This window comes from Battus philenor, unplaced genomic scaffold (genome assembly GCF_028537555.1).
Source record: "Battus philenor isolate CCGP_79_NKW_IND1 unplaced genomic scaffold, ilBatPhil1.0.hap1 SCAF_3, whole genome shotgun sequence".
Classification (NCBI taxonomy): Eukaryota; Metazoa; Arthropoda; class Insecta; order Lepidoptera; family Papilionidae; genus Battus; species Battus philenor.
The window spans coordinates 9,791,742-9,863,830 of record NW_027181693.1 but is presented as its reverse complement, the minus strand read 5'-3'; the positions used below and the strand labels follow the sequence as shown (position 1 = coordinate 9,863,830).

Genomic DNA, 72,089 nt, shown 5'->3' with positions numbered 1-72,089 from the left:
TATCAAGGCAACTTCGTGTTGTCTTTTTGTTATAATTTCTTATTGAAATAACAGCATCTTTAACATCTAACAAAAAAGTTGTTAAACCAGAGAGGTATCATAAACTTATAAGTTATTAAGTTTTTCTCTACATCTACATTAATTATCATCGATCATCTGTTTTTCTTACATAACAAGGTTATTATTACATAGGGTTAAGCTTGAAATTAATATTATAATTAAAATGCCACCATGTAGATAGGATGTCGCGACTTATATACCCATATGAATCCACAGTTTAAATATATTTCCGATTTCTTTACCGTAATAAAATAATTTAAGACAAAAATTTATTTTTATATTACTTGCATTATAACGTTCTCTGCATATACAGTTGAGTTTCTGAAACTTGCTTTAACTGAAACCTATTTTAACACAATAAATACGTGATACGTAAATAAAAACGTTAAAAACGCTTAAGTTAAAATCCGTCCAAATGTTTTTAATTCAAATTAGGAATCCTGTTAATTTACTAACCGTATTTTTAGTCTATAATCCAAGACTTAAAAATCATGAAAATAGTTACATTGCTTATGTGGGTAACGAATGATATAAATGGTTTATACGAATAAGCATTGTCGAAGATATTCCCCCAATATTTCATATTTATTAACAGTAAAGTATGTATATGTATGTATCAGCAACACATATTAAATTACAGATTTGGTAACAAAGATTTAAAACCGCATTTATTCAAGTCGGAATTTCGGAAAACCTTGCTCCAATAATTCGTATTTATCAATATTATTATCACTTTTTTATGTATTTACAACATAAGTTTGATAATAACGATACTGTAATTATAATGGAAATAATATCAACGAAAAAAATATTAATATTTATATTTGAATATTCGGAAAACTTAATATAACATTTAAAACTATAATTAACTAACCATAGCAAAAGCGGTAAAATATATAAATGTACTAATATTTGTTACGCCTTTTTAGGCCTTAATATAAAATTTGCGGTACAGAGATTAAACATAAAAAGGTAAAAATACTACAAGTCACGATTTAATATAAAATGTTTTCCATTTAGGCTTATTTTCAAATCCATCGCAAAAAGTTATTCAGATTTTATTTGCGGCAAAGCAATCTTATAGAAAAATATATATTTCTTTTCCCTTGCCATGCGCGAGTAAATGAACAAATTCAAGTATACATATGCAAATGAGACACACACACGCACACTTTCACGACAAGACTCGGTCACTCACACGCGAGCGCGCCCCTTGACAGCTGATTCCGAAATTCCTTACCTCGATAACGAGAATGAAGCTATAATTTACTTCAAAGTACATATCACTTTATCCCAGACAGATTAAACTCTCCAACTTGGCTGATTAACGCAAGTTGAATTTAAACAGTATCTGACTTTGTTATATAATCTGGAAACAAAGGAGGAGGAAAGCAGAAAACCCATTAAAACTGTCTCAATTTATATACTGACAAGCGTTGCACATAAATAATCGTTTCCGAGATTTAATCACGGTTAAATATTTACTTCTCACAAAGAGACCTTTACAAAAACTATCAAAAAGCAAAATTTGAAAAAAAAAATTAATAACAGAATGAACATATTTTCATTAAAGATATATACAGCATGAATCTTTAAAACACTTTATAATATTTCATGACTTGCTGTTATAATATTATATAATATTTCATGTCTTGTTAGTCGTATGGATATGGATGACATTTTTGTACTTTAACTAATTTTGTATATCTAGCATATATATATGTACATATCATATATGTGTATATATACATATATGTATATATATATATGTATATATATATATATATATACATTTTTATATCTAGCAAATAAAACAAAAAGTATAAGTGCAATGTAATGCTGAGTTAAAGTTACTAGAGGCAAGGAAATTTTAAATCTAAATACAGGATGGTTATTATAGATGTAAGATGTTTAAAGGCGTCTTTGCCTAGCTTGTTAGACAATAAAAAAAAAACTTAAAACATTTTACACCTATTTCCAATCACTATGTATATAATAATCACTTTAAAACTGTATTGGAATACCTCAGACCAATGTCAAAGCGTTTAGGGGGGACAGAGAGTGAACAATTAATTAATATGTAGCATTATTTATAACTTCTGAAACCATTAATTTTTCTGAATGAACATTTACAGAGCTTACAGTATATAATTCCTTTAAAGCTATTACACTGGTTTACAATGTGTTTGTACATATTGTATTGTATTAGAGAAATAAGTTTTAGGGTTGGAATTAATAAAATATGATTTTATCTTACTTAATTCTCTCTTAAACATGTATAGATAATAAACCTTCTTACGAAATATCAACGTGAATATCTTGTTGCTTCTTGTTGTATTTGAATCGTTGATACGAAACTTAATTCAACAATTTAATACGGAGATTGAGAGATATTATTGAACTACTTTTAGTAGCTAAATACAATTTTGATTGTATCACTTTCGAAGTAATAAATTATGAATTTTAATATTTTCTTGATAAAAACTAACACATAAGAATACAAATGACTTTGAATATTTTAAAAGAATAAGCCCAGTTTTGTTATTGTTCTTAAACCAGCTATCTTTCTAAAGAAATGGGTCTGGACGGCTCGGCTCATGGTGCGCCGTTGCATTGAAATGCGATTCGAGCATAGCTGCGGCAGACACCGGTCGATAATTGCATTCTGTGGTCGCGGAACGCTCCACTCGGAGGCGAACACGCGCGATCGAATGGAACGCAAACAAACTTTAGTTTTCTTCCAGAAATTTCAATCCTATAAACAAGCGAGCTTGAGCCGTGAAAAGAGCAAATATCGCAGTCTGAGTTCTGTATCAGTTATTGGAACGGTATTTTGTTTGAATCCTTCTGTGAGTGGATTCCTTACATTTAAGCCAGTTCATGTTTCTTTATTTTCGTGTTATAATTTCACCTGTAACATTTATTTAATATTGATTCAATATATGTTACAGGTAAAAGTGTATGTATATTGACACAGGGAGATAAGTTATAGATGTAAAAGATTATTAGCCGAAAAAGCTTTTAAGCTTTTATACTTAGAAAATAAGTACAAAAGCTTAAAAGTTTAAAACTTAAAACCTATTTCTTTGTATACAGTCATCACCCTGAAATATGTTACATTTTTTTCTGTTGGAATACGTCAGGCAAATAACTTCTGGATGTAAAAAATCTGCCGGCACAGCTAGAAGTTAAAAAGAATAATAATCTATGTAAATATGTAGTAATCCGAATTTTGAAAACACTTTTTCTTACCAGCTATATATATATAAGCATTATTACGTTATTTATTATTTCTGAAATCATTGATTTCTTGATATGATGCACAATAGATTAATTGACAGTAGATGAACTAAGTATTCTTCCTTTTACAGCTATTATACCTATAACCAATCATCCTGTATATACAATGTTACTACATACGTGCATTCGCTAGATACATTGAAGAACAAAATTCTAATAAAACAAGAATTTCTTAATTAAGCTGTAACGTCTGAAGTTTATGAGAACATGTAGACGCATATACAGACATAACTCTACGTAGACAGAAGACCCTCCAATGTAATGTAACTAGAAGTTTTGAAATTACAAACCATACTTTACATATGGGTCAGACATGTCAAACATAAATTCACACCCACATGACTTAGCATTGTCACTTAAAGCTTTATCTGCAATGTAAAATTTTGCGTAACTTACTTTGTTCTAACAATATTTATGGGGATAAATAGGCTATCGATATTGCGTTAAACCGACGACTGTTGGAGGCACTTAAGAAACATTTAAGTGGTAACCGCGAGCCGGTTGACGCGGCAGACAACCCCCCCCCCCCCACTTGGTGGACCGACGAATTAGTCAAGGCCCCAGGAAGTCCGGGATGTCTTCTGAGAAAAGGTTCACACCTCTCTCCGACAACCGAATAGATTATCAATTAGTCAATACGACAGGTTAGGCGTCACATCTAACGTAATTTTTATTAAATTTATTTTGACGATCGCATATCTTCTTAATTTACATATAGTAAAATAAACATAATGTTTAAATCACAAAAACCTTAATAATCTAAAATAAAATATTTCAAAACAAAAGTTCAATACGTTTCAAAATATTTACTATTATATATAATTGTTTGATATCAGAAATTCTTGTTTTATACATACCTACACATAAGATGCGCTGAGTATATGCCTCTTTAATGCATTGTAAAATTCACCGTCTCAACGACGTTTTTTTTTAAATTCGCTTAAATATTTTGTGTCTTTTGTTCAGTTGCTAGTACAGTTGTCAAAATATTGCTACTTCTCTAAACACGAAATAGGTTTTCTTAATGTATACTTTCACTTTGTTCTAATATTCGTAAATATAAAAAACAGCGCCTACTGTATTATTCTTAACAATAAGTTGTTACATGTAATTTTAGTTTAATCGTTAAGATTAGATAAGAGAATAGATTGAATTATATATTTAATTTGATAAAGACAATGTTTTAATTACAAAAATCAGAAGACAAAAGGTAGGACGTCGGCTCGATACGTAGCTTTGTTCCGCGGACACACGAGACAACTCTCGAACAAATTGCACCCCGCGACTGCAACGCTACCCAAACACAATACACAGCCGCATCAATGGTTATTTTATGCGCAAACGGACGCAGTAACAAAGTAGTTGAATCGGCGCTAGGAGAAAAAATGTTTCGCTTTAGCACGCTCTTTTCATATTGTATAGAAAACTATGAAATGCTGTTTTTGAGCTTTGTGAATCATTAAAACAGACGTGATGACAATTCGTTTTCAAAAGCGGAATTATTTTTGAGACTAATGTATATAAATATTACTATAGTATTATATTCAAGGGTAGTATAAAATCATAACATATCCACATTGTTCTTTCGTTTCATTCCGCAGAAGTGTCGCGCGACATGGGAGAGAAATGGTCCACAAATTGCGTACGCCTGGCTACGTCGCCTCGCGATAGCACTCACCGGCTGTAAATACGTAGTGCATTCTATATGAGCGCATTATTGTGCATTCCTATACTCACATCTACCCACGTCAACTCTACCAACATGCAATACGAACAAGCTTTGATTTTAATGCAAATTTTCCAGCACATATTATTTAATTAAAATAAAACGATAATATAGAGTAATAAAATGTGGTGTCTATAATATTTAAATTAAATATATTACTACTGGCACTTAACCTCTTTAATGGAAAATATAAAACGAATGTCAAACTCATTTCGAAGTACTAAACGTAGTAGTAATATATTGTGACTATCTATAATGTAGTATTAATGTAGAGAGGTAGTATACTTAACACAAACGAACATTTAAAATGCTTTTAAAATTATAAGAATAAACGCTTATATTTTCTTCATTTCATAAATTATCTTACGCTATCAATGATCGCGAACTGTGAATAAATGCCACAGAAATTTAGTAAACGACTCTCTTATACCTATACCATCACAGGGTTATTTTCAACCTACAAATAATACACAAACTTTTTTATTGATACAAAACTGAGAGTGCGTTAGTATGGTGTGAGAGAAGTTACTTTATTCGTACCTATTTATTCTACTTTTCAACTTTGCTCAGTTTTACCTAGTACGTAAGGCTCGAGTACATACCTAAAAGTTATTTACCTTTCACGACCAATAAAGTTCCCCATTACTTGTGAAGGCACTGTAAATTCCTAAACTTATGCTACTGTTGAATTCATAATCCTACATAAAATTTTAGTATCGGCCACTAGATAGTTAAAGCGTTTGTTTAAATTGTGTAATTTCTATCTTTAAGAATCACTTCCGTCATTAACGATTTATCCAAAAATTGGAAATTTATACCAAAATCAATTTAGCAAGGTAATAAACCATAATCATCATCATTTCAACCGTACGACGTTCACTGGTCAACATAGGCCACATTCACAAATTTCCAAAAGAACTTTAGAAGGTCGTTTCTCTACCATAAGGGTGGGCGTTGCTCTTGCCGATCCGTGGTTTCCCTTTCTGTACCCGAAGGCCCTAGCAGCCATCAGTTTTACACACTATGTGCACGAAGTGTACGAAGTGGCCGTGGGCATGCTACCGACTGTCATTTCAAACCGTTTGGGTATATCAGTTCCTTTCGTTCGTCTACGTATTTCTTTATTTCTAATTAGTTCTCCATAATAATTCCACTGATAATAATAAGAAATACTGTGTAAAGAATATATTGTGTATGTCATACAATTTTACCCAATTCACAAAATGCTATTTTTAACACTGTTTTTCTTTTTTTTGTTCTGATCAATGTTTCTTTACATCTTCAATAAATTATAAGTTGATATGACCATGCATTTAACAATTTCGCCTCTGAAATAAGTAACGATCATTGTTCGAACAAATTTTTAGGAAGCAATTTAAGCCTCGCTGTCCACGTCAACTTTGCTAGAAATATGAAATAACAATATGTACTTCATTGACTTCTGAGGATATTTTCTACTTTAATACGCCATTGTGAACTGGTCACGAACAATTTACGATAGCATGGATTTTTTTACAGCCGCGGCGATAAATGTAACAAACGAAACCAAAAATGCTTTTTAAAATATACTCCTTGTTTCGAACGCGTACTCGTGCAATTTCTCAGGCATTCAGCGTCGGCGTTCTCCGGAATAAACGATTTGCCGGAGACAAATAAACATTTCTGTTCATGTTATTATTACTCCCCGTCCGCTCTTTTACTGCACGTAGACCATTTCGCTTATACGTAGCTAATGATATTACATAAGTTTATCTTCTATTATTGTTTTTTTTCTGTTTGGAAACATTTATAATCCTGTGCCGGTAATGCAATCTGATGACCATATGTATAAATTGATATTATACTAGTTTATTTACTAGTATCATTTATTAGAGGTTCAATTATAGGTTTCCTATCTACTCTGTTTAATATCACAACGTCACTGTTCTTGTAAGAATATATAACGTTATTAAAATATATTCGTTACTTAGCGTTTTTTATCACTAAATCCCTTTATTACGGCTTCTGCAACATAGTTAAAGCCACTCAAACAAGATGAACGCTAATATAACATTACCTACTGTAACTCAACCCTACCTCACACAGCTCGACGCATGCGAGTATTTAGGTGCGCATTAGCCATAGATTATTCGATTACGTTTAAAACTAATTAGTTTTGGTGTTAATTAACTCTATTTGCAAATGATATAACAGTAACATGGAAATTAAGGTTGTTTTGATTTGTTTTCAGTATTAGTATCCGTTTTCCTATGTCGCAATATTGTTAGCCAAAAATAACAATCGACTATGTATAGATTTGGCAGTCCTGAACGCCCTTATTGTAGAACACTAAACGTGTTGCCCAACCCCAGGTAACCTTTTTTAAACTCTTGGACCAGGTCACTCCACGGAGCATCCGTCCAAGTGATCTAAGAGCTCATTGGCCTTTCGATCCTGTAATATAGAAGTACGAGTATGAAGCGAGCATGAGCCTTTCTATTAAAAAAAATATTTAGCCTTAGGCCATTTGCACCATGTCCCATAATTTCAGTCTTTATCATAAATTCCAGCCTCATAGTCGCACAAAAATCGTTCAAAACGATTAATATATATTATGACAATTAAAGCGAATAATTGACGGCTTAATTTCGTGAAACTATTGCAATAGGAAATTTTGGTGGTTGACAAAATATTCATTATTTCAGTGGCTTTATGACATGTGGCATTATGCTGTTGAAACCAAATGTTATATCCGTATATTAGGAAAGAAGGTTAGTGTTATAAATCCGTTAAAGATAAGAAGTTATAAAAAAAGGTCGTAATGTAAAATGAAACGCACGATATGGAAAACTTCAGAAAATTTCTTTATTATTTACAAAAGAATGTAACGAAAGAGCGCCAGTGAAAAGGCGTTTGTGCGGTGACCGCGTCCGTTTTGAACGAAATGTCAAAGTGAGGGAAAAAGCAAAGGCGGACAAAATGATGTTGACACAGTAACCGCAGCGTCGCCCGTGGCGCGTCGCCGCGGCGGGGCCCAGAGTGGCGCGACGCATTCGGGTGGTCCGCACGGCCCACTCGACAACAATTCTAGTGAAGCCGTCATCCGCCGGAATAAGCGGCTCATTATTCACTAAAAGCCCACGGCGTGCCCGCTCGGGTAATTGGAGGCTTTGTTCCTTTACGCTCGGCTTTGACGCTCTCTTGAACTGTACGAACGTCGCTGCTCCGTCGGATTATTATTCGCACAATCAACGATGCGCGCGAGGCTTTAGATTAATCTGACATCTGAGGTATGAATTGTTTAACGTGGCGGATAAGTGTCGCATTCAATTTTGCTTCGTTGCCTGGCTGCTACTCTGCTTCTGTCAAAACCCTTTTTATATCCACTAAAGGCCAATTATAGTCTTAGTGTTAAAATAAAGTATTACTACATGGCTTATCTTCCACGGCCAAATGCGCGCGTTTAGATTATAAAAAATACTCGGTATAGATACCTCATCTCATCACGGCGCGCTACGCACACATAACTATTTGTGACCACGTACATGTAATTATGCAACTTTGTACTTTATGGCTAGCTAACAAAAACAAGCAAAATTTACCTATTCAGGATCTTATCTAAGTGCCTAATTTTATATAAATCCGTTAACCCGTTCTTGAGTTTACTTCTAACTTTCACATTTCATATTGTTATTAAGATTATTTCAGTTGTAATACGATAAATAAAAACATATTTACAGAATGTACGTATCCAAAAATTATTGTTTTAGAAGTAGTAAAAACGTAGTACTAATATAAAAGCATCTTCAAAAACTTCCTACCTGTCGCATTCTAAGAGTTTCAGTGTGCTCAGTTTAAGTAGGTTATTGGATATAAATGAAAGAGCTTTAAAACTTTTTGTTGATAAATGAGCTATACATTTTCCTCTATAACCTTTCACACATTTGAACTATCACAAAATACTTAGAACTATCTATATACATAATATATACACAATCTACATTTGCAACGTTTTTACTGTAATTTTATGTTTAATGTTAACAAAAATACAGCACTGCTATGCACGTCTTGGATAAGTTCGCGGTGTAAAATATTTATCATGGCGCTTGCTTTCTAATCTAAAGTTGCATGTTGCGTCTTCGTCTCAGACTCATTCTTCACTCGTTCCGTACACTCATTGCAGTGTTCAGTTATGGTCTAATTAATTGTTACGTGGGGAAGTATCGTCAGTTTAATTACAACTTGCACACCGACGTAGACATAGTAGTTGCTTTAAGTTTTCATGGAAACACCAGTGTCGTGTGCAAAGCAAAACCTTGTGTAAATTTGTTCATATATTACATTTTTTGTTAAACATTACATGATCGTTATTAAGTTTTTTGTAACTATTATAATTAATATTGTAACATGATTATTACCATCATGTATGTCATGAGTAACTGTAGTAAATAAAAACTTCATTAAAGTTATTGGCCAGTTAAAGATAAGGATAATATATAATAATCTAATACGTTTTTAATAAATAATAATAACTTACAAAAATATGTCAATACAACCAAGATAATGATAACAATGAAAGTCTTCTAAAAATGTTTATGATATTATCAGCCTAATCAGCTCGATAATAATCATAGCGAGCATTTTTTGTTCTGGTTGACGTCAATGTTATCAAACAATAAAGAGATAAAATAGTAATTGACTTTTTTTTATCGCAGTTATCCGCTTTTCTAGAAAAGAAATCTTTCTTTCTTATATTTATATGAATATATAAAATAAACAAAATAATCGAATTGTCATATAATATTTGAGTGTGGGTTTAATATAGTTTATTATTATCAAGGTTACAAGGACAGTTTTCTGTTTTAATATATAAATGATATTACCATTTTTTGTCCATCTACTTGATTAAGAAATATAATTCATTTTTACACTTTTTTGAAATTCTTAATTTGGTGCCGGGTGGAAAGTACAAGATTACCAAATAAAACACATTTTGATTCAAGTTAAAATTTAAGAGGTGAGTAATTTTTAAAAGTGACTCGAAAGCTGTTTGTCGCGATCGGCGGCGCCCTGTCAGCGTAAGGGCGCTCGTTACGGCGAGCCCCGCGGCGTCTGGGACCCATTTACAAACTTAATAATATACCGTACATTACAGATTGATTTGCAATTTTAAACCTTATGTCGTAATGGATAGGTATACTAGACGCGCATGTGCGCGCACCCCCAAAATTGTCAAGGTTTATAACCAGCCTTCCTCATTACGTCTGTCGGCGTTATTGCCATCTCTTCGCAACATCAGTAAACGCCGCTCAGAAAAATATTTACGTACAGCTCTCATGCAAACATTAAATAGGGTAAGCAAAAAACACATAGTTATTGCTAAACTCATATTTGATTTTTCCTTTGCTTCTTTTATCAATATTGTCTTTCTTTTTAAGAGTGTTTCAACAATTTGACTTATTATCCGCCTGCCTGTTAATGTTTACACATTATTACTTCGCCATCATCATTTCAGTTATAAGACATAGATTTCCAATAGAACCGGTTGGAAGTGGCCTGCGTCCATTATTACTTATTATTATCAAATTGAATTTATTATATTTACATCGATTTAATAGCATCTCTTTTAAGTATGGCTTACGAAATACTTTCAAATGAATATAAAAATGTTCGTAAGCTCGTGTTATCGCTGCGGATATGTATCGCTTTCGATATGACAAGACATCAAAACTAACCCAAGTAGAACACGTCTCACACAGAATCCACTCTCTGTTATGATACGGTGACATCGAGCGAACGTGCGGCGAATCTTAGTATAAGCTTCCAGCCACCGTGTACATGCCACGCCTTGGCATTTGAGAAGAAGTCATTTCGCACCTACACTGTTGTAAAACATTTAAGCAAGAAACCAATAGACAGCATTAGGAGACATCAAAATATATTTATTGCCTATTGACAATCATTTGTTAAGTGGATTTATGGAAAAATTTCAGTCGTAAAATTGTTTTTATATTGAACCATGTAATAAAGGTTATTCATGAATGAAACGCAACTGTTGAGTAAGGTTTGTCCACTTTTCATTATCTAATACTACGATTACCAACAAAAGACCGAGGCAGCATTGTTTAAAGCGCTGAAATAGAATTCAATTCCTTTGCCAGAAGACTCCATGCTTGTTGAGAACAAAAGCGAGTTAATCCTGTTAAACGTTATGCTCTTTGACTTGTCCACGGTTATACATAATACAGATTCTGACCGTATCACTGTATACATTTTAAATTTGAGAACTTACCATGAGTAAGTATAATTTTAGTTTTTTTCTTTTTTGTTGTGATTACTAATATCGCGTAATTATTTGATTTATTCATACAGAATTCGGATAAATTTTTGAGTCATGATATTTCTTTTATAATCACACTGTTGACTGACTTCTTTCATTAAATGGGAGATATCCTTTATAACTTTTTATTAATTGAACTTTGAACACTTTTATTTATTTCATATTTTTTTCAGTCATATAAAACTTAGTAAGAATATGAATCAGTTAAATTTCTTTGCATTTTAACGAAATTGGGGATAGACGCTTACAATAATGATATCCCAGGACCTTCACATTATTTTCTTTTTCACAATTATCAAACGTCTTATACAATGCAACTGCATTATCTACTTGACCTAGTTATTTGTAGGGGGCTAGAATATTATAGTAGCCTTTTCAGCCACGCAAAAAGAACTGACAGTCCGTTCGCGTTAAGACTACGATAAACAGTCACTGTCGGCCGGCTCAGCCACACCACAAGTAACCAATCAAATAGTTCATAGTTACAGTCCGTTTATTTTAAGAATTGATTGTAAAAATCATTTATTAAATGGGAAATTACTCACAACGGACAATCCAGGAAGTTTAAATTAGAATTCAATTTTTGCAAACCAATCACAAAATTGTATGTGTATTAAATAATGTTTTATAATCTGTAAAAGAACTTTTCTTTGTCGTATGGGAACTAAAAACTTTTAACTCTTGTAACGATCCATATGTGCATAAAAGATATAAAAATCTTTTAAATCCGCTGATCACGCTGTAATAATAATGAACGATTTAATAAAAATGTTAAAAACGTGCAGGCATGTACATGGATTTAAATTATAACTCAGAATTTAAGAACATCACGTCATGCTTCCAATAATTTAAACATTATCTTCCCAGCGCACCGTCGAAGGATCGTCTTAAGAAACAATAGCGGTTCCGAGACCATAAGGGTTTTGAGATAACAAAAAAAAAAAAACAAATAAGCAGAATACGGTCACGAAGTCACGTAATCCAAACAGATAGATCTTACTGTCACTGACGTTGTCGTGTGATTGGGTGCGCGAGGACTACGCAGAAGACAAATGAAATAAAAAATAAAATCTCTCTTAAGGAAATGCCACCTGTGAATCATCACGTTTAGTACCTTTTAATAAAAGAAAGACTTTGGACGGCCTTCCATTTACATTTATTATTTAATTATAACAACATTAAAACCGTCATTCAGCTTTTATGTAACATATTAATACCATTAGATAGCTTTTTTATTCTATTTTATGAAGCCACCTGTCCTATCACCCAATTTCAACTTGACGTTGATTTATGGGACAAAATGTGCATTATACAAATAAGTATAAAATGAAAAACTCAATACCGGTAACACAAATTTTCTTGACTTATTTAAAGTTAAGTTTACTATTATATCTAATCTCCACATAAATTACGAAAAAAGATAATTTTGTATAAAAATGACAGTACAAAAGCAATAACTATGCTGATACGTTTTGATATATGTTAACTTCATTCATATGTAATAATTGAGACATAAATTATGTCAATTACGGTTTTTTATTTATTTTTGGAGCAAACTCTTATGGTATTTTGTGGCGTAGTGCCACGCAAAATGTTGTCCCGCTCACGAAAGTTTGTGGGAGAGTCCATAAAGAACAGATCTGTGGGCGGAGCTATGCTCTTTGCTGATGTAGAGCATAACGGCTGTTGCACAATAACAGTGGGAGAGACATTGTCTCCGTCAAATATATTATGTGTTCCGGTACAATCCATTTAAATATCGCGACGAACTCTTGTGACTGTATAATATTTTTTTAACAATGATAATGCCTAGAAAGATACAAATAACAATACTTTTTTTTCGCTGTAACTCTTCATTTTAACAGTTAATTACTTGACTTTAACATAATAATATATACATATTTTATGTGATTTATGAAGAGAACATGTTTTATAGTTAATATTGGGTTATAAATAATAAATGTAGTAGTCCCATTAAAAATGTCTATTATCGATACATAGGCAGGGTACAAAAGAACCCCAGTGACATTCTCTCTACCGAAGACAAATTTCGAATTTAAAACAGCTATTTACCCGTTTCGTATATCGTACAAAGCTAGGAGTAGTTTCGTATTATTTGTGTCACCTACTTTACACCAGCGCTTTATTACGTCTTTATCTACATAGCTTTGTCCAGTTTTAAAAGAGGTTGGTTTTTTACTTTAAACGTATACATACATTTTGCATACGTAATTCGATTTCAATTTATTACAATTACAAAATAAATGTGGTCTCTCATTTCACAATCACTCAACGAGCCACATTGAGGACCTGGAATTTCTCTAAGAGATCAAATCAGAGATGAGATCTGTAGACGAATGAAAGTCATAAGTCATATCCCAGTGAATTGGCCAGTTGAAGAGACAGTAGCCAGGTCACATAGCGCACTTAACAAATGGCCGCTGTGGCCTTGAGGTTCTGGAGTGGAGACAACAGGCGCCAGATGCAGTCCATTTCTTACCAGCGTTATTGGAAATCTATAGTAGTCTTCTATAGTATTATCTCTTCATTTGCGGGGGCTAATAGCATTCTAGGGCTATAACACCACAGTCTACTTTTAAACGCCTTTTGTTAAAATAGCGAAGATTCCTTCGTATAATATTATTGTTTTATCTGTGGTGGCCCAGTGCCTCAACGTTTTAGGATAGATATGCAACCCTTCACCCAAACACGATCAAAATTATATCCTGCCACTGCGGGTAAATCCGTCGTTAAGACCTTTTTATAGGGGTAAATGAGGTCATTGTATTACCATCCATTGACGTTTAGATCTTCGGCTGCGGAAGAGTAGCTCTGATGTTCTTTATTTTTCTCTCTCTGTTTGTACTAAAGTAATCAACTATCCCAAGCTTAGTAAAGTATCTTTAACAGTAAATCAGAGGCCAGAAAAGCTAGAACGCCAACAGACAAACAGCATTTATCCATAACATGAAATTGCAAACAACTATTATCTGTGTAAGTTTCCGTCGCAACATTACCCTTGACAAGGATACCGTATTAGCTGATTTCTTAGAAAAGCGATCGCACGTCGCTCCGAATACATTAAGTTTATGAATATGATTACCGAACTTGGTAACATAACGTACAAACATAATTCATAATATGTTTTTAAACCTAATGGTTTTCGATTTAAGGTCTCCCAGGCCAACATATTTATTTCAATTAAAAACAATGAATGTTCATTTAGTGAAATATAATAAGCTAATGGATACAGTAATCAACTCTAGATTAAATGCGCATTACAAAAACGCGTTGTACGAGCATTCTCGTATAGCGTGCTCATATGAACCCGTATAACGCGTTGTGTTTTAATGATTCACGTTTAACTTCTTACTTTAAATAACGTATATGAATAAGAACATAATAGGCTCAATGTAAAGATGTAAGCAAAATTGATTAATTGTACAAATTACTATAAATTTCATGTTACAGATATATAACGAGAGAAATCTCTGACTTATGTGATGGATGATGCGAGGAACATGGAATCGCGTAACATGTAGACGCATTATAGGAGTACAGTATTCTAGGGGTTCCTGTTTTTTCAGAAATACAAAGAAATACACTATCGAGCAGACTCTTATATAAGAAATAGATTTAAGTGTAAATGAAATTATGATATATTTATTTTACATTTAAATTTCCGATATATAAATTAAAAAAAAATAATAGCACGTACTGAATATTTGCTTATAAAAAGCATATCAACAATATTTATCAAGTGTACTTCGTAGGTAAATTAAAAGTATACTGATTGTGATAATTTTTATGAACTTGTGACCACCTCTTCTACTGTATAAATCCATTAAAAAGCCGATTTCGTTTTGTAGTCAAAGATCTCTTTATAAATTTTTATAACTTCAAACGGCGCACTAAATATTGCATGCTCAGCGGTTACTTTACCGTGAAGTGGAATAAAAAAGTAAATGTAAGCGTGTATGGAGCTTTTCAATAAAACCAATGGCGTGAAACTCGGCTATTGGTTTTCTTTGCGCTAAGGTTGCCGCGTTATACGAACTACACTCAGCCATCGACTTTCAAACATTCAAATTGATGACTCGAATAAGTTCAATGCATAAAAAATAAAACATTGAACTAGGAAAAATATATACGAAAAGACTTTTTAGTGAACAGGCCGACGATTATTTAATAAGAAATTATATTTTTATTTATTAAATCAGATCCCTTTACAGGTCCACTTAATATTATATTTAATTTTATAAAGCTCACACACTAATGTAAAATAATTTGCAAAACCAATTATAAGTAAACACAAAATACAAACAGTCATCATATAGTCACCATTTCAGTCATAGGACTTCCACTGCCGGACATTGGCCTCCCCCATACATCGCCAATAATATCGTTTATGAATGCAGCCTTTCCTGACGACACTAACAAGGTTGTCTGTCGACCTTTTGCCATTACATTATGACATGTCGGTTAAATTCGTTCGTCTACGAATCTCCTCATTCTTGATTCCATCTTAAAGAGAAATCCAGAACATAACTCTCCATAGCTCATTAAAGCTAAGTGTGAGGGATCGCGTTTGAGTAGCGTAAGTAAACACTGTGTTTTTTTAATCCACCGGAAATCATTTGCTGCCTAATAGCAGAGACCTTTTATACAGTGCAAATATTTTTTCATTTAGCTCTTAAAAAATAATTTTTTGTCACCAATTATTTATGTCCATATTTATCAATTTATTTTTATCTTTACGATTAACCCGAATTTGTTGTATTCCTGCTTTATTTTTTTCCCTAGATTGCTTATTATCAATTACTATTTATACATTGCTAAGGTACATTCGTAACAAACATACAATGCAAAGCCGAAACAAAAATCAGTTAAAAAATACAAATAAGTCACTAATTCTCTTAAAAACTTTTTAGTTGAAGGAAATTTAATTACACTAATACTGTTTGTCAGTTTTCAACCGATTTATTGTCATTATATGAATTCAAAAATATTAAGGAAACCTACTGCAGTGATTTGATCAAAACTCATTTTAATTTCCCTTCTAATCACATAACCATATACTATATTGCCTATTAATTAAAATATGTTAGAATTCAATTGAGCTTTCACTTATTACCTTTAGTAGCATTTTATTGAATTTTAATTATGGCGTCCCAAGGTTTAGGTGCTTTTTAATTACAGCTAATGAAATTTTAAAACGTTCACATCTGATAATGTAAAGACAAATATCGAATGCCAAAGCCTTGACCTACTTATGATATGGTAAGGCAATCTTTCAAGGTTCGATTGGAAACTTTTAAAGAAAATCCAATATTGTTACAACAGTTTAACAGTGTGTAAATATTTACATACTAGCATCTTCAATTTTGAAACCACGCATTGCTGTTTTTGTTATTTTCTTAACTTAATTAGTAGTTTTTTTATTAAATTGTTTCGTAAAACTGTAGTGTAATTTTCAGATTTAATTTAATATGTATTTTTTGCAATTGTATCAAAACTTGCATGCTGTGGACTCGGACAATTGAAGACCTCATTACAGTGTAAATTGTATAGATGGTTATATTTATTATACTACGCATATCATTCGTAGAAAGCCTCTAAAAATGAAAAACAAAATTAACCTTAACGTTATACAGGTTTACATACTGGGGACTCCACCCAGAGAGAGGGTAAACTACTACAAAACGGTAGATAACATTCGTAATTCTGGTCCTCATAAAAATTGTTCTGTCCAACAGTGGCGACACCGTCCATCACGTTTTATAATTTACATTACAAAAGCGAACGCTTTCCTCCGTATAATTTACAACTGCGTGCTTAAAGCTACGAACAATTATTTGCTGCATCACGCAGCGACACTGCACCGGTTTCGATGCTAAGAAACCACTTCGTTCGAATGCCAACTCGAACCATGACTCCGCAAATTCTGCTCCATTTATGTTAAATTTCAATACATTATCATAACCATTTACATTGTAAGTCAACCGGTATAAATGCAGTCCTTATTATCGAACCTAATTATTGTTCTTTGTGTTTAAATTCGGAGGGAATTTTATTTAAATCAAGTCACGTTGCGTAGGCGTGAGAACAATGAGGGATAAAAGTATATTAAGTTGTTAACGCGCCTTACGACGTATAAGGCTAAATATAACTTCCTGGGCGTATATAAAATGTTTACCGAAACATTTTCGGAACAATGGTAAGCACTGAACCCTTTTATTTCACGACAAATTTGTTCAACTAATGCTTTTCCATCGTTATGTTTATCTTCATATGTTCATAAATATGTATAAATCATTTTTGGGTCAATACTTTCAATGAAAATACATATTTGTTATACGAGTTGATTTGTAACAGGTGTAAAGAGCTTTAGACTGATGAATGTATAACATATTTGCTGTCAATCAACGTACGGTTCATCCTTTCCAAAATTCTATGGTTTCATTAAAAATAAATAACAAAATAATAATATAGTAAGCAAAAGAGTTTTGCAAATTCAAATCACTGCATATTAAAATTAAATATTGTTAACTATCTGTTCCTTGTACTGACCTTGACTTTGTACTGTCGCATTCCAATAGGAAAAATTAATTAATGTGGCATATTTATGAGTGATCACTTTTTGAACAAGCTTATGGGAAATAGGAGTAAAAGCTTTAAAGTTTTTTACGTGTAACTGTTATTAGTCACCTTTTAAAACTGAAATACACCTTTTGATTCTATTATACAGGTTTAATTACTGCTTTTTCCACCACTTTTTATAAAAAAGACCCATATATCTCTGAATCAGTAATTTTCTTTTACTCGATATAAGTCAATTTAAAATAATATGTAACAATAAGTACGCCCCGATTTGAACTCGAAACATTCAGACGGAAAGTTTTACTTTTTAGTCGTAAATAAACATTTGGATTGAACTTTCATTACAACATTAATAACAAACTCAGACCACTTAGATGTTTACATTATTATCATATGTTAAAACAGTTTTGACAAAATTGTAGCACTTTAAGTAAACTTTAAGTTATTATACAGAAAGAAATAAAAAAGGTAAAATTGAAACAGAAAAATTGTTACATTGTAAAATAATTTCTACTTTACTAACGGAATACATTAAAGCCAACACTTACACAACCGCATAAATTCTCCTCTGGCAGAAAATGTCACATAAACTTGATTTATCTTTTGTGACGTAAGTTAACTCTGTAACAAATCTTACGTTACAGTTTACTAGAAAAATATAATGTCTCTAGTTACACGGTCTAAATGCTAACATTAAGAACTTAGTGTCACGAATATAAGTTACAACCTATTTTGCTATAACTTAATTCAACGCCTAATTTAATTTATGAAAAAAATGGCGAATTACGTTTCATGTTTTTCATGTAAATTTATTAATTTAAAAAGTTGACAATGGGGAACGAGTTAAACAGGATGATTACAAATAGGCGTCAAGGCTTTAGATGGGTGAAGGTATAGCTTCACTCCTTTAAATTTGATTGTCTTCAATTTGTCAGCCAATGAGTTATACATTCACCCCTTCAAGGCTATTACTCTTATTTTCAATCACCCTGTGTAAAGTGATCACTCTTAAATATGTCACATTAATTTATTTTTTCTATTGGTTATGCGACTGGTCTACAACTTCTGGCAAGATGAAGTCTGCTGGGGGAGACAGTAAACATTGATTAAATTTAATATGGAGTTATTTGAATTTTGAAACGTTTTTATTTATTACGATACGTATTTATTATTTCTGAAACCATTGATACATGAATATATTATGTATGAAAAGCGTTTAAAGGTTAGTGTATATTATGTGACAATAAAAGCTTTCAAGCTTTTGCATCTAATTCTAATTATTCTGTATACTGCAATGTTCCTTCGTTAGTACGATTACTATACATACTGATAGTCCACGATCTGTCGATATGAGATCAGCAAAATTCTTCGTCAGATGCTCTTAAATTTTTTTAATGTATATTTAGTTTTAAAAGTATTTTCAATATTAAATAAATACAGAAGATAGTTTCCACAAAAAACCCAAAAAGGATTCAAACTTTTCTCATAAGCAGCCGCAACGTGGTATTTTACTCTATCCAGTTTGTGATTTCTATAATATTGGCAAAACTTTGACCCATATCTTCATATTTCACAAAATCGAATATAAATACAGCGCGAGATACAAACAACTTTCAATTTCAATTTCCGTTTTCCCACACGCTGATTTCGAAGATATTAGATCAGTTTAGTTGTGTTTTTTTTTTAATATTTTTTATGTTATCTTATTATCTATCGTAAATCCACATACTATTATTAAGACCAGGCTCTCCACTCTACCAATTCAATCCACTCCAAACTACCAATTGCAGGGAATGTAGACGGTAAAAGACCACGTGGATGACGTTTCATCAAGTAAATTAATAACTAGGCTCTGTTATTACTGCTATGTGGAAAACAAAGAATATATACAACGGAAAGAGCTTGTCAAATCGGTCGTTTTAAGACGAATACGACGTTTATAAATGAAAAAATGATTAAGAAAAGGAAATCCACCTTTGATTTATAATTGATACATCCAAGAGAAAAAAAGAAGAGTTAGCGAAATAAACCTGAAAATACGTAGTAATGTTCCTTCATATGCTATTTATATATCATATTGAACCTTTGAGGAAATAAAAATAAACATAAGAGGTAGCTGTCTTTGCTTCTAAATATAACACTTTGATGTTTTTTATGCTTTCATCTTTATACATTAAATTCAAAATATAAAGAACTAACATCATTTTTACTAAGTAATTGCTTCTAAACTTCTTGTAAATAATCTATAAAAATAACTATAGGAAGAACTCTTGAATTAAAGAACATTGAATGCCTAATACCGTACTTTGCATTCAAGCTCTGTGTTGTACAAGATGTAAGGACTACAACCGCTAGTAGAACTAAGAATTTATGTTAATAGTAAATATTCTGTAGCTGCAACGGAGTTCGTATCGTGAGCGTGAACTAAACTAATGTTGATTACATTCGTTTCCTTATTTTTTTATTGTGTATATTTTTCTTTTGTAACAAATAACGAAAACGTCACATCCTATTATAAAGAGTAAGATAACACAGTCTAAGCTTATATTATTAATAGTTACTACGTAGCTTAGACATGTTTATACTTCAAAATCTGTGTTTTGTTATTAAATTATGTTCTCACAAGCAAAGTATATTTAAATAACGCTAAAAAATTGTTTAATTCCTTTTTATTACCAATAAATGTAATAATATTACTTGAATAAAAATAGAAAGTGACTATCACTTATATTTTTTATGCATTTTAATTTTTAATATTCAAATTATTATAACTGTCAGTAATAAAAACACAGTATAAATAGTGAAAATATAACAATTTTTTTAATATCGTATCTTCATATAAAAATCACCTTATTTAAACGTTAGAGAAAACATTTTTATGTATATATATGAATTCAAAATAAATATATTCGATATATTTCAGCTACAGAATTGTTAGTGTTTTATTTTACTAAAAGTTTTTTAAACAAGAATATGGTTTGATTTTATAATTCACTAGATATGATTCAATATATACCAATCGAAGCGATATGACATTTTATATCGCACACAATATTTAACATGATTTCACATAATAACAAAACGCATATAGTAATCCTTTAATTTTGATAATAACGTTTCCTTGTTTTCCTACTCTTCTTATGCGTTAGCTGAAGTAGTGTAGAGAAAATGATGCTTGACCATAGTTATGTAATTTCAAAATCTTATTCAAAGTCGCACTTACGCTCGTCTAATCGAGAGTTAAGATGCCATTCGATCCGGAATACTAATCTACTTATGTAGGGTGACAGAAGGGAGATCCAACGCTAATAGTTCAGTAAACTGTTGTCGAAGGCCCTTAATGTATTTCAAACACTTTATATGATTCCGCAACATAAAATTTGTTAAAAAGCTCCTTAAGGTTAATTAGTTCAAGCTTATCAAATTAATTTTAAATCGAGCGATTTCATAATGAGGTCTGTGTTTAAAAATTGGCGCAACATAACGATACTATTTATTCACAGATTCATGGTGTACGAGCACGTGATTTATTGATTTAAAAATTAAGAGTAATTAAGAAAACTAATATTTAGGAAGATATTAGGGGAACCGGAAAGTAAAGTCGTTTCTGTCGACACATTTTACAGAAAAACCGATTGAGTTTTACCGCTCCGGCGCTCAATTTGACTCATAAATGCTTTATTAAATAAACATGTGAGTACTTATAAAGTTAGTTCATGTGTTAATCATTTGATAATGAAAACAATCAGTCTACAAATTACATCCTGAGGCATTGGCAGTGAAGCACGTTTCAAACTAAGCATCTCCCGTAATAAATACATTGTAGTATAACTGATTAACAGTAAACCTATTGAATTAATTCTGTAGTACTATACACTAACACTTCGCCTTAATGCTAGTATGTGTACGTAGATAAAATAATATTGCGTGGTGTTCAATGTGAGGAGGGTCGTGATGCTAATGAATATTCATACAATACAGCATTGTACAAACAAGTGGGACGGCCTCCTTGCCATCGGGCGTTTCGTTATTATTGAAACAGTACTTTAGTTATTATAATGCGTGCCGTAAATCCGGATTAAACACCCCAAAGCCCTTCTTACCGAATGTCGTAAAAGACGACAAATGGAACTAATGGCGTCCATAATTAAACAGAGCCGACGCTTTTTGTGCTACAAAATTAACCACAATAAAGGTCTATTACGTGCGCGGCAAAATTAATGGATTTCCAAAATTTAGTTCAACGTTAAAGCTACGTTTCTTGAATGTATCTAAATGCATTATAAGTCAATACGAGAATGAAATTCCGCAACCTGTTATTTTAAAGCCAGTTATTTTCTACAAAAAGTAAAAAACACATCTGCAACTTATAGTAGATTTAAGCACCGTGATCAGGTATTATCTGTGGGTCGTAACCTTACTTCGTCTTAGACTTTATTTTCAAACAACTTCAAAACATTCGCTATAAATTGCACCGGGTATTTTAACCGACGTTATAGGTATTATCGATCGAATCTATCATCATGTCTTATTTGTAACAAATTTATTTATTATGAACATATTTTAAGATAATATTTTTATGAGAATATATTTCTTGTTCTACCAAAATAAGCTTTTCTCCATATAAACTAATTATTTTCACATACAGATGGCTAAAAGGCTTAAATATTGTGAATGTTTAACTCATTATCTGTCAATGAATATGTAATACACCCTTCACAAAAAACAGTTGTTTCAGAAATAAAAAATCATCACTTATTATTTCTGAAACAAATTTTATTGCATATTTAATGATAACAGTTGGAAAAAATAATTTTCACAATTTGGATTACTAAATAGCAAAATTAAACATCGTTTACTATCTGTCTCGGCAAACGTTATATATCCGTCACATTTAAAAAGAAAAAATGAATTATTGCAAAAGTTAATAGATTTCAGAATGATTACCTTATACCGCTTGATCAAAAATAGATACAAAAACTTTACAGCTTTTTTCTAACGGATGCAATTTACCTCTTTAAAGCTTTTACACCTATATCCAATCAACCTGTATATTCGGTAAAAATAAACAGGACCCTCCATATAATTGCCTCGTTGTCCTATGGCGAACTCGAGAATAACCTGGATTTAAATCGGCTAAACTAAAAATAAAAAAAAGTGATAACTCATCTGTACATAATCCTCACGATACAGGCTTAGCCTAGTGTGAGGGTTAAAGGAAATAGAAATTTTAGAAATAAGTAAACTTTGTTAATCTATATCGCCAAATCTAAACTGTAAATAATTTTTGTCAATAAATCTTTTCATTTCATTTCATTTTCATTTCATTTCAATTCTGCTCTTGAACAACCTAATTTTACTTTTTTAAACTGGAAGAAACCTGTCTTATTCTTTATTAACTGAACAATAGCAAACATAAAGTATAAGTAAAATGTAACATTTCAATTTGATTTTTATTTGGCAAATAGATATAAGCCGTATGCAAACACAATTGTCAATCGAATACAATTTGCCGCTCCGGAAGCTGGGGCCGGATGTTGGAGCCCGCCAGAGACATCAGGGCGTCAAGTTTTATTCTATCGCCCCCTGAACACGTGTAAAATCCATATTGCCTACGCCAGGTGACAAAGTTGATTTCGTTTCTATTTATTCACATAGACTACAGACTAGATATAGATGTTTATGTAATATTTTGTTGCAAGATAAATTATTATAGCAGTATAACTAAAGTAAATTTTTTACGCTAAAAAAATAATCAATTACACTGATTGGTTGCTCATAAATATAAAAGCTTTAATTGGTTATATGTATAGCTAATTTATCAGCAAACAGCTTTGATAAGTGATCACTCTAATATTTGTGAAATTAGTTTATTTTTCGATTTGAAAGGCCTATAATTTCTAGCAGTACATATACAGGGACAGATAGTAAACAATAATTAATTTATAATATAATATAAATTAATTATAAAATTTTATTAAAAATTATAGTAAACAATAAATAATTGATATATAGCAATTCTAATGTCGAAAAGGCATTTTCTTACTATATTATTATTACGATACTTATTATTTCTGAAACTATTGATTTTTGGTGTTAAGTTGTACCATAAACTAATTGACAGCAAATAAGCTAACTATACAATCACCGCCTTAAAACTTTTACACATATAACCAATTCGACTGAATAAAAAATTACACACCTTTTATTTGGTGAATAACGTGTTAATATTAATAAAAAGGCATACATGTAATTGATTTGAAACATTGAAACCGCTAATTTTAGATAAGATGTACTTATACATTAATTGATAGCACATGAGCATTACTTTCATCCCTTTAAAGGTTTTAAATCTATAATCAGTCGCCCTGTTTATTATTGGTATTTATATATAACAAGTTCAACCTAAATCATGTGTGCAAACTATATTTTGCTCCAGTTCTGCTTATTCCATGAATTTAAATGATAAAGTAAACTTCCATCCTTTTTTTTGTAAGTAATAAGAGGCGTGAAGACAAAAGCATTTACCTAGAAATATGTTATAAGCATATTCGTAGCAATGCAACGCTCATCAAGATAAATTAAAAACGAATCATTCAGAACAGCACACATTTAAAAACTACTAGTAACACGATAGTGTTTAAAACATTTTGTTTTCTTCTACGCGACCTGCCTCTTATAATTTTTCTATATTTTCTTTGTTAATTCTAATTTGTATCACTAGTATTATGATAACAATATTTTTTTTTTACTTTTACCAAGCGCAACCAGCTGGAAGACGGTGCCGCTTATTGATACGGATTTTTCTTCTCCCAGCTACGAGTCACGACAGTGTTTTATCACTATTTACATTTTTTTCTAATGGGTACATACAGCTAAAACTTATACATATAAACAAAATAATTAGGGAGATTTACTCAATTATACATTAATTGGTAGATTATTTTATTTTAAGTCTCTGCCCAAGTGTTACAGATCGTTAAATGCCTTGAGATTCAGGACGATGTGCCGGGCCAACTCATCAAAAGATTCTGTCGTAGATTTCTTCGTTAGAAGGTCGGCTAAGTTGAACGGCATTAGTAATATTGACAATAATCAAGAAATTTACCCTGAAGTTATCAGTCTTTTTAATTCATACAATACTAGCTTTTCCATTAGACTATTGCCAGAAGCGTTAATATTTTAACTACTATAGAGTATTCACTTTATTTATTGATTAAATGTGAAATAAATAAATTAATTTTGTTGTCGAACTGTTGCTGGAAAGAAATTTGAATACTACACAAGATTCACTTGCACATCTAGGACACTTCCGAGCGCATACAATTAAATTTCTCAATAGCTTCTTATAAATAGAGTCGTTCAATTTTCAATTTCTGTGGCAATTTTACTATAACTTGAGTTATGATGACGAAAGTTCTAATAGCAACTACAGCGGCGAACCTGCAGGAGGTTATTGAAAACGTCTATCAACGTTGTCAGGAAGCCGTTCCTGACATAAACACCAAGATAATGCAAGTCATAGTAGTGTCTAAGAGTGATGTCCTGCAGAGCTTGTACAGGTATGTTATTATTAGCCAAATGAACACTGAAATAGCGTGACAAAAGTTATTTTTTACGAATACTTAATATGGATAGATGGTACCTGAATATTCATAACGACATACGTCTTTTGTGCCGACAATTTATTAATTTATATCATCAATTTTAAAAACGTCTGCCTATTCATATTTTCATAACTTTTGAAAACTAATATTAGAGTACAAAAAAGTTTTAATGAACGCCTTCGTTTGAATGTAATCTTACGTACTATTATTATCTACTTAAAGCCTGTAGGGTTCAAAATGTGAACAATCACGAAAACTCTGAGAGCTACGTGTCTATAAATGACACATTTATTTAGGCTTTCTACTGAAAAAACGAAATATAAGAATGTTCTTAAAAGTTATTGCAAACTAATTTTGTTTACTTTTACGTAACCACGTAAGCACTCAGAATTGATAGTGGCTAAGACCTTAAGTTTCTTAAGACGGAGACCACGGACCAGCAAATACAGCACAGGGTGACTTTATTAAAATCGTAAGAAGGAACAGGTAGCATTCAACAAATACTATTGGTAATCTATGGGGGAGACACATGTTCAACTTGCGGTGTCCTACGGCTGGAATGATGACGATAATGAGTCAAACTTATTTCTAATAATTCTTAAGTTATCATCTTTAAAAGAAAAAGTTTGATATTAAGGACATATAACTTTTTCTTTCTTTATAACCTAACGTTAATTTTACCAGTAAATGAAATGGATTGATCCTGTCGTTTGTCCTTTAACTTCATTGTCAATCAAGTATAATCAAAAATGTAACGAAGGAGAAAATAAAGTACATTTTAAGTTTAATGACATTTTGTAGGGAACGACAGTAATAAATCAACTGTTTTAAAAAATATATTGTTTTAATGTATTATACTCTCGCTTATTAATGTTTTATCACCTAGCAAACAAACTAAGTAATTAAAATAAAAATAACGATTCAAAAGCTATCCTTTGTTATTATAACATTTTTTTAAATTTAGTTTTAAATGATTGTTAAAGTTTTTATTAACTGGACTTAAAATGCCGTTTGTTTAAATATTGAAAAATAATTTATTTCTCCGGTAAAAAATCGTTGTTTTGCAAACTATACGAACAGAACTAGTGATCGTACTTTATAAGTTCAATTGAAGTTATTTCTTGAAGCATTTAATGTCTTGCGTCTTTAAATTACAAGAAATAAAAACCAACAACGGCCTTTTAGGATTAAATAAAGTCCGCCGACTAGGCGAAAAATATATGGAAAATGTCACCTTATTGATCACCCAGATCAAACCAAAGGCCTGTATGGCATGGGTTTTGTAAAAAGAAATAATACAAAGAAAACCGGTGGATAACACAAATAAGTATAAAATGAACGGGAGCACGAAATACAAGAGCGAAAACCAGACTCAATAACAGATGAGCTAACAAAATCATAGCTACAGAGTCTCGTGAGTGGCTTCGTATAGCCAAAGATCAAAAAGAATCGACAGTTTTGGAGGAGCATTTTACCCTGAGGAGTCCGTATAGAATATATAATATAAATAAATATAATTTTTCATGGACTCGAATAAAACTATATTATTATTATAATTAAAAACATGACGGAACTTTTTCCAGGGCAGTGATCGAAGAGGATACTTCATGAGTTACGACTAAAATAATTTGCCTCAGAAGAATGTCTGATTTCTCTTAAGTTTCCTACCTTCACCGCAAGTGTTCGGATACATCCGTCATAATTAACGAAAATACACCCGCTCCTCCATTAAGTTAAAAAAACGTCCGTCCAGCTGTCCATCAAGGCGCGCAGACAAATTATTCTCCGCTACTTTAACCGGATAACCATTTAATTTGTAAATCATTCTTAACAACAATAATGGAGTGTTGAATTGAAATTTAACGAACCACTCCTCACAGCTGTTACTCTTGTTTTATTTTTTTATTTTATCATACTCGTAAGTCACGAGTAATATCGAACATTTTTATTACATATTTAAATAAATAAATAAATAAAATTTATTACATTAATTACTTAAGTATATTTTGAGATTTTGTGCTCCTTTAGTTTCCACGAAATTATAAAGTGGCTAAATCAAAATATTTTTTTTTTCAAGTAGACATTTACATGCGCTTTTTAATCGTCGATTTTTTTTAACATCATCAGTATTACAGTCCCACCGGCTTGAAATTGTTATACATGTTGAGAAAAGCCAGCCAGAAACTCAACAGTTGCTCTTTTAAATCAAATTTATCAAATTTTTTGTATGCATTATAATATCAATCATGTGAATGAGTCAACAAACCAAATTCCAGACATTTCGATGACCTAGAAACTCTTGAATGCTGTGATAAGATTTGTATAATGTTTGGTTTGGTTACACGTTTAATTTTAGATTCAAAACTAAGAAATGGAAGATCTAAGATATCTCGTGCCCATGAAGGATTTATATAGGAAGTAATTAATTTTCTTTCCTATTTTTCTAAACTTATCTTCTAAGTCGATATGTGCCAGTTACAAACATCGTTGTGTTAGAAATTTTTCAGTAAAACTTTTATGAAAAACTTCATCTACAGAAAATCGCACTATACATATATATTTTGTACAGTCAGTCTTAGCCGAATAGAAAGTAGATACCCGTCACACTAAATGGTCAATAGAGACACAGACATATATTTATCAACAATACTTTGATGTGCCAAGTTGACCCTTTTAACTTTGAATATATATAAAACGCTCACTTATACAAAAAGAGTTATTTAATTACTAATTACGTCACGCGTTTTGAAATGTATTTAAGGAATGTATGTTATTTCATTTAACAAATTCTCATTCTCGATATATGCAGCATCTTAAAACGAATCGTAATCCAAAAAGTTTATATTCCCTATAATCGTGTATTCCCGAACGAGAAATAAAATATATTATACACGTTACGAGTCATACTTGTATCGATACCCTTGCATTAAAATGATTGGAGGCAAAATAAAATAAGACCGTCATCAGGCGATTTATTGAAATGATATACGTGTAATTTATTATCACAATGCTTGGCACCCTCCAGCAGTAAACAACTGGGCTCGGATACAATTGAACACTAAATGTTGACTGATATATAGGAGGCGCTTGTATGCGAAATCAAGAACAGCCTCGTAAGGATATCCTTACGCATTTAACCAATCAAAAAAGATTTAAAGAGTTTATCGTGCAATAAATAACAACGAACTTATAGCAGTAATGACACGATGTAGAAAGATGATTAATTAGTTAATATCTGAATAACAAAAGTTATGGAAAAATTAAAATAAATGAATATTTATTCTTTTACAAACATTTTTGTAAGAATACATTTAAAACGATGCTCGGTGGTGTTCGTTCCGGAACAAATATAATCTAAGCAATGAAACAAACGATAATGTATGCAAATTGTGTGTACACGCGCATTGCAGTCTCTCCGACTTAGTCAATTTTTAATCCCGGCTCGGACCGACTATTAAAACCCCCGGAGAAGTGCTGCCGTGGTTCAATTGTTAAGTTTTAGTGCAGCGCTCTACTTTTATTGTTCCACTGAAAATAGACCCTACATCTATTACGAGTACACTACTCGAAATAAGTAAATAATTGGATAAATTGTATGAAAAAAGGAAGAAAAGATTTAAATCTACTATAGTTATATAAAATTACTTACAAATGACTCATGTGTATGCCTCTTTCTTATTTTAACACGTGATTGATTCGCCAAATAAAAGGTATAATAAAGAAAATGAAGGAAGATGTCTAGATTTCTATTTTTTGTTCGAACTAGATAAATGCTATTTATAATCTATATGAATATTTATCAATTTTTTACCTATTTACTGACTCATCACAGAATATTTGAAACCACAGGGATTAGAGGCTTAAAATTTGGTTGATATTCCTTTCGCTGAGTAGAATTTAGATAAGAATAATTTAATGAAATTCTATCCGTAAGGCGCCCCTTAGGAAGGTATTAATTAAAAATATACAAATTTTTAAATTATTTATATCTCTTTTATGTTATAACTTTGCCAGAATTTGACCAAAGTAAATCTAAAAAAGGCAGTACAGGCCTCACGAAGCAAGCGGGACCAGCTAGATGTACACATACTTTTATATTATATATAAGCTAAAAATTGTATTTACACGCCAATTTATTTATTCAACCGGACTTTAATTGCAACAATTGTACAAAATAATTATAACAGTACACAGTTTAATGTTTTATATCTAGGTACAAGTACACATATATCTTATAACTGCAGTTTTAATGAATCTAGGAAAACATGGAGATTCTTAGAAACATAGTATAAGTTAATTTCGAAACTATAACGACAATCTGATCATTAAGCTAATGATGTCGGAACAAATACCGATACGCTGTTATTACTGCTAACTAACTCAATTAGTATAGAACGTTCAATTACTTACTACCCAGCATTCTGCACGAGACACGGTTAATATTGAACCTTCAATAAATTGTCCAGCATGAGCGTTTCTATTTATAAAGGCTAAGTAGGAAATAAATAAATACTATATTTATTTTAAATTTGAAAAAAAAATTAAAATAAATACTAAAGATTGTTGTTCTATGTATACCAAAACCATTCTGAAACAATAAAAGACATTATAAGATTTTGTCTATTTTGAATGTTTCCTTAGTGTGCCGCTTAGCTAGCACTGTGCCGTACTTTCTAGTCTTCAGTGGAATAGTCCATTTACTCTCCTTCTTTTTCTCTAAAGTCATCGTCGTCAAGTTCACTGCAAGGCATAGGCCATATTTTTGAGGAAATATACCATAAAGGCCACCCTTGGCTAGCGGATTGGCGATCGCAGTGTGGTTACTATGGTACACAGGGAACGCTGCTGCCCATCCTCTGGAATCAATTTTTTATAAAGAGTGGCGATACTAAAAAAATATACAATACATAAAGTGTAAATTATACAAGGTTATATCGCTAGAATCGAATCCGTGGCCTACGTCTCAGTCCTCTATCGATAGGCTACCTCATAGGTAGTTAAGACAATATTATGGGACTCGAAAGCCGAAAAGGGGACTTTGTAAAGGTCGCGGAAAGACGCTGACGCAGGCCGCTTCCTATGGAGTGGCTTAGGTTCATAAGTCCAACATTGGGCGTCCTGTGGCTGAAAAGACGATGACGATGACATAAAAAGAGAGCTATGCTTTGAACGGAAGCAGAATAGTAAATGTTAGTCGTTTTTCTATACATGATTATATAAATTAATGACAGATATATAGACTGTAACAACTATTAAAAACAAATTACATAAAAAAAAGAAAAAAACTGTATTTTACGTTCTCAATATTGACAAGAGAAATTTTAATGACATCAGCATATTATTTTAAAAGGATATTTTTGCCACATTGCATTCGTGCTTCTTTAAAAATTATTTGATGGAATTATAAGTATGATTGCACGCTTACAGGCGAATAATGATAAAATCTGCTTTCAAACTTCGACTCATCGTTCAAGGAAACTGTGTGGTCGTTTATCGCCCTGCCATAAAAATGTAAGACAGTTCGCGTGACAATATATATTTAGGGCCTATCGCGGTCCTTACATCGGTGATTACCCAATTAATTAGCCGGCGTAAAATGTAAGCGAATGTTGCAACAGTGCTCTGCAGTCGGCCGCGTACGTGGGTAATACTCGCACGTTATTTATTACAAAGTCGCACGAATACGCTTTGACGTCTGTTGGAGATAGAGACGTAAGATATACGAGTAGGAGACTAACAACGTCTGAATATATTATTCGCACACTGTACGCGATAAATAGTTTTGCAAAGGGGTTGGGTCTCATTTTTGAGCTTACTTTTGAATCTATTCTTTACATAATAATCCTTATATATGTTTTCAAAGTAACCGAACTACGTTTATAAATTTGATCTGAATATGTCTACAAAAAGTGTATACTTATAAGCCAGTCCATTGTCTGATTTATTTATTTACACATCCACAGGACAAAATAAATCATATGTAATAAGTGAATAAAATTAAGTACAAAGAGTGGGCATTTGCCTGCCAAAAGGCAGAAACTATTTTTTTTTTATTTTTAACTATTGAGCGGTCGTCAAGAGATACAGAGTATTACAAGGAAACAGATGTACATATATAATACATTACATTACTTTTATTCCAAAATATGTATATACATGGACATACTTGATAACCCAGCGGTAGAGAACTGAGAATTGCGAACAAAGGTCGCAGGTTCAGGATACAATCTTATATAATTCACACTTTGTGATTTTTTGTACTATATGGGGTTGCCACTGCTCACAAACAAGTTTTCAAAAGATTACACATGCACTATCTGTGTTCAGTTTTGTTGACCGAAACTTACTTGCCTTTAATTTTACAACATTTTTTTATTGTAGGTTGACAAAATATTTGCTGCACATTGACTGACATTGTATTCAGTTTTAGGTAAGTACAAACAACGTAAGCAACCTGTTAGGCGTCAATCCAACTTTCAAATATTAAAATTATAAAATATATTTTTTATTGTGTCACTGTCTTACAACAAAAATGTTTAAAAATATTTGTAATCAAAACAATGTTAAAGTTAATCATGGTTAAGAATTGTTATTAAAGTTAACTTACGAATTATAAAGTAACGATTATCTTAACATAGCTGAAACACTGAAGATATCGACTTGGTTTTCAATATTATATGAAAGGCACATACGGTAGACTGGCGAGTGTTATCCGGGAAGGGTACGTTATAAGGGCAATTGAGATTTTCTACTTCTAGGACTGATATAATGCGGTACCAAATAGTCTATTCGCTTGAGATGTTTTGGAGTTCTATTGTTAACTTTATTTCGTTACTAATTCAGCGATAGTTTATAAATACACAAAATACAAACTAATATCAAAAAAAGTAAACCAGAAATTTAGTAGACCGTGTCATAAAATAAGACAGGGAAAGTTTATGAAAATTTTAAAACAACGATAATGTATGCACCACATATTCACCTACGATTTATGAAAACATAACCAAAACGATATTGAAATTTCTCTACATATATGTTCCTAGGCGAGTGATTAAATTAGTCTATGGTGCAGAGCAGTGGCTCTATCTATATATAAATATATAACATGTGTACAGCAAAGTCTATTTGACCAAAATTTCAAAGCGATTTGAAACACGTAGCACATTGGTCTATATTAGTACAAATGTAGGCGTATTAAATATGCTGTGACTTTTATAGCAATTTCCTAGAAGCCGTCCACTATCGTACGTGTTTCAAGTACTATAAAAATGAAGCAACTGCAATATTAAACTGTCATGGCATTATATACATCACAAATATATTCTTTACTGTTTACGGGATAAAGAAATCATAAGCGAAAACAGAGTATATGAGTGTATATTTTAAACTAAACTGCTAACTCTCTGAATAATAGATGCATGGGTCTGGGTATTATGTTAATAAAATATTCCTATGTGTAATCAACAGCCGTACAAAAAATATTAATAACTGGCTGCTACATTTTATACTGTTAAAATTTTTGGTATAAAAACATATTTCAAATAAATTTCCACATTTACTTTTACTTTACTTTTTAAGCAATATTAGCCCAGCGGTAGAGGACTGAGACTTGCGATCTTAAGTCGCGCGTTCGATCTCCGGTATACAATCTTATATAAACCACACTTTGTGCATTAAATTGTATACGATTGGCCCTGCCCACAAAAAAATTTCCTGACCATGAGAAGCCGCGACCTCTGCGTACTATAATACCACACTGCTATCGCCAAACCGCCTTTCAAGCGTGGCGATCACGTATATCTCTCCTCAGATATCTTTGGTGGAGACCTATGCCTTGCAGTAGGTGTCTATATGATGAAACTATATTGTTTTAATATTTAAAAAATAAACGACAAAATTACATACGCTGCCAGATACTTTTGCAATAAAGTTATAATATTTTCATTGTAACGCTTTATACTACTCGTACACGATATTTTTTGTTTGTTTACATATAAGACACTGTTTTTTAAGATTTTTTTTTCATGAAATGTTACTAAGGTTGTTAGTCTATTTTAATTTGCTCTGAGGTTCTTATAGGCAGATAGTTTTTACTATTTTTATAATTTTTTTCTAAATAGCATTACGATTACCGTTTTACGCTGCCCGAATCTAAGGACTATCCGCGACCTCGATTATGTGGTCGAGTATTAATTAAAATGTAGATAATAAAAATTAGAGCTTACAAAAAAATTAGGCGATAAAAATGTATTTACATAGATTTGTAACATTCACTTAAAGAATACTCAGTATTATGTTCGTGTCTCATTTACACGGGTGATTTACGAGTTCATACATCGGGTCCGATCTCACTTAGCAATGATTTATGCGCTACATCTCGCCCTGCCGAGTTAAGCGCATTATCGAACCGCATGCCTTATCAACTTTGTAAACGGTCCAAACATTAGCCGACACGTGCCGCTTGCTACTAATATTGATACTGCAGCTAATTTTCTTTCGGTGACCAGATTTAAGAAATTTAAACACAATATTAGATCTAGGTGTTGTCGAATTACACTGTACTAAATAATTTATTTTTTAATATAACTTAAATTTGGACCTTTTTAAGATAGACACTGAATGCAGGCTGCTTCCAATGGGTCCTATTGAAAATACATAGGGGAAGCCTATGTTCAGCAATGGACGTCTTATAGCTGAAATTACGACAATGATGATGATAGATTTACAACCCGATAACTATGTATTTTTATTAAAGCTATGTTCTCTGATAAAAACCACGTACTAAAAATTTTAACACAACTTACAAGTTACTTTAATTAAATATTTTTGTTATTCTTATTTAACTCTAACTACCCAAACTAAATACGTGAGTTTAGAAACATAATCGGCGATGCAATTCGCTTAGGAACCTAGATTTTAACGCACATAATCACTCGTTAAAAAATGCTTCGCACATAATATTTCTTCGTTTTTTTGAAGTGAATGAAACTACATGGAATAATCTACTAGCTCTGATTTACGGAGTCTGCCTATATATTTATTTAGCAAACGGGACATTCAAAATTTTTAAGTTTTTTCACCATAGTATTATTCATGTATATATATTGAAAGTTTAAGAAATGATTACATGCAAAATGGGCCCCTTTGGTAATCTACACTCAACCTAAAAAACCAAAATGTAGGTTAGAAATGCCTCTCTGCCCGTAATTGGGTCCCCAGTTCTCGTCACTACTCAGTTTTTTTCGCTAGTATTCTATGAGAGCGTGCTCGAGTCGATCGTTTACATACTACAAAAGGAATTTAAAGGAAGCATGCCTCTGACACTGACACATTTTTAGAAGGTTGTAACCCTTTTTTTACAAGTTACAGTGTAAATAATATTTTATCAATAAGTTATTGTAACGTATTAATAAAATTTTGCCAACAATTACTCCTAATTATCTATTTACTCTATGCATAAAAGTTTACGTTCGTCTTTTTTAAATAAACTGTGAAACAATTACACGATCGATTTGATGACATTACAATTTAAAAGCTGGGAAGTTGAGTCATGGTCTAAAAAATTTTTACTTCATAACTTCCAAAACTGCCATTAAAAACGAAAGAAATATATTTCATTTTTATCTGTCGATCGTCTGTTCTGTAGGCAAGAAAACTTATTTAAATTTTCTTCATTATTATTAAATAAGTAGTAATAAATAATACTTTTATTACTACTTATTTAAGGAACTCCGGAATGCAGCAACGATTAACAGTATTTTTTCATCGCCGTTATCCACGCGATTAAGTCCATTATCGTAACACCAAACACGGCTCAATACACTTCAGCAAAACATAATAAATACTTCACCTTTAATATATTTACCAAGAATAACATATTAATACAGAAGTAGATTAATGATAACTATCTATAATAATGTATTTTTTCTGTCAATAAGTCTGGAACTAAGTTCTTTTTAGATATTTAACGGTTTACTGATGCTCTAATTCTGAAAAAGAGTTTATTATACGATAGAGAGTTTTGGATAGCGAAATAAGAATAAACGGAGTGGGATTTGTGAGAAGGAGAAAGTAGTAAAAAATTATTTAATGATCACAGATTTCTCTATGAAGGCGAAGTGTTAAACATATGTGTAATATATTTCACTATCTATATCAATAAAGGAAGATTAATGAAGAAACGTAAACGTAACTAAATGCGTAAACATTGTGTGCGTTACAATCGTAAGATAGATAACTACAGCTAAGCACGTATTTCAGCCTTAACGAAATATTAGAATCATTAATCTTACTACGTGGGTATATGCAAATATGTGAGTAATTGCGTACAACTGTTTACTCCCGCGAATGTGTACTGTAGCGAGACGTGCTCTATTTAAACATTCCGTACATAAACTTTCCTGTGATATCCCTAGACTCGTTAGGGCCACGTTACGTAATTATTTTCATTCAGAATTTACCTCAAACTTTTTTTCGCCACCGTTACATAGCGATGGCCATTTGTCTCTCGAGCCTTGTTAAATTTGCATACCTAAACTACGCAATAAACTAAAGACAACATCCACGTACAAAGGTACGACGGCTGCATCAATCAAATGCGTAATTAATAGAGATATGTTTGTGTTTTAACGTACGTAAACAAGTAAAATATTTCCTTAGTAGTTATGAAAGACGTGTAAATAATAAGAAGCTGTAAATTAAACAAACTATGATAATAATAATTGACAAAATTGGAAATTTATTTATGATTAACCATTTTAAAGTTTAGTTTAAAACAAAATAAAACAACATAAACAAAACTAATAAAAACCAAAATCAACAAAAATTTTTACGTTTTTACCTTGGTTAAGGATAATTTTATGTTTCAAAATCTTTTGGTTCACAGTACAAAAGATAAACACCATTACTATCACAAAAGAACAGTTAAATTATTCCTATTTACTCACCGAAAATTTTATAAAAAGCATGAAGTATAACATCGAAGCCGTTAAAATTTTTGTTATTTCTAATCTTTATCTTCTTTCGGAACAGTTATTAAAACATCATTAAAAGATGTGAAGAAAGTGTAGGGTTTTGCTTACCAGTGGTTATATTGTAATTCTGATATTAAGGAAATAAAAAAATATATTTTCACCGAGTGGGATCTTTTATAATAACATGTCGTATTGCTCTATTTTAGTTCTCGTCGCTGAGTGGGAAAAAAAATTGTTCGTCTAGATATTTTATTACATTACGACTAAATGTATTGTAACAACTGAACTTCTACAAATAATTTTAGCCTCTTAAAATGCTTTTAGCGGCCACAGTTTGCTTATGTTATCCTGCACCATTAAGGTCCAGCGTGTAATGGTCAGTAATACATTTAGACGCTTTCCTAATTCGGTTTGTACGACGATGAGCACAATTCACGCGGCGTTAATTCGTTTCACACTCGAATTGACCTCTTTACCGTATTTCAAATGTTTGTTGGTGGGATATTGAAATACCATTATGTCTTCTATGAATTTTTGTTTAAATAACCTAACGTAGTTCATTTTTACGTTTTATCTGTTTCTAAATACGATACAAAATCAGGCATAATTAATATATAAAAATCTTTTCTTGATCCTCTTCAAACTTTATTGTGATAAAACTCTAATTTATAAAAGTAAACTGTTGTAATTCTTTTCTTAATATAAATATTTATTTTGCAAATCAGAAATCAAATTGAAACTTAAAAATTTATATAAATTATCGCGAAGCGTCATATAATAGAGAGAGCTATGCTACAAGTACGAATCAGGAATTAAGAGATCCATAGATGAAAGTAACAGACGTAAACAAGCTAATTGACAAAGTAAAGTAGCAGTGGGCAAGTGGCAAAGTAAGTCTCTGGAATGGAGACCACAGACCAGCAAGCGCAGCAAAGGACGATGAAGGACGACACTCACGAGATGTGCAGACGACCTTGTTAACGTCATTGAGAGTTTAAGAAGAGAAATCCACCAGTGGAAGTTCTACAACTGAAACGATGATGATCATGATGATATAATACGTGGTGATGAAGGAAACATTTTTAATAAATAGATATATGTTGTTTAGAAACAAACTAAACTCGAAAAAGAAATTTTACACAAAATCCAATAAAGAAACCTCTCATTAATTCGAGCAAACACTCGACACATATCGACGTTTATGTGGTTAGGTTAATTTTCCGGGTCAGGCTGGCCGGTGGCAGCGTGGCGGTCGTACGGGTGAATTCAATCAGAAACGACAACCTAAGCAATCCCGACAGCAGTGAAAACGATTGCTACGACGAGTGCACATTGAATCGGCCGTCGGGCAAGTGCCGCTTGAAAGCACTCACCGACACCACAAAACTCACAACCGACTAAACAATTTTTGCGATGTCAAAATCTTTCTGCGACACGGTTGGAGAGAAATACTAAAAAAATATTTTATTGAACTTCATTAGTTTCCTTATCAAATTTTAAATCATTGGGTTCGTAAATATTAAAGGCAAGAGTTTCTGCTTAGTCTACGCTAAACCGCCGAGTTGCCTTCTTTAATGTAATGTCGTAAGTACAAGTGTCGACCAATGTTTACTAAGGAGCTTGGGGAAACGTTCTAAGTGAAATAGACAACGAAACACTTAACCTTCGTCCTGTATTTAGTTCAACAGTAATCCCTTTCCTCGGAAAAAAAAATTAAAAATGCATATTTACAGTTATACTGTTTATATCTAGGGATTGACTGTAGTTATTATAGTCGCAAAAACTTCGTTAATAGTTTTTTCCTATATGATCTTGTATTTCATTAAAAAGTTTGAATTGAATATTTAACTTATTTTAAAACGTTCTTGCAAATTTCAGAATTATAAGAAATAATGCGTAAAATATTTAAATATGATGGTATATTTTTAAGCGTCATTTATAGATCTGGGTCTGCACTGGACCAGATTTTTAACTATGCAAGCAATTAAAATCTTTCTTTTTTTCTTTACATCACGTGACGAGACTTCTCGAAAAGTGAAAGCCAAGTCTTTTGCAGTACAACCCTGTATTTTACATCACGAAATTATTCATAGTACAGATTTTTACTCACGACCTTGATTATTGAATGTATATAACATATTATTATAGTTTTGTGCGATTTAGGTACAAAAAAAAATCTTGTTTGTATGTCTATCCAGTATTACTACTACGTACTTTCATCTTTTTGGTCATCTTTAAACTACTTTCAGTGTCAATAAGCCCAAATTAAAAAGCTAAAATGACGATTTTTTTTTGCCTAACGAACAACAACCGTGCCATTTAAATTGCCGCCACGCCGTCTGGACAATGATCGATAAATTGAGCCAATTGGGCCGTAAAAATATTCCAACATTGATATGACACATACATTCCAATGTAGAATATAAAAAAGTTATTAAAAAACAACGAACAATTATATCCTATCTATTATATTTATTATTGTCTATTATATTGCATTGCCTACTGTCGAAAACAGGGTCCATTGTAAAGTAAAAAGGTCTCGTTGGACAATAAATTTTAAACAATGACACTAAAATAAATATAGACACTTTTTTAAAGGACAAATGCTTAATTGTTGTTAGAGATATCAGGTTTTTTTCTGTTAATTTATTTTAACAAATACATGTTGGTAAATAAGTCTACTTCATAGACTTAGATTAAGTACTATACTTGATATATATATTTTTAGAAATTATTATTCGATTGCAAATATTATACAGAAAACTTATAAACCTTTGTTACCTAAGAGATAGTGTTTACTGTGAAGTAAAATGAAAGTGTAAAGTCAAAATATATTAAGACATCATACAGTATTTTAAGTGATAAACAAGAAAGGAAGCGGTTTAAATAGACTTGTTTATGATTTAAATTCTTTATTTATTTAAATAGCTTTGAAGCTATCTCTCAAAGAACGTGTACATCATTACACAAGCGCAACCTCAAAGAAAGTTAATTCACAAGGAACGTGTTTTGAGAAATATTTTATATGATGTTTCTTATTACACTTTTAATGGTTAATTTAAATTAAAAAAACATTTTCAATGTGTTTAATCTTTATCATATCGTTGAATGATGTGAAAGTAGTTACAACCTGTAAGTCAAAATTTAGAAGAAACCTGGCAAAATATATCAGTTATATACAGTGTCAAATGTAATGATCACACTTAAAGAATAAATAATAATATTTCACAGATATTTCAAGTTTAATAATTTTTGATAAAAAAGGCTATTCCATGGATTCACTGTGCTAGTGACACTGTCGCGTTATAGGAAGAGCCGGATACGATATTCGGTATTAACAATTGACTTTTACCTTCGCAAAATAGACTCCTCCCTCACAAGCCAACTAATGACTAGTCCTACCAATGTTGTTTGAGGACCCTGTTGTAAAATTAATATGTTTTGTTATATGATATATTGTCTCTTGACAGAGCTAAAACTTGCGGTAGATTTTGCTATTACACCTCTCACTCCTGCCCGTATCAAATTCCGCATACAAATTCGCAATAAATTTATTCCTAGTTTTTTTGTTGACTGGGTCTTAGTGCTTGTTGATCAAAATGTTTTATTACATAGTTGTGTTGTCTTTAAGTTTTTTTAGTCTTACTACACTTTTTAATGTAGCTAATAGCCCTTACTGTTCTTGAAAATAGCTCTGGAATATACCACCGACATATTCTCAAGGATTTTATATTCTTTCTAATACGTGTCTGTTGTGAGTATTCATTGGAAGCTGCTCCCAAAACGAATTAAGGCTTTTGAAGTGTATTTATCTGTGAATCGTCTTTAAAAAATTTAAGGAATCTTTTCCTCCGTTATGATATTTTTCTATGTCCTTGCTACTGACAGAGTATTTGCCTCTCGTATAATTATCAAAACTAACTTCTATAGTGACGACGCGAGTAGTAATATCTGTCCAGGAATATCTTTTGCTCCAACAGCAAGTGTTTGGTTATACCAATTGGTTTTTCAGAAACAACAAGTTTATTAGGTATCTTTACCGCATCAAACTAGATTTCTTTGATTTGAACTGGATTTGATTGAATAGATTATTTAATCTATGTATATAAGAAATTTCCATTTTTACTATATGTACAAACTTAACATATTCCTGAAATCATAAGGCTTAGAAACTTAAACTTCAAAAAATAATTTCTTTGCTAAGTAGAAATCAACTAAGAACAGACTTCACGAAATTCCATCCGCAGTGGGGTTGAGGGAGCGTTTATGAAGATCACGAAGCGGGAGGAAGACAGCTGGTATATATATCATATATTATGATAAGATATTATCAAATAAATAATCTTAAACTTGTTGTGTTTCTTATCTTTGATCCATACATCATAGCGTTCTCGTTCGATCTCGAGGACGCTAGAGAGCGTCAAGATGGACAGAAATCATTAAAATTGCTTAAAAAAATTCAATAAATGAATACTCTTTTACCGAACACCGTGCTATATAGCAAGGCTAACGAGAGAAGCTGGGAAACCAGAACCAAAGGGCCATAACCACGTCCTCTGAAAAAAGTGCACGACTAAAAAGATTCTGAAGAATAGGATTCTGGAGACATTTTAAATTCTAAATTAATCATTTAATAATAATAAATCCAGTTAATAATAAAATATACTAATTGTGATAAAGATATTGACACATAAAAAAATTTTTAATGCCACGGTATCTCATACGTTCAGGGCACGCATACATTTACCTCAATTGGCATATCGAGTAATTCCTTCTTTAAATATTCGTACATTGATACATTTTTACATGTTGCGATAAATCACCCGTACGTGGAATTGTTACCAATATTTATATTTACAGGAAGTGTGTGAAAAAATATGTTAAATCTGGAGTATAATAAAAGTTAAGCTGGGCATGTTCAATTTGAATAGTAAAATTTTATAGATCTCAAAAAAATGTGAACGTACATATTTGCCGCACAGTGCGAGACCACCTACGATATTGGTTTTATTATCGCAGCGTAGAGGTCCGGCATTGTGACGGCACTAAAACGGCATGAAAAATAGAATACAACTGTTTCACAACGGCATAACAACGCGGGCCGTAATTTCTCGTTCCATTCGACTTGAATCGCGTGGTCTTCGAGTCCTCGGAACATTGTATAATATCAACTGTTGGTTACGCTATATAATCTGCTTACGAGATGCAGAATTATAATAGTGTTGTCATTTTTGTTTTTCTTTGTCCAATCATCGTGCTATAAATTCCGTTTGTTATTTATACGAGACGGGTAGACTTAATACGAAATTAGTTCGTGTTTTAAAAATATGTACATGATTTTGTGTCTTGATTATGTTTATATTTGTCAGTTACAAAGAACTTACATTCATAATCAAGAAGAACAAAATGACATTCAATAAAGTATATTTTAAGTTTTTATATAATAAAATGTTTTCAAACTATTGGCTCTAGAACATTTAACGCCCTTTAATTCAATACTAATTATCCCTATCCCTTTGGCCTACGCGCGTAACAATATTAATAACTATAAGAAAAATAGTGATGTTCATAAGGTATACATCAAAAATAAAAATAAGCTCGTTATACCTTTCTCTAGGAGTCTTAAAATTGATAATCATTTTTTGGCAACCGTGTACGGTTATTTTATTTTTTTTAATATAAATTTGAGAAGATTGTAAAACAACAACTTGTAAAAAATGTTTCTACAAAGTAAAGAATTTTTTAAATGACAATATCAAGCTTTATAAAATAAATTGCTCTTCTGTAACATGGATATCGAGAAAGCGACATCCAAAATATCCGTCTAAGTTTTTCGTGGGCTCTTCTCAGATCAAGGCAAGTTTGCATCGTAACTCAAACATAGCTCAATCTGATTCTAGCTTCTATAAAATAGGGCATTCTCTCGTTAAATGTAAATGTGGTCACTGTAAATGATTCTATGTGAATTATTTAAATATATGAATAAATAAACACATAAATGAATTCATGTATATAAGCAATTCTATCTAATATTAGAGTATTTGATACGTCAGTTTGTACTCTACATCAACATATCGAGTGCGTGTACATCGTCATTGGCGTATCTGTTCTGGTTCACAAATTATCTCCTTCGACTGCCTTTTCCCAAGCGTAAATCAGCAAAAACTAACCAGACACTTCGACGATTCAGGAATACAGATGAACTCAAATTGTAAATAATAGAATTACAAAACGAAACGTACTGTTTGAACCACATTATAACTTTACGTTACACAAAACATCGAAACAGTTATCGCTCTACATTTATTTATTTATCTGTGGATCAAGCAAATAATTACACATTACGTTATTATATTACTATATAATAAACATTTCGTAATTCTCATAAAAAATATAAATTTGTTACAACGTTGTTCACAACCATATCACTATACAATATATGGCTACATAACATAAATATACGTACATAACATAAGACTTACTTTTATCATATAATAATCATACTTAAAAAAGAAAAACTAGTCAGTAAATGAAATAAAGCTATATAATAAGCTTATAGAATTACCAATAGCTATAAAATATGCTAAGTTTTGTATAGAATGTTTCAAAATTTACAAAATACAGCATACGTAGTCTGTATATGTAAGTTTATAGTACAATAAGCAGCTTATCTTCAGAATGATTGACATAATTGTTCTCTAAGAGAACCATTTAAAAGAATGGACGAAGGAAGTGTTCGTATTCGCCAAGTAAAACCAAACGGTTTTTTTTTTTTCAAAAAAGTTAACATCTTTTCCCGCACTTACTGCTAATTACAGTTTTAATTAAAAAAGCAATCACTCGCTAAGAAGACATAGAAATATAAGCAAAACTTATATTGGTCCCCTTCTAAGAAATCTTTACCTCACTTCGGTAATTAATTGACGTCAGCATTTTACATTTGTTTTTCGTTTTAATTTTTTGATTTCAAAAAAGTGATAAAGAAATGTAACTATAACACACCTAAAATATTCATTCAGATTAAAAAAAAATTAAATATCTTTATTTCACTGTATAACATATTATTTTTATAGTAACAATTATTTAGTGAAGTATGCAGGAAGCATTATTAACATCATTATCTTAAAATATAAATACAGATTATATTATGAAAGTGACTGACCCGTAAAATTCAGTTTAAATTGGTTTAGTGATCGCAGAGCCGTGAAATAGAGAGCTTTGTAATTATGTCCACAAAGAGTTATGACGGTTCTAAACGCAATAAATATTTGCAAACAAAATCAGATTACGAGTTGTAAAAACAGCAATAGAAAAACGGAAGTCGTCAGAAAATCTGTTAGGAAATTGTTAATTATGAATAATATAATAAAACAACACACCGCCTGTAATTTGTTTCACATTTCACGCTCACAAAACGGTTGATTAATGCTAAATCCGCGAATTGCCACAATTTCTATGTGACGGCTTACATGTGCCCATAGAAATTTACATGTAGATGTAATTTATTCAATTCGTTCATAAAATGGTCTGGATTCTGGGCGGTTTAAAGCCAACTAATTTGGTTAATGTTAATGATCAAAATTTGTGCCAGGAACGTTCTCGCCGCCTCTAATATATGGAACTGACTCGTCGGATTTAAGTTGGAAATGGGTTTAAACGTTTTGCACGTTAGGCTCATTAATCTTGTCCAGTTTATCTTGCGAGGAAGAGCAATTTAGTCACTCGGTTATAGATAGGTGTTTGATATGCACGGAGCAGAACACCTCCGCACCGCCGAATGAAATATGTGTCTAATTCCGACTGGCGCTAGTTTCCCCGCTAAGTTTCACAAAGCACTTTAACAAATGGTATACGCGAATAAGATTGGAAGCAACAAACGTAATAAATAACTCATTTATGCAGAATAAAGGAAATAACTTCGCACAATTACAACTTCCTAACCAAATATAGCTTTACATGAAATTTCGGCAAATTTTGTTGCTGATTATTCAGATTAAGTACCGATTGGCTTTCTAAGGTAAAAATCGTTTTACTGTTATTATAGGATGCTAAAAATCGGCAACAATTAAAACAAACGGTGCTATATTTAATGTCATGGGAAATTACAATGTTTAGCCGTATAATAATTTAACATAGATGTTTTGTATTAGAGTTCCCGAGCACCGGCCGAGCAACTATTGTATATTTTAATTTAGTTTGTTCGTTCACACACGTATTCGCTAGCAACGATTTAATTCCGCAGGCCCATGATGACACTGACCACAAACCATTACCTAACTGCTGCGCACTAATGAATCGTAGTTGTGTCAGTAACATCAATGATCAACATATTATTTATTTCTCTTCTATTTTGACTTGATTCTTTAAAGTTGGCCACACAGTATAATCTTTTTAACTTCCTAAAACTTTATTGGATCGAAAAAATAATGTTTTATCAATTCTTTTATGCCTTTGTTAATATAATTATGGCAGGCTCTCCATGTAATAACCAGTTATTATTTAGTTTGTTGCTTATGCATATGACGCAGTCAGGGTAGGGTCAGTACAGTCAGCCACATACCCCACATCTGTTCTTTATTATAGAATGAACCGAATTTTCATGAAATCTAAATGTCGTTTTAAACTCTTTTTAGAGCACCTGATATAACCAATGAATTTTATAATTCTTCTAAATGGTTTTACTGGTAATTGAATTGAGAGTAGTCTTCGACCACTATATATGTATTTCGTAAATTAAATTAGTTTATTTGAAGAAAAAAATCTATTCTTTTTAGCATAAGAATACCGTTGCGAAATTGATATGAAAAAAAGAATTTTAAAAAACAATTTAATTTTTAAATTAAACAAGAAATAAAAAAGTATAAATTTATCGATGATAATTTCATCAACAAATATATACTTTTTTTTCTCGTAACATATTATGTACTTTTCTATTACAGATACATTTTCATATTACGGACACAATAATCGTATAACAAGACTAACTAGACATTAATTTCAGTCTTAATGACATTTAACGCACCGTCCCCGCACTTTGGATAGCGAAAGATGGACCAACCCAACTTTTAATGAGTCTTCATTACGTCTTTCTTTTTACTTTTGCGAACCGCAATAAAATGTTATTTATTGCACAAATAAATTAACAGGCATATTCTGTACACTATAATCTTATTGACAAATACCTTTTATCCTCATAAAAATTGTAACATCATGATCATATAATGATCTAACGTAGTTCATTTACTTCTTAGTTGGTGATTTAAGTTTTTGTAATTTTACTCGTATAAAATAAATAACTATGATTCAAACGTTTTTGTTTCAATTATGTGAGATAAGCATTTTATAATTTTAATATTGTTTGTTTTCTAAATGCATAACGCGTATGCCTTATTTTAACTGCATTTTCGAAAAACCACTTTTATGCTAGTATTACAGTGGTTTAGTATAACTGAGAGAATTATTTAGGAAATAAGCTTTAATCACACAGATTTTCCCACGAAAATGAATACCCTATGTGCGAAAATACTGTATGCTAAAAAAAATTCTGTCTAGTTTTTTTTTTGAAGCAGAAAGGTTCTCGAGTGGCAACCAAGAGCCGGTTGAGGCAGCATAGGTGGCCTGCCTATGCTGCCTTTCCCCAATAGATGAACCGTCAACTAAGTTACGGTAGTGAAAAGTAGCTGGATGCGGGCAGCGCAAGACTGGTCATCATGACGATCTTTGGGAGAGGTCTATGTCTTGCAGTGGACGTCTATCAGTTGAAAAGAAGAAGTGATTTTTACTTCATTTTTTTTTAATTTAATTTTAAATAAAGTTATAATCTATGATTGATACGTTAGTACGAATATTTTTATATCTATTAAAAAGGTTATGTATTAAGTATATATAATCATTGTGTATTGAATATGTTTATTTTGTAAATTTCCTCTGTATTGTTTTGTGGCATTATTATATAATTTTCTTTTATAATTATTATTTGTGGATTTAAAACATTTTCGTCACAACAATGACGTATGGTTAAGATTACCTAAACGCTTTAATTACCGTTGAGTATTCGCCATTAGAAACATCTACAATTTTTCGTTTGCCCGGCTCTGAATATTTACTTCTCACGCTCGCACCCGCCCACGCCTTGACGCTTAGACTTCTAAGTAAATGCGGCATTAATACGACCTGCGAACTCCTGAGAAATCCTAATAGTGTAAAGGTGGAGAAAATGTGTAAATTTGCTATTCGCACACAAATGTCGGAAACTAACTAAATAAGAACAAATGCTACTTTTTGCATACCAGAGTATTTAAAAAAAACTGAAAGTATGGACGGAAATTAAAATAGATGGTATACTTATTTATTTAAAAAGCATATTACCAGCTTATTTTTTTCCATTAACAATAATAATGTAATAAATATTATTTTCTAGCATCTATGCCGGATTGGCAAGTTGAAATAGATATAGCTATTGAAATGAACAGTGTATGAAAATAATTAGGAATAATTATAGCTTTATACCATAAAAGTTTTCTATTATACATAGGCTTTCCATAGATTTCCAATAAGACCAAAGAAGCAACCTGAATCCGCCGTCTTACTCTGCGCATTCCGGTACGTGATATCCCCTCCAGAACTTTTAGGCTCATGAAGCCATGAGTTCTACGCGCTGTATTACCTGCTCACTTCCACAACATCATGCAAATCCGCTAGGCTATACCAATTAGCTTCGTTCGTCTTTGGATCTCCTTATTCCAGATTTGATCTCGTCGAGAAATCCAAGCATTCCTCATGGTTCTTTCGGCGACTGTGAGTTTGTCAATGAATTCAGTGCCGTAAATCACACACATTGGTCGTAGACCTTCATTTTAAGGCACAGACGGATATTGGACGAGGAAAAGTTTGATACCCATATATGCTACTAATTTCAAACAACATTATCGACACTAATCTCACCGATTAGAACTTTGTAAGCTTACCGACTGGTAAACTTACTAGATACGATATTTGGTCGCTACTGTACATCGAAGAACCATGAATGGTGATCACGTTAAGTGGCTTCCCACTTAGAAACTCGCTAAACGCTCTAATAACTATCTTATTGGTATAACCACTAACACGATCTATAAACATTAGCAAGCTACGCAACTTTGTGTACAACGATAGTAGCTTATCCCATTTAAGATTATTTTAATACCAAAAACATAAAGGCAAAATGATTTACAAACCAAACTTGTTATTATCAATTTGTGTTTAGAATAGAAAATAAATTTAAATACATTTAAGTAAAAATGAACAAACAAATTGTTAATAATCTATTTTAATTTTAGAATCTACCTCATCGTCAATTATCCTCTAAACCTCAAGTATTTTTAGCTCATTAAACTAGACGATTACATCAACTACAAACTGTAAATAAAAAAGTACGTTTAAATTAAATCGAAACTAAGCGTACGTATAAAATAAAAAATAATACTTCAACAACAGTAAAAATTGTAAAGAGAAGATTCTTTATAAATATTATAAATTACCACAGATAATAAAAAATTCAATTCATTCCTTCAGATGTTACTCGAACAAAAAACGATTTATTAGGAAGTAATATTAACATTTTATTTATAATCCATTGTGTATTTCATACAATAAGTGGCCTTTAACACAGACCGTGGGTTGTAATAACTAAAATCTTTGTGTAATGTACGGATATAATAGGTCTGCCGCTGCTACAGTATCTGCTTAATCCAAATGATATCGATGCTATTGTTATGTAATACCACAATAACATTCAGAATAAAAGATTGTACGTTTTAAACTAATGCTATAAACATTGGTCCTTAAACATTGGTTTTGATGTTGATAATGATATCTTTTGCATTTTTCCTATACCAAATAAAATGCAAATTAAAAAGCATGTCGCCGCTGGCGAATATTTGAAGTCCATCCAATCTAAAAAAAATGCTAGGATGTAATTAATTAAAAAATAATATGAAGCATTACAATAAATACTTTTCTACAATTATTGGTCTTGCTGTGTACACTATAGAAATTTTTCTCTGAGTAAACGTCGTTTATTATTAAAACAAAAATCAATAAATGTAGCGATCACGCTGAAGCACATTTTATTTGGTTAATTTTACAGAAACTTAACTATTTATGGTATAAAGTCTGTTTGGACAGCTCATCTATTTATTTATATATAAGAGATCCACCTATTTACTGACTTATCACGATGACTCTGGAACCGCAAGGCTTAAGGACTTGAAATTTCAAAAAATTTTATCTGCAAGGAGAGTTAAGAAGAAGATCATGATATGCTTATTTTGAAACTACACCTATTTATTCCCGTAAAATAATTAAGCAGCTAAATAACAAAATTGAATATTTCTTTCTATATTTCACAACAAACAAATGCCAGTGAGAGATAGCTAGTAATATGTAAAGTAAAAACCACTATTACTTAGTAGCGAAAAAGAATTGAAAACAAGAATCACTATGTGAGATGTTAATATAAATTTCTCTTTTAGTACTGCTTATGTGTACAGAAAACGAAAATTATTTTATTGAATGTAATCCGTCTTTGAAACATTTATTGCATTTGCTATAAAACATAATCTCTGACGTTTATGGTAGCCATGATGAGCTATGGGAAGCTTATTGTTATTATAATTCATCCTCACACGTATAGATTTCACAACACGATTCGAATTTTATCACGTCAACGGACACTCTGCTTCTGATGGTAGACTGTTACTAACGATTATTTTACGATGCGAGCTCTACGCGGTAATCGGATGATAGCTTAATGAATCAGGACATTAAACCAGAATAAGGCAACCGGTCTCGCGCTCTTACTATGAATTGTCCCATCGCAACAGGAGGTCCTTTTATTGAGAAAACGTGGGTCACTATTAACGGTGTAACCTTAAAGGCGGAACAGAAACTAGTTCCCTCTATGATATATCCATAAAGGCTAAAAAATTTAGGACATAGACGTCAAATAACTTTATATTTTAATTAATTGTTATTCTTAAAATAATTCAATTTATTACATCAAAATGAAGTGATTGCCGGTGAGAATATTGGAAATAAAAAGACATTAAGGCGGAGATGTTCAACATAAAAATTTAAGAAACAGGGTCCCTGCTATGTGGACCTTTTAAGTTAGAATGAAAACGTATAAACAAACTTATATAAGTAGTCTATGTTTCAACATCAATAGTTTTGCAGTATTACAATGATGACCATGTAATCATCCGTTAGTTGCTTATCGATATTATGAATATAAAGCTGAATTATAACCAAGTATGAGTCACAAAGCCGTGAGAAGACTTTGAGTGCATTGAATTAGCGTGTGGGCGATCCAGTTTTAAACACAGCCGCTACAACAAATTACGTTTACCTACTTCTGAATATAACAGTTCTGGTTAACATCGTAAGATTAACTCGCAAAAAGACACAACAATTATCTAAAAAAAATATAATAATATAATTAATGTCATTGCTTTATTGTATTCGCCTGACTGATTTAATATATTATACAATGGACACAAACAATGATGTAGTAACGTAAACATTGGTTTATACATGACGCAAGACGTGCAAATAATATTTTTTAAAATTTAATTCAAAAATTAGGTGTTATCTTACTTATTGTCAGTTCTTTGATTTCCTACAATAATAATAAATTTTTTCATTGTCTCTACACCGTGTTCTATGGTTTTCATTCATTTTAAGGTCTATGACCACCATAACAAATTTAATTATAAGTTAAGTAATAGTTAAAGTTTGTCAACCAGCCATGTCGTAGGAAACAATTTAGATTCACGCACTAGTAAGAGAATTCTTTAGCACCATGTGCAGATGATGTCCGGCATTTTGGTTCCACGTAAACACATCATTAGTCCGCGAATACTATAGACATATCGAAACTGTTATTGCACGCCTATTACTTGATGGAGATAGGCGACGAGATAGAGAGCAACTGAGGAAAAAACAGCACGAGTTACATGAGATTGATACTCTGAGACACATTACACTTACGATTTCGGCTCAAAATATTTTAAAGCATTATGGTACGTAAACCCTGAATTTATTAAAAATCCATTTTGTAAGTTTACACGCTAGTCGTATGTATTAAATTATTAAATAGTATGACGAAATTATTAAATCAGAGTACTTTTTATTTTATTCATCAAATAACTATATTTAATATATTATAGTTACTTGATTATGTATATACATTAATGAACACAACTATCTAAAAATATAACAAAATTTAAATACAAAATTCAATATTGTTTTATCTTACAAATATTTTTACTTCAGTTATTCTGATAAAGATTCTGCTTCAACTTCATCTCCAGTATCACTGGCTAAGCATGTGATTTTTTTAGCGGTACCCCGATATTTGGTAACATTTGCACCAGTTCGATATTCAAAGTTTTCTTTGTTTTGTTATCTTAAAGTATTCTGCTATTTTAAAACTGCAGTACTGACATCGCGTGAAAACCCTCGACATCTATGTATATTTATCTCATGTATGTTCGACATAGTTCTTAACGACCACTTTTTTCCGCTTATCGCCGCGCGCGTACCTAAGGCACGGTACAGCGTTTTCAGTCATGTAAGAACCAATAAAAAAAATTGTGCATTGTATAACCCTTGTCCGATGAGTTCAGTGTAGCAATTACCATATCATTCATTGATATCTTATCTTTAGATACATTTTCGTAAAATAATTAATGATAACTGCTGCTCTTATTTAATAATATAACATAATACAGTATACATAAATTCTTATATTATATATAATGTAAAATATTAGATATCATCGTCGATGATTATGAGATATTGATGTCGATTAATAAAATATGTATATCATAAGTAGAAATCGCTGTTAACGAAAGGAAATGAATACAATTCACAAACGTGCGATCGTTTCACCTGTCGCAGCTACAAACGTGAATACCATAAAACATCCGTGTAGCGGCCACTGCCCGTGCCTTGTTTTCATTTAAATTTCAGCCACCGCACTTCGAAAACATTTTTGTATTCTGTTTCCGCTTATACAGCAAATTTTACATATGGTAATGAAAGTCATCGATAGTTTGATATTTGCTACCGTTTTCCTATTTTATTATATAAAGTCAGTATTTTCCATTTTAAAATATTTTTAAGTCTAAAAATACTCTATAAAAGAAGATGGCTTCTCAGTAAGAAAATGTTATTCTATTGGTACTGCAAAGACGAACTATGACGTGTACATAGAAATAAAAAAATGCCGTTCGTACATTCAGTCAGTATCCATAGGGATACTAACTCTATTGATATTTTAAAAAGTAATGAAAGATATTTTAATAAAGTCATCATAGTATTAAAAAGAAATTCATAGATAAAATATTATTTTTTTAATATAATTGTAGAGTTACCCTTATTTGTTTTAACTCTTATCGTGCAATATGTCCCACATCGTGATGTGGTACCAATTCGACAGCAATATCTGTGCAATTTCAAGATTACGTAAGTCCTTGAATTTAAAAAATTGATAAATATCTTCATTCTGCGTACCGTTTGTGTGTAATGTATTTATCATTCAATCTTCCTTTACTCGCTATTAAAGTAACAACTTTTCACTAAAATGACTATATTTTACGGTGATAAAAACACTTTCCTGCCTTCTCACCTAAATTTTGGCAAATACGCTCTGGATGAAATCTCTAAATTTAAAGACAAAGTTGCTCTGGTAAGTTTTTCTTTCTTATTTATATATAGTACCATTGTACCAATGATTATTTATAAAAAATCTTTATGTAATAAATTAAATTATTGCCGCGCAAAAACGTATAGAAACGCGACTAAATCAACATTTTTTCTATACAAAAAGTTTCAAATATATAGAATAACATAATCGGCTATTCTCTAAATAAAGTAATTCGTGCATTACTGATAAATTAAATAGGCTAACTTGAATTTGATGTAACTAATTATAAATGAGATACGTTAGCTCATTTATATCTTAATGTACCAATTAAGTTTTTTTTTTAATTTAAAAGCATCTTCGATTTCATTATTAAAAACCACTGTCATTTGTAATAAAGCAAGTTTTCTGTATTCCTTATATATATATACGTTAAATAAACTGAGTTTGTTTTTGTTTTATTAAACTTTAGATAGACATTAATCGGCAATCTATCTTATCACAACCATACCAGGGTGTGTTATAATCTAAAAATTTACTAATATTATAAAGCATTGAATAATAAAAGATAACATTGTTATAATTTTTTTTAGGCTTTATAAAATTATTATATCTTTTTTGGACAACTATGTACGTTGTTACAATAAACTACCGTGTAATATCTCTGAATTATAGTGTAAAAAATTAAAGAGGTTTCATTAATATAAAAACCTAAAAAAATTAAAGAAAAAACCTGTAATATTCTGAAGAATTTTTAAGTGATGTATTTTAAGATCAAGATGGGATTATCACTATCTTAAGTTTAAGTTTAAGGATATCATTACAGGATAGGTCAATGTTATTATCTAGTTTCTATTAAAGACGGTTCTTCTGGCTTAATATAACGTACACAAGTTTCTAAATGATTGCATGTGGATAATCTTATGAACAAAATTTACCCGAAGAAATATTTATTCATTGTATTATAAATAATGTATTTAAAATATTAGTTAAACTAAAACAAAACGATTATTTTTTAATAAATTTATATTTTCAAGCGGTAAGATTGGTATGTGAAGTTACACTTACATTGGTATATTTTATAGTAGACTAGAAAAGCATATTAATCTCAAACGCAATTTCTTATTTTGTGCTCGTGAGAAAGAAAGGGGATTAACTTTAAACTTATCGAAATAAAAACGGATTTATTCTGAATTGAATGGAGCAATTCAGAAAAGACTTAACTTTGAAAGGTCGTCTCGAAATGAATAGACGTTTTCAATTATTTGTACAAAATGTAAGTCCGAATACTTAACTTTTTACGGCTTTAAGATCGATGCAGCGACGAAAAAGAAAATCACTTATAAAGAATTGGCCCAAAGTTTTGTTAATGTTGCATTTTATTTGGAACAAAGGGGGCTGAAAAAAAATGATGTAGTGGCCATATGCAGCGAAAACAGAATTGAATATATGATTACCGCACTTGCTGTATTTTCAACGGGAGCTACCTTAACATGCATGAATGGTATATATAACAAAGGTACGTTTTTCATTTCAAAACTTTTAATCGTTTGTTTTGGTTAAGGCTCTTTTTTATTTTTACTTGGTTACTAACGTTTTTATTGTCATGTACCAAATGTGTCGTTAATAAAACTCTTAATGATAAATCAATATTAATTATTTAGTCAAAGAATATTTACGTAATTTAAATTTTGTGACCTATTCATTTCATCTAAAAATTATTATTATTTTTTAGATATTTAATCACTTGAAATTTGGTAAAATTCTGAACCTATTTTTTAAGGCCTCAGTATTTAGGTAAAATCGTTTTCAGGATTTTACCTAAATACTGCAGCCGTGAAAAATAATCTTAAGAAAAAAGTACATTTGTTTAGTCCTTCCGAACTTAAAATATAATTCAGAGTCTGTAAATTTATATTACAAATATTTCAGATGAAATAATACATGCTCTACATATATCGAAGCCAAAGTACATTTTTCTATCACAAAACACGAATGAAAGGTATTATGAGTCCATAAAAAGCTTAAACATGATTAAAAATTTTTATGTTTTCGACGATGTACCGACAAATTCAGAGACAATAAGTTTTAAGGAGATATTACAAAGCAATATTGATATCAGTTCTTTTAAGTTTAAGGAGTTTAAGGAGTTTAATGGTAAATATGATCCACGATTTTATTCCAAGAATTACACTCAGAACTATTTTTATTACATAGGAAAATACTTTCTAAACTTTAGGAGGGATAGCCGTTATTATGTATTCGTCCGGAACTACGGGTCCTGCTAAAGGAGTAAAATTAACACATAGTAATTTAATTATAGCAACACAGCAACCGGTGTAAGTTTATTTATTTACTCATTTTAATTACAATGATAATCATTAAAAAAATATTTTTCTGTTATAGCAAATATAAAGTGCACAGAGTAACATGACATTTCACCAAACCTTTAGTGTTGAATTTACTAGTCATTACGTATATATTTTTTATCTATGTATAAACAAATTAAAAATTTAGTTAAATATTAAAAATTGTAAACACAAGTAACTCTTATTTGTGGTAACAGGCTTTCACCTAAAGATCACGTTATTTTGTCTATTGCGCCCTGGTCAAGCTCTCTGGGTCTTATTTTTACATTACACGAAGTCGTATGTGGAAGGACGTCTGTATTCCTGCCAAGATTCAGTGAAAATTTATTCCTAGAAGCTATACAGACTTATAAGGTAAGCAATTTATTCTTCAACATATGTTTCATTGTAGTTTCTCGTAAACCCAACTTTTTTGATGATTGGTTATGAAAATTGGATCACACAAAAAAAACGTGTTGAAATAATTGTGGTCGAATATCTGTATGGCTTCACTAATTGTGGCATATTCTGGGCGAAAAAAGGTGATGCTGTTGTATGGTGGAATTAGAAAAGCAATGTGCAACCATCGATTCTGATCTCTACTGGCAATAACTAATGAGATTAAACCTAGAAGTTGTGATGAAAAGGCCGGAATTAATCAATAAAACGGTTGTAGTCTTTCGCTATGATAACGCTAATTTTAGCTACTCATCATAAATTAAAAGAGTTAGGCTAGGAGGTGATAAAGAACACCATATAGCCTTGACCTGCAGATTTCCATCCCTTTCAGTCTCTTGAGAATTCTACAGGCAATGTCAGATTAACATCAAAAGAGGATTGCTAAGAATACTTACCACGTTTTTGTTGATCAAATGTCTCTACAAGATGGCAATAAGTCATCGAATAAAACGACACTTTCATACTATACAAATAAACTAACAAAATGAGTCTCGAATTTTTGTGTAAAATGCGAAGAAAGTTATTCCCAGCCTATTCTTCTTTTATTGTAGGTAGGCGTCTTAATAGTAGTTCCTCCTGTTATTATTATTATGTGCAAGTCGATCACAGCAAAGAATTACGATCTCAGCTCAATAGAAATAGTATATTCAGGCGGTGCTCCTTTGAACCAGGCTCTCATTACTGAACTGAAATCTACGTAAGTTGTTTTACTCTTTATTTAAAGATATCTGATACAGAGAGTAGTAATAGTATTTTATTACTTGACAATTTATGTTTTTATCAGATTCCCAAATATAAAGTACATTTTGCAAGGTTACGGAATGACAGAAGCGACTGGTGCGATAACAGGAGAACTTGTCACTAAGTACAAAGAAGGAAGCGTGGGTACCGTTTTAAAAGGAAACATTGTTAAGGTTAATTATTTAATTTTATTATTTTATCTATTATATATTTACATTTTTACTATTGTTAGTATGCAGTGATTTGAATCTTATTTTAAAACTTTACTATAGCTCTGCTAAAATCAAGTATCATACACACCTGTTACATAATAAAACTGTTAAACATTACTTTAGCACTGTGTTTCATATAAAAATAAAACATCGGATACAATCTCGTAACATATAACTGTTTTTGACGCCAGGTGAAATATTTTATCCGTATTTATCTACTTGATAAATATGCAACAAAAATGGGTGCACGAGAAATAAGTTAATCTAAAAACAGACAAATACTCGTATGCATTGGCGAATCCGTTGAGATAAAGCTTATCCAAATAAACATGATTATAAACTCCGTACAAGTTATATTTGTATGTACATGTTTTAATATATAAATTTAATAAATTTATGCTGGTTAATAATGGTTATTCTACAAAAATATTATTAAAAAAGACATGAATAATTATATTGTTATATATTCTATTGTAGAATTGACGCATCTACCGTATTCGAAGTAATCTGCAACTCAAGGATTATTATATTTTAACTCAAAATATTTTCAGATTGTAGATGTTAATACTCGTAAAATACTGGGTCCACGACAGGCCGGAGAAGTTTGTGTAAAAGGACCAGTTCTATTTGATGGTTATATTGAAATAGATAATAAAAGTATTTTGGATGAAGACGGATTTTACAAAACAGGAGATATCGCATATTACGACGAAGACGGATTTTTCTACATAGTTGACAGGATTAAAGAAATTATTAAATATAAGGGATGGCAGGTTAGATCTAAATTTGCATATTAAACTGTACACCGGACAACCGAAAAACTAAAGAACATCTTCAAATGTAAGAACTTTAGAGGTCGATATGATAAATAATAAAACAAAGGCTCCTTAAGACTTTAGGGTTTTATCCAGTGCGTTAGCACCAAATTGTAACATTCCAAGTCACATTTTTACTATTAAGTAAATACGTCTGGATAACTAAGTAAAGATTAAGCAATATTTTTTTATTTTATTCAATGATTTAAATCAAACTTTATTTACACAACAAGAAAATATTCAATTTAAAACTTTTTTACTTAATCACAGCAAGTTTTTTTTTCCAGGTTTCGCCTTCGGAGTTAGAAGATTTGTTATTACAGCATCCAGCTATAAAAGATGTTGGAGTGATCGGTCGTCCCGATGACTTTACTGGAGAATTGCCCACTGCTTTCATAGTTAAAAAACCTAATATCAATGTCACAGAAACTGAAATCACAGAATATGTGGCCAAGAAGGTGAGTACAAACGTCAACATCTACGATCGCAACTATTAAACGGGCCTCACAGTTGCTCAGAACATTGGTGACGGTTATGCTAGGGATTTCTTTTCGAGATTAATAGTAGGTAAGAAGAGATCCATAAACTATCGAAAATAACCGACATTGTCCAGAGGATTTGCAAGTTGAATTAGCAGAAGGCAGGCTACAAAATGCCTTGAACAGATGGCGCTTGAGACCTTAAGGATTTAGAGTGTTGACCACGGAACAGCAAATCCAGAGTAGGACGTCATCTATCGACCTTATGGGTGCCTTGTTTAGGTCATCGGAAAACGCTGAATGCATGGTCTTATTGTAAATCTTTGGGAGAGTGCTGTGTCTAGTAATGGACATTCTTCGGCTAAAATAATGATAATGATTTATTGAGTTCGTAAACAACGAAATAATTATTGTTTAACATTCAAAAGTCCTGGAAATAGAAGGTTCAGACTCTGCATTTATATCCCAGTATTTTGCTAGAATATTTTTGAAATAATTTCATCCGTACTGGGATAATAATACTAAAATTTTCATACAGACACTGTACGGTCTACTCGAGCTGATGCGGCCGCAAAGCTAATAAAGTGTTGTATTCACATGCAGGTGTCGCCGTGGAAAAGGCTACATGGTGGTGTAATATTTGTAAAGGAGATACCGAAAAATGCAAGCGGTAAAATATTGAGGCGAAAATTACGTGAGATGTTACCCAAACTACCTACCAGCAAGCTGTAAATAACGGTAACTGGTTTTAACAAAAAAAAACTATCGAACTTCAACTTTAATGTGTGCTGGAAGAGAAATATATTTATATTTGTATTTTTATTTTTATACGTCAACAGCAGGACTTCTTAAAAACACAAAAACTGTTTTATTGTTATAAAATTAAAAAAAATATTTTGAAAGGTGATTGAATGAAAGACATTTCCACAAACGGGAGACACACCCAGAATATATTTGTAACAAATCAATTCTCATACAAATCAGCAAACATCTCAATACTTTTAACGGCTTATCATGGGCTCGTATCATCCCCATTGCAACATTATATAAGGTTTTGGGGCAATTGCGCATATAAAACTGACATATTTATAGCTCAAAAAAGGTATATCAGAGCAATTTGTAATTTCTTACCAACGGACAGCTAAACCATATTTCAGAAATTCAAGGTTACTCATGTTCCCTTCATTATACATCTCAATGTTGCTGTATTCACGAGGACTAGTATATACTTGCACCAATTTGTTTCTGACCAGCGGAACGAAATAAAACTTAGTTGGACAAAACCCTGCTCATTTCAATACAAATTTTCTGTAGGAATCTACATAAAATTTGTACGCCACAAGGCAGAACACATTTGGACTATTTATTCTCTTTTGTTATCACCATATTTGACATAAGTTTGACAAAATGAATGATTTGATTTCATTTGAAATTTAATGAAAACTCTTACTGTTATATACTTGTACATGAAGTAAGGTTCAGTTTTTACATACGTGTATAAGTAAAGTAATGTGAAGTTTAAGTGATTGAATTTATTGTACCGCATTCCAATTAATTTTTAATATTGTTCACACAATATAAACCATTAAAATTATTTAATACTTTACAGTAGCGAAGTTGACCAACATTTATTTTTTTTTATAGTGTGTCCCATAAATTAAAATCAAGCCGAAATCGCATCGCAATAATGGTTAACTGAAATTATCAAAATCGATGTCAATAATTTGTTAAGTTATTGTCTGGCCGAAAAATATGTACCTTTAATAATCTTTCTATCAATATGTACTAAAAATTTTTACGTTTCAATAATTTTTTTTATTTAAGTGGCATGAGAAAAATTTTGTGAAATATAATAATTTTAAAAAATTTACAACGGTTAGCGCCGAGCCCTATCGGTCGATTTTGGCTTGACGTTGACTTATGAGACATTGACATTGACCCTTGTATTTTAGTTCAATAAACCGTAACGATATTATATGTAACTCGAATATTTTTACATGATTTAACGTCTATAGCCAATTTTTTCTTAAAATTAAAAAAAAATATATTCATTTTCGTAACAATGGGCGTGTCCAATGCAAAATTGTACCGGAACATACATAACGTAATAATTTAAAAATTTAATAACTGATTACACACGTAAATGTACATTACCTGTGTTGTAATTTTTTCACTGATGAAACAAATGTTCTTTATGAGAGTGTGCATAATGTAATCCACCATAGAGGCTTGCTGCGATTAGTATCACAAAACTTTCCGATTTCTAGTTGGAACCAAAATTAATTAACTTTAAGATATACTTTTTACCTCCTTATTAGTTTCTGATCTCATTGTTACATGTATATTTTAACAGTGATTAATCTATTTACAAAGCAAGTGCGCATTGAAAAAATTTCAGAGTGCAGTGGACCCGTATTTGTTTCTCTTTAGGAGGATAGGACACACTATTTTTAATAACGTAATACTATGATTATATCCACTATGAGACAGTGCGTGAAAAATGGTAATAATAATACGTAAACGGCTTACATATACAATTTTTGCAGATTTGTAATGTATTCAAACTACTAACAGAGATGAATAATCGCTTTCTTTAAATTTATTTGTGTAAAGTTAAAAAAAATATATTTTTTTTAGCATTTTGGAAACGTTGCATTAGAGATCAAACGTGAGCAACAATGATTGAAAACACTTCTATGATTAGTCTACGCCACAAACCAAATTGTTTTGCAGAACTTGCATCACCTCAACTGGTCACTTTCACCTCGACTTTATAATGAGGCGTGGCAATGTCAGTGGGCAATGATAATTTAAAGCAATTAAAGTGTAGTCTATCTATATATATACTAAGTCTAAACCACTCTATTATACTTAGACAATATTAGACACATAAATACCAACACAAACGTATGTTCACGACATACATTCTTCGCAGAGGATCAAGATTACTATCGCATATACCAATAGCGATGTATAGTGGCCAGTGGGTTTTATCAAGCTAATTAATATCTGTCTTATTTGTCATTGTCCGTTAAGGAAGATTCCCAAATACAGAAACAGACACCGTTTTACTTATTTCTAGCTTAGATATTATCATACAAGAATTGTTACATTTTTAGTTAAATACTACCATAATTCAAGCGTCGACAGCAACAGCGTCATAAACTTGATCTCAAAAGCGCTGCCTCTTTTGTTTTTTTTTAAGCACAAAATTATCATCAGATCATTACTTCCCTTAGTATCTATTTTTATAATATTAGCATGTATTTGCTAGTCGTACTACTTTCATGTATTTTTATTTTTAAACTGAAAACATTACTATCAAACAAATTCAATACCAAAAAACAAAGGTTTACAGAATTTTACAGACAATTTGTAAAAATAATAAACAATTTAGATTATTTTTACCTACTTATCTAAAGCTAATTCATAAAGATAGACCGTCTTGCCCACGCTAATAATACTCGTGTTAAAATGTCGAATTTTTCGCGAATAGTATTAAAGCTCCTGGTTGTTTTAAAGAGGTATTAAAAATATTGCAGAACTAATATAAAAAATGAGTTCATAAAGTAGCAAGGGTTTCTCAACTTTATAACTAATAGAAATTATCTGCTTTCTTTGACCAATTACGAACTGTGCTAATGTATACACACCTTGCAATACCGTATCACATTCTAGCTACATTATTTTAATAATTTAGTTTTAAAGGTAAAATAACACTTATGTATTATTTTTATACATTAATACTATTTTACATATAAAGCTGTTTGTATGCTATTAAATAACAAGCAAAAGCAAACAATGTACAGAAAAGAATCAATTATGGTGAAATAAAACTTGTTATAAGTATTAAAATATTAAGACAATACCGTATCGAATACAGGACTCTCAGCGAATCGATTAATAATTCGTCGAATATGATTAAAGGGTAACTCTACCTTCTACAAATAATATCATATACATATTTAATCCTAAATGCTCGGAAGATTTCAAATTGGGGACGAAGTTAATTTTTGTTGGACCGTTTACAAAATATAGAAGATAAATGAGTAACTCTTCTCACGTTTACTTTATAAAAAATTGAATACAGAGAAGATTTTTTCTTTACTATGTATAATATCTTATTAATGAATTTTTATACAGATATCAGCGCGATTTTTTTAAAAAATTCTTACCTAAAAATCCAGAACAGGGACCACTATTACTTATCATGTGCTGGACTACACACATCCGCTATATAATTATAGTAATAATTTTACGGAGGAAAAAGAGAAAAATTATGTCACTTTTACGATTCAGCATTTTTATCGCCTAACAATGAACGCGCATAACATAAACATAACTTTTATAACACGTGTACGTCGAGCGTACCGACAACTTGTATGACTGTAAACATTTACCTTTCAATGCCGCATTCACTCTATCCAGATCGTAAAGTGACAGTGGAAGTGGCTCGTTCAACAGTCGAAGCCGCGGCTGCTTCTCACCATTAAGATCACCGTAAAAACCGTCGCTCAAAAATATTCCCGAAGAGTGTCTGTAAAGTTTATAAGCGCACTTGTTCGTTTGGAGCCAATCAACAAACACAATTGCACCGTTCAAAGTGCGTCCGTCGCCAGAATATATAAAGTTTTTTAATTCCACGACGTCACCTTTGATAAGCTTTCGAATATATAATTTGTATGTCATGAATACTTTTGCTTTAGGTTTTTTACCCCGTTTTAACTTCTTCACTCTCAGAACTCTTGCAGTGAAAATGTATTTCGATTCAGACACGGCTGACGACAGGATCTCGTAGTCATTAGTTATCGTCTCGTTCAAAACACATTTGGAGCCATTTGTGTTTTTCCTGCGGTAAAACGTATCTCGCTTTTTTACCAAATTCTTTATATGGATTTCGGAATGTAAATCCGTAGTACAAAAAAGAATTAACACTAGGAGACTTAGTTTCATTGTTGTTTTTTGTGATCCGGTACATAAGTTACAAAATTGAAATTCATATCGGGAACCCACTGCGGAGCTTTTGATAGAAAATATTCATAAACACGCTGTGAACGGCGTTGCGCAAGGTCCGAGTTGGCGCCACCGAGACGCGTGCGCTAGCGCAGGCTCGCGCTTACACTGGGGCCTCGCAATTCTATGCAACCTTCATCTAAGTAAATAAACTTGGCCGTATGTTAGGTTAATCTATTCACTTCTGTCAAGAAATTGCCTAATTAAGCTGCTCGCGCCAACATTACTGTAGTGCTATTAAAAACTTGTAATAAGTTTTTTCTATCAATGATTTTCTTTTTATTATCATAGTATTTTTTTAATGTTACACATTAGCTTATGAAACAATTAGCTATTCCTCGCCCGCTTCGCTAATTTAATGAACGCTTCCAAAAGCTGATCTCTAATCAGGAAAAGCAATATTTCTGCCAAATTTCAAATTTCTAAGCCGTATGGTTCCAGAGATGTCGTGACGAATAAGTGCATAGGTAAAATATTTTACATAATATATTGACAGTTGTTAGTAATAAGTATAAAACCTTTAAAGAGGTGGATGTACAGCAAATTCACTGTCAATTTTTGTATGATACATCCTGTCTGAAAATCAATGGTTTCAGAACTAAAAAGTAAAGTAATTATAATAATAATATAGTAAGAAAAAGCGGTTTAAAAAGACGGATTAATGCGGATAAAAATTAATTATTGTTTACTATCTAATATAATATAATAATAAGACATATTCCAGTGTGATTACTTTATCAAAAATGATTGGAAATAGGTTTTAAAGCCTAAGAGCTTTCAGCTGACAAATCAGTTATTTATTCGCTTCTTTAAAGCTTTTATACCCCTCACTAATTACCTTGTACATATAGATTTAAATTATCCGAATTTATTTACTACAGGACTACCATTTAAATTCCGAAATACTAACAGTGATCTGTAAATCAAAGTGCGGAATAAACCGTGGTTGACTGCTGCCGAAGCGGAGTCGAGACGCTTGTACAATCGACGCTTTGATGGGTCAGCAAGGAGCAGGATAACCGCAGGGGAGAGATAATACCCGCCGGCACAATATGGCGCAAGTTAACAGTTATTGGCGTACCAGGCCTATCGCCTTCCTCTGAATATTCATATGTGAACGGCTATCGGCAAAACGTTTCGTGTACTTTTGTTGACCTATATTCACATGTTATATAACTTAATTGCTATGAATATTAATAGACCATATTGATGATGATATGATTTCATAAGTAATCTAATGCTAAGTAGAATTTTCTTTAACATTTTATTTAAAATTCTCAGTAATATTATTTATCATCCGTTGCTTTTCAATTATTTTTAATTATTTTTGACGCAAAATTTGAAATAAAAATTTTAATTTTTAACATGTTCTTTATCGAAAAATAAAGCAAATCTCTATACCATCAATATTCGTTATATCAATCAAACATATATCTCAGAAATAGCTTCAGTTACGGCGCAAGTTCCATCCAAGTTTGAAAGTCCGTTATTACTCAATTTCGCTTTGGAAATTTGATCAACACTTTGCTTCATATGTGGTTGACCGCTACCTCCTTTTATAAAAACTATTTATTGCACTATGTCTGTAATAATATCACAGTTACAATGATGTTAATAAAAAATATTGTATAACTAGTGATCATCCCTATAAAGTGAAAATTTTAATTTACCGAATCTCAAATGTATGTGTATACCAATTTCATATAAAATAAATTTTTAAAACTGTTTGATTATATAATAAACGTATTAAACATAATAGAAGCTTTACGTCTTAACAATAAAGTAATTCTATTTAAAAAATGAACAATTTTACTATAGTGCAACAATACTAATTATTCTACAATTTTTATGGAAAATAAAGAGTTGACGTCTCGCATAAATTATACTTCGAATATGCGCACACAACAAAAACTAAAATAAATTAAATACACCCCCACAAAAATTTAAAAAAAAGATCGTCAAAATATGAAGAAACAATAATTACAGATTAATAAATAAAGTCCGCGATTGTCGCATGACGTCTACGTAGGTGATTGCAGCTTACATAAGGAATTTGGAAAGTGGTACGAGTGTGGGCGGGCGAGTCGCGGCAGCCGTCTCCGACGAATCTTCAACGTCGCACTTTATTATTTTATAGCATTTTTCATAGACGCCAGTTTATTTATATTCTATCACGTCGAACCAAAAGAAACGGAATAAGTATAAGCAATCTTATCGAACGCATAAATCTAATCTAGAGATGGGAGAGGTATTTTAACAGTCGATTTTAAATATGTGTACGATTTATTGCGACCAATGATATAAAATGTATAGTAAAAGGTAATACAATCTTCGTATTAAAAGGATAGATGTAAGTTGCATCACTTTAACTAATTATCTTTGAAAAGAGATAATTGACTTGTTCTTGATTTTGTGAAATAAATTAATCATTTTTAATGTTTCTTAATATGACGAATTGCAAAACTAGGTCAACTAAAAATACTATTGTATAGAAGGTGACAAACATAAATATTATTTATGTATAAGATCGAAAAATATAAACATAGAAAATTTTTTTCAAACCCTCAGTGGCCTCCTGTAAACATTACATTGTTATAACTTAAGCACAGAATCTATTACTCATTATCAAATACATACTTTGCTTCTATTTATATACACATGTTTCAGTACATTTTGCAAGCTTTTCATAAGTTTAATTACAAATTTTGTTATTATTATATAAATGTATGTAATTAATGTTTTTTGAAATGATGGAGATATAAATATAATAGTGTAGGATAAGACCAACACTGTAAATATATAAGATATCGGCAAAAATGTTTAATTGTGTTAAAACACAACAAAATGACAATTGCATTACCAAATCGTTTATCTCCATGATTATTATACATTCTAATTACATTTAAATATGTTTAATATAACCATACATCTTATTAATTTTTTCAGGGATAATTGTATGTGGCTTCCTACTAAAAAATCATTATAATCTTCAATAATAATCATATTAATAATATCTACGAATATCCTTTACGTAAAGGCATGCACCGGATTTGAACATTATTAAGTTTATAAGATGACACGGATATTAAAAAAAAAACTTAAGAGAACAGGTCAAATTTAACGTGTAAAGACATAAATCTTCTCGCTTGCATTTACAAAAACATATCAGGATCGCATAATAAAATGCAATTATAAATTATGACTAGGTGTAAATATTTTACAGAGTAAGGCCATATTAGCGACGCTGACGGATTATATCGGGCTCGGGGTATCGCCGCCGCAAGTGATGTTCCTTTAGTGGGTGGTTTAGTAGTGGGAATAAAGTGGACGGTCAGGATCGAGACTCGCCTACACAAAGGACTTTATGTTTTTGATTGCAAACGTTGTAGAAGCGATATTGATCTCGAGTCGGAAGGTTAAATTGGATCTTCGTGGAATTTGAGGTTAGAATGGCGATCGCAACTACAAATATGTTTTAAAAAGATATAAGAATAAATATGTTTTGCAATTTTATTCATAAACTTAGTTATATTAGATATTATATATAGATTACTGTAACTATATATTGAAACTTGCATTTAGATTTTACTTTGCCGTAACCAGAAAAATCTTACTTTATGAGATGCACTAAAGTTCTTGTTTAATATTATAGGAGACTTAAACAAATATGATCTCAAACATGCAATAAAATCTTATAATCCCTATCCTATTTTTTGGGTGTCTAAGTGTGTAACGATTAGTCATTTCGGCACAGCTGATAACCTGATTACCAAAAAACATCAGGATATTAGGAAACGTAAATAATTCAGTTTCTAGATTTAATTTTTTCCATATCATCCAGATCTAGATAAAAAAATGAAGAGAAAGTAGAACAAAGTACATTATTTTATTCTATTATATATTATTGTATATACTTTATTTATCACATAAGAAAATAGGTAATAAATAAAAAGGATGAAATATAGTAAATAGTTAATAACGGAGTAAATATATCAAAGGTTCGAAAACTAGTACCAAGTTGTACCTCATGATTGAAAAACCTCTTGAGCTGGTTAAAACGAATATAAAGAGAACCGTAATGATAGCTATCCTTCGTTAGAAGGAACCATAAGATGATTATAAAATGAAATTATAGAACTTTAATATTATGCTGAACATTGTTCTTATTTTACATTGTTCATCGCATTAACCTGGAATAAAGTGTAGGCTTCGTTTGAACGCCTTCGCTTTGATTGATCTGTAGACACGTAGCAGCGTCGGCGGTCGGTAACAAACGCACGGAGCACACTCGCTCCATTAACTTAACGAACAGTTGTCGAGATGTCGATCAAGCTCCATCTCAATTCCTTTGCGGTATACACTGTGCTACAACACCCACACTATATTATAATTTATAATCTCAAACAAAATATAATATCCTACAATCCTGTTCTTGTGATATGTCGTTTTAATATTTACTAGTTGTGTACTGCAAAGTAAACTTTACTACTATTATGCAACACGACCAAAACAATGATTATCAATCGTTAGCAAACACTTAAATGATTATAACTAAAACAATATTAATGACACGACTTACCTTTAACCGCTGCATTGATTCTGTCCAAATGATAAAGCGTTAGAGGAACTGGATCTGTTAGTAAACGTAAACGAGGTGTAGAACTTTTAATCGGTCCGACAAATGCGCCATCGCTCAAGAAAATCGCAGAAAGACGCGGTCGAGGAGAAGGCGCGCAAGTTTCCAGTGCTTTTGGTCTTTCCACCGACAATGTAGAACCACCAAGCGTATCCTCCGAAAAACTTTCATATTTTACAAATGTTCGAAATTCGTCCAAATTCCCTTTTAGTAGCCGCCGTAAATGTAATCTATACAAATTAGACTTTTTTGGACGGCCAACATCACCCGATTTTAACTTTTTAATACTTAAAACTTTCGCAGTGAAAATAAACTTGGAAGCTCCTATCGCACTCATCAAGGCCCACTCGTCTTCGATAATGGTATCATTAAAGTTGCACGGCGGCAAAACGGCCCGATGTCTCCTGTGAGTTGTGTGCCTTTTTTTTACTTTGCCGCGGATCCGGATTTCGCTCCCGACGGCGATCGCCAAGGCGATAACACAAACAATAACCATTGAAGGTTTCATGTCGCTAAAACGCTGCTCGGACACGATCAAACGTCGCTGATACAAACGTACATGTTACATTATGTAAGTAATTTATGTTCGCGACTTACTCGGCAACGGTGACAGCTTATTAAAGGAGTCATGCGTTGACATCTCACTAACAGAACATCATCAAATTGAATATTTTATTCGTCAATATGTAGCATTTCTATGCAGAAAATAATGACAATTTTATTCAGAATCGATAAAGCGAGTCGGGCGTAGTATTTATTCTCACGCTTCTTGGTCGCGATCGTGTTGGTAAACAAACGTGATTCCCGAATCGCGCGTACAAAGTATATGACGTCAGATACGTGCGCACGCGCAGCCCGCCGGCGCTGACTGAAGGCTGTCACGCGGAACCTCCCGTAAGAAATAGGGGAGCTCGTAGTAATAGCACATATACAAACGCATAATTAAATAGGTAATAATATTCGTACTCTAAACTAAATCACACGATTACATATATTCCAACTTATTTCTCTATATAACAGTTAGATAGATAGAGTATAGAAATATACAGATATATAAATATATATACAGATATATAAAGTAAAAAGTATCAGTAATAAACAATAAACGGTAAAATAAAAAACACTTAATGAAATATTACTGGTCGTGTTTATAAAAGACCTTTTCAACGTAAACCGATATTTGTAATCTTTTAATCATAACAGAAGGTTTTAAATTGAAACCCGATAGCAGAAATTGTTGAAAGGAATGTGCAACTGAGTAAAAAGAAATTAAAATAGCGTTTATGAACATCACAACGAGACGGTGGATGAAACAAAGAAATGAACGATGGCAAATAAATCGTTGAAGGAGCGTGTCGGTGGATTGCGACGCGCATGGGCCACGTAGTGAGTGCCTGTGTAGTGGTATGGTGCTTGTGAAAGCCTGCGATGCGTGCGATGCGTGGGCGAACTGGATGTGGCGCCGTAAACACCGCTCGCCTTGAATCTCGCACAAGGCGCAAGCTTACGCGATCACATTTTGTTCACTGGCCTCTTTATTTATTACTTTTATGTATAAATGTTGGACATACACACTTCTTACATTTCTAACAATATTACTCATGAATTTTTAACGAATTACATCACAGTTTTAATTTCTCCGGACGTTTATTTTGACAAGTAACCGTAATAGGATATATCAATATTCTAACAAAGGATAATGCAATTTAAACTTCTCAAGATCACTATTTTGTTATGGATGGCACATATTACAGTATTCTCCGGTTGAACAATTAAAAGATTGTTACTATTATATGGCCACTGTGGCCTTAACCTTCTGGAGACCAAGAATCGGCAAGCGCATCGTAGAACATCAACCCATAAGATGCATAGACAACCTTGTTAGTTATTGGAATATGCTGGTCGCTTCCAACCGGTCTTATTGAAAATTGATGAGCATTCTCATATCCAGCATTATACGTTTTACAGCTGAAATAATGATGACAAAATCGCGATTTAATTTTAATTTTACACACATATACAACATCATCATATAAGACATCAAGATACCGTGAGCACATTCTATGTAAATCTGACCAGCATCTATATTTAACAAATGTGTAGGTAACTCTGTAAAACTATGTCATATGGACGGCCAAAACGCATGTGATCAATATTACTAGAAAGCACTAGAATTATCGAGGATATTTAATGATAGGATAATTTAATAAATTACCTGATATTTAACACAACAGTAAACATATAAAATAATTTTAATTACATAGATATCTTACCTAGAAAAAACCCGAAGTATATATACTAAAGCATTGTAAAAACACGTTAAAAACCATTATTAAAATTTAAAATTAACAGTAACTCGTAAAATTTCTTTAACTTATACCACGATAGCTGTGCCGCCAACAAATCTTTAAGGCGTAATTGCAGCATACCTAAGTTGATACAGAAACGTTGGGGCACAAAACGGGAATGCTATCGACGCCGTTACGTAGTACAACGCAAATAGCAAAATCTCTTGTATACTCATAGCGTTAATAAGCACATCGAATAAGCGTTTTAAATTAAATTACGCTATTATAAACTAAATATGTTCCATATTTACTGTGTAGTTTATAAAATAAAGAGACTAGGCATAAAAATAATAACTAAAAGAAATAATTTTAAAACGGAATTACTAAAGCAGTCTATGACAGAGCATGAAACGTTAGATATATCGTAAATATCTAACATTTATCTTGTCTACTTTTTTACTAGTGAAATTTCCTTGTATTGTTTGCTTGTGATAAACAGGCTTTTAAAGAAATAATCGAAAAAGCAAAGGAAAGATTATTAAGAATCATTTATATAATTTTTACAATGTTAAATTTATTTATCTGTTACTAATAACTTGACAATATTATTTGAGTATTTATTTATTATAAAACACCATATAATTTAATTATTTTTAATTTTGTTCAAAACACAATTCATTTATCAACGCTAACTTTTTGTTAACAAATCAGGACCTTATCACGACAAAATAGCTTTGTTACAACTCACATTAGACTTTTTCAAAATAATAAATTTATATAATTACATAAATTGACATTACAATTCCTTATTCATTCTAAATAATCATTAAGGCATTCACTATATCCATGCACATAAATACACTCGTATTCTTCCGTATAGAAGTGAGTCGCTATTGTAACGTTTGACGTATGCACAATGGAAATGGAAACCATGTCCATTAAGTCACTTTTAACAAATTTTCATAAACCGCAATAAATTTAATGAAATAGGTTGCAATACATTTACACTTTAGCAAAAATAATATTTAATTTTTTAATAGAAAAGGTTTGATCAGATTTACTTTTAAAAATCGTGTTTTAATTATTAGTTGTTTTTGTAATTGACGTTTTTATTTAAATATCGAATATAATCTCATCAAATCAAATCATGCCGTTAAACATATTTTTGTATCCCTTTTGGTACCTGAGTAAAAATTCAGAATAAAATCAAAATCGTGGTTTTATTTTATAAAGCCGCACATTATCCGACAAAAGAGACGCTCGATTTAAATCTAAAACCAGACGATTTTCACTGGTGTCTACACAAAAACAACAAAGTATATTGCCTACCTTCTGCATTTACTTAACAGTTGGACTAATAAAAAAACGTGCTATTTTATCAGAGATTGCGTCCTACTTTTTATTCAGTACAAAAAGGAATGTATTATTATTCAGTAAACTCCGTTCTCGGATTACTCTGAATAAAAGATTTATACATTTGGATTGTTTCGCTTGTTGTAATAAGAATTGCGCGATTGATTATTATTTGACAATAAAAATGGCCGCACGTTCAAATGAAACTGTATTTAAATCATCACCGGAACTCGTAATAAATTGAAATATATCGTTTTGCATTGTGGTCAGGAAAATATTTTAAGTGCAATTGATCTGGCCTCGTTTACTCTTCTTTAATGAACGCCAAAGCTGATATTTAGCAATTTGGGTACTTCAAACAAAAGTAAAACCCTTCCCAATTTCATTATCACATCAGATGTCGGATGTCCGCTGGTGTATAAGGGCCTGCCCCATAGATTTTCAATAGGATCAGTTTGAGCCGTCTGCATCCAACGTCTTCCGTCGATTTTTACAAAATCGTCTGTGCACCTTGTAGTTGGACCCGCCACTCAGAGCTTATCGATCCGTGATTTCCACTACAGAAGCATAAGTCCTCAGAGGATTCGGCCTCAGATTTCCTGATGCCTTATTCGATCTAGTAGTGTAAACCCAAGTACAGGGTCGTAGATTGACTGTGAGGACGCCAATGAGATCTAAGGTGAGGGATCGCAGTAATTCGTCACTGATAGTAATCAAACATTGATATGCGCCGCTTTCTTCTCCGGGGATATTAGATGAGAAGAGCTTTGTTAATTTCCTGAACACTGTCCGAACGAGTATGATTCATCGATTGACCGGTCTCTAAGTATGACTTATCTATTTTGTCTATTCGCCCCAGGTACCAGAAAGAATCGAGCGACTAATTTTGGAGTGTAATAGCTATTTGATTAATAAATATTGCGAACGTTAGTTTAAAATATCGGCAGTAGACAACAACAACGTTTGGCGAACAGCGGAGAATCAATTTAGCGCTTAAGAACAACGGGACGACACTTCCAGCAATAATTCACGTTACAGGCTCACGCCCGAGTAATCCCGATTTAGTGAAACTATCACGCTCTGTTTAAATCACTCTGTCAAACTACAACCAGCCGCTCATTAAACCCGTCCCCCCAGTAAACTCCAACACACCCCGGTTATAGCTGACTAACTCAATTAATAGACCATCTGATACAAATACAAGGGCTTAACTCGAATAAAAAAACTATAAACGAAAATATTCTTTAGCGTCCTAATAATAGAACAAAGTTTAACTTTCACACCAGCTAAACTGAGCGAGATCGAAAATGCAAATCGCCGCTAACAGTGGCCTTATTAAGAAGGCTTCCTTGTTTAAAATATTCTTCACTGACTATAGGGTATAACCAGTAGCTTATCATCAGTTAATAGGCATTCTCAACAACGATAATCGTAAAAAGACTTTGTTAACTTTCCCGCCATGGAAAAATGAACCT

At 31.7% G+C, this 72,089-nt stretch overlaps 1 protein-coding gene across 1 annotated transcript; it reads left to right on the top strand.

Annotated features, from left to right (window-relative positions):
- Positions 1-52,187: 52,187 nt before the first annotated feature.
- On the top strand, positions 52,188-58,457 carry LOC137926948 (luciferin 4-monooxygenase-like). The gene is made up of 10 exons (XM_068770697.1): positions 52,188-52,315; positions 53,582-53,789; positions 54,203-54,427; positions 54,510-54,609; positions 54,837-54,993; positions 55,629-55,774; positions 55,862-55,991; positions 56,582-56,803; positions 57,133-57,303; positions 57,928-58,457. Exons 1-10 carry the CDS (start codon positions 52,211-52,213, stop codon positions 58,054-58,056), a joined length of 1,593 nt encoding a protein of 530 aa, XP_068626798.1. The 5' UTR covers positions 52,188-52,210; the 3' UTR covers positions 58,057-58,457.
- Positions 58,458-72,089: the final 13,632 nt, after the last annotated feature.

What these genes read in the sequence shown, in the direction of transcription:
- LOC137926948 (XM_068770697.1), top strand. Translation starts at nt 52,211, where the DNA reads ATGACTATATTTTACGGTGATAAAAACACTTTCCTGCCTTCTCACCTA. An exon ending in ATTACTGAACTGAAATCTAC is followed by an intron (nt 55,775 to 55,861) that starts GTAAGTTGTTTT and finishes TGTTTTTATCAG; the next exon opens with ATTCCCAAATATAAAGTACA. An exon ending in TTAAATATAAGGGATGGCAG is followed by an intron (nt 56,804 to 57,132) that starts GTTAGATCTAAA and finishes TTTTTTTTCCAG; the next exon opens with GTTTCGCCTTCGGAGTTAGA.